This window comes from Emydura macquarii, unplaced genomic scaffold (genome assembly GCF_026122565.2).
Source record: "Emydura macquarii macquarii isolate MOO-44397 ecotype Brisbane River unplaced genomic scaffold, CSIRO-AGI_Emac_v2 contig_1790, whole genome shotgun sequence".
Taxonomy (NCBI): Eukaryota; Metazoa; Chordata; order Testudines; family Chelidae; genus Emydura; species Emydura macquarii.
The window spans coordinates 6,064,336-6,133,680 of NW_027131927.1; the positions used below are offsets into that span (position 1 = coordinate 6,064,336).

The following is a 69,345-nucleotide window of genomic DNA, read 5'->3' on the forward strand; positions in this document are numbered from 1 at the left end:
GTCATTTTGACATAGTGACCTTAGATAATATAAAAAATGGTCCCCCTAATCCAGACAGTGTCACAGTGGGGCCTAGTGGGTTGGAATAAAGTGGGGCCGGAAGCCAGGACTCCTGAGTTCTTTCCTGAGGGCTGGGGGTGGATGGGCTCCAGTGGTTAAGCAAAAGGAGGTATCCCTCAGCTCCTCTCTTGATGCATTGTGTGATCCAAAACAAATCTCGTCCTTGCTCTGTGCCTCAGTTTCCCCATCCATAGAAGATGGGGGAGAGAGAGAGAGAGAGAGAGACCCCCCCCATCACCTGGCAGCGACAGAGTTTGTTAGGCAAATCTTTTTTGAAGCAGGCCAAACCCAACCCTGAACCTGGGGCCGCAGGGGCACGTGGTGAAAACCTGACGCTAACCGTCACTCGGCTTCGAGCTGTGGGTTTCTGAGGAACTCCGGCTCGCGGCGGTGCGGGTGGCTGAATGACTCTGCGTCACCCCAGGAGCCACGCTGGAATTGCCAGGCCCACCCGCCCCTGGCTCCACCGCTGTCTACCTCCCTCACAGGGCAGTGCACACGGGGGCTGTGGGCTGTCCCCATTTCTCAGTTCTCTGCTGTTGGGAATCCCCGGCGGCTGTCAGACGTAAACAGGAAATCACCGAGAGCAAGGCCTGGGCGGGGGGGGGGGGGGGGGGACACTTCGTAGCCAGGTCCTGGGGTCACCCTGGAGCCCCAGCACAAGGCCAGCGTAGCCCCAGGGGCCTGCGGGAGTCGGGGCAGGGGAGCGCGGTGGGCCGAGCCCTGCAGTCACAGCCGGTGGGTGGCAGAGCCCGTCACCGGGGGGTTGCACAGCTGGGCTGGTTTCTCTAGCTGTACACCCCCCCCGCCCCCTCCCAGCGTGACTCACGTCCGGCTGCCTTGCGAAGCGCTACTTTCGGGGGGTTTCTAGTACTGGTGCTCATGGCTTTCTGAGCTGTCTCCACCCACCCAGGACACGAGTGGCCTGTTCTCAGCGCTGCGGGGAGGGGGCCTGGCCTCGCTGGGTCAGTGATGACCCTGTACCCTGGTGTGCGCTAGAGGGCACCGTGCTGCAGGGTGTGGGGGCTTGGCAGGAGGCGCTGTGGTGCAGGGGGCTCAGTGGGGGGCCATGGGGAAGGGGGGGCAGGAAGGGCTGTCCCTGGCTAGAAGAGGTCCCTGGGCACTTTCCGGGGGGGTGGACGGGGGATCAGTCCGAGCCTGGCCCAGCTCCCGCAGTATCAGCCTGCCCCCTTATGCCCCTGCCCCAATGACTCCAGGGTCACCAGGCCCCTGTCCCAGTGCTGACCCTGCGCTTAAGCATCTGCTCCTGGGCCAGGGATCCAGGCCGGGTCCCTCGTGTACCCGGAGCCACTCACGGACCTGAGTGCTCTGCTCTGTTTGCCTTCGCATTTTTGGCAGCTTGGCCTGTGCTCTCCACAGCCTGGCCCTGCCTCTCCCCACCTTCCCAGCACACCACGGCCCAGCTTCCCCGCCCCCCAGACACACACACCTGCCTTACATACAAGCATTGGAGTTGGAGAGCACCCAGCCCCAGCCAAAGCCCCAGCTTGTCCCTGGGCGACGGGAGGGTGTTTTGTGCATTTGATTTATTCCCCCCGGCCCACCCACACTCTATCCCCCACCATCCATCCACCCACCCTCCATCCTGCAACTAGGCCACCATCTTTCTGCACTGGAAAGCGCCCTCATTTCTACTCAGGGGCTGGAAGGGCAGGAGAATTGGCTGTCACGCAGGGTGCGCGGTGTGGGGAAGCCATGTATTTGCCGTGTGCGGCATTTGGTGAGTGTGTGCAGCGGCCGTGCACTGTGCGAGGGGAACTGTGCAGCAGCCGTGCACGGTGTTGGGCAAGTGTGCGTGGTGTGAGGTGGCTGTGCGTGAGCGGGTGTGGCGTTGCGTGAGGGTGGCTGTGCATTGGCCGTGTGTGATGTTTGGTGAGTGTGCAGGGCGGCCGTGCAGTGGCCATGCTGGGCGAGTGTGCAGGTTGGCCGTGCGCTGGTGGTGCTGGGCGCTGGGCGAGTGTGCACAGCAGCCATGATTTGGCTGTGTGTGATGTTTGGCAAGCGTGCAAGGTGGCTGTGCATTGGCCGTGCTGGGCGAGTGTGCAGGGCAGCTGTGTGGTGGCCATACTGGGCGCTGGGCGAGTGTGCACAGCGGCCGTGCGTTGGCCGTGTGTGATGTCTGGTGCGTGTGCACGGCGGCCGTATGTTGGCCGTGTGTGATGTCTGGCGAGTGTGCACGGCGGCCGTGCGTTGGCCGTGTGTGATGTTTGGCGAGTGTGCAGGGCGGCCGTGCGTTGGCCGTGTGTGATGTTTGGCGAGTGTGCAGGGCGGCTGTGCGACGGCCGTGTGTGATGTCTGGTGCGTGTGCATGGCGACCGTGCGTTGGCCGTGTGTGATGTCTGGCGAGTGTGCACGGCGGCCGTGCGTTGGCCGTGTGTGATGTCTGGCGAGTGTGCACGGCGGCCGTGCGGCGGCCGTGTGTGATGTTTGGCGAATGTGCAGGGCGGCCGTGCGTTGGCCATTTGTTATTGTTATTACAGAGCCGTGTTTTCCTCTTGCCAAGACCAGAGGTGATGGGCATGGGCACTTATCATCCAGCACCTCCCACGCCGCCAGCCCTTCCTGCCCCCCAGACGCACACGTCAGGGGGTAGGCGGACCCAGGACTGGGCCACCCCCGCAGCCCTTGGAAACCCCCTTGCTGGTGTACGTGAAACTCTGGACCATGCTTCCTTGGCATGGCTAGCATGGGAATGCGGGCAGGAGGCGGGCAAGGTGCCTGCTGGCGAATGACAGCGGGGCGGGCGGGGCTGTCAGCCACTCAAATGTCAGCTGCGGGGAGCCTTTGTCTCGGCTGCTTCGCATCCTCAGAGGATGCACCTGTGCCCCCGAGTGGTTCCAGTGCCGGTGTCCCCCCCGGCTGTCGGCTCCCATTCAGCTCTCCAGAGACTCTCCCCCGGCTCGGTATGTTCCTGCCCCCTCCCCAGGCACTAGAGACCAGTCCCGGGAAAGGGGAACGAAAGGGTTGGGGCATGTGGCTGTACGAACCCCCCGCCCCCAAGCAGGGCATGCTTCCTGAGGGGTGAACATCTGGGGGAGACATGGGAATCTGCCTGGTGCAGCAGGGGAGGGAGTGTGGGGGGCAGTGAGCAGCGAGCCCCTCTGTGCGAGATGCCCCCTCCCTCATGGGCCCCACATGTAAATAAACTGCAGGGGGCACGGTTTTGGGGGAGGGGGTTCTGAATGGGAGGAGAGGGCACATGTGGTATCCCTGGCGTGTGGGGGGATAAATAGGGGCCGGTATAGGGAGGAGGGGAGGGGGTGCTAAGGTCCCCCCCATTTGTCTTGGGCCCACAGAGGTGGCGCCCCATCTCACAGGGCTGTATGGGGACACAGGATGGGACGAGCCCGCTGTTTGCCCCCCAACTTCTCCGAGAGCCAGCACCCCTCCCTAGGGCCCTGAAAGTCTCCAACTTCCATCTCCACACACCATGCACGCGCCCAGCACACGTGTCACCCACTGTCCCCAGGCTCACAAGCACACGTCACTGTTCCCCGCCGTCCCGAGCGACAGGGATGCCACGTTTCACTTCCCTCCCCCCCAGCCCCTGTGCAGCACCAACACACACAGCCACGCGACCCTGCCACAGGCACACAACACCTGGCTGGTAGAGAGCTGCTCCCCTGTCGCGACAGCCCCTGGCCAAGGGTGGGTTGGTCCCATTCGCCCCTGTGCCCCGGATGGTGAAACTGAGGCACAGAGAGGGGAGGTGACGGGGCTCAGGGCAGTGACAAAGCTAGGAACGGAACCCAGGAGTCTGGATTCCCCAGCCTCTCCCCCACGCTAACCACTACACCCCCGTGCCCCTCCGCTGCCAGAACTGAGGCTAGAACCCAAGAATCCTGACTCCCAGTCCAGTGCACGGTCTACTGCACCCCCCTGCTTCCCTACATACACCCCCGCCCCCGTCCCCCAAAAAACCTGCCAGCTGCATCTGCCACCTTGGCCCCCCGGGTGAGGTCAGTGCCCCCCCGGTGCACACAGCGCCCCCCCCAGAGGCCATGAGCCGCAGCTCTGCAGCCACCAGTGAGCCCCCACTCGCAGCCACACGCTGGCTGCCGCCCACACGTTCTCTGCGGCTCCTGGCGCACGTGTCTCGTGCTTGGGTGGCCCCGGCAGGAAACCAGCCCCTGGTGAAGCATGGTGCTGGGAAAGGAAATGGGCCTGCCGCAGCGTGCCTCTCCGCCCTCAGCTCCGGGGCTCGCTCCGAGAGCCGCTGGAGGCACATGCGGGGTGGGGGGGGATTGGGCCGTGACCTGCTGGCGACATGCATGGACATGCTGAAGTGGGAGACCTGGGGAACGGCTGCCGATGTCACTGGGCAGGATTGGCTGTTTTCAGAGTCAGCCGACGGGCTCGGGGGTGAAACCCCGGGAGATGCCGCCTTGCCAGTCGGCCAGCCCCAGGCGGCAACGTGCACGGCAGCCCAGCAAAAGCCTGTGAGTGTGTTTAAAAAGGTGTTTGTACCACGGTAGCACCTAGGAGCCCCAGGCGTGGCCCAAGCCCTCATGGTGGTAGGAGATATGCATGTGTATTGCTCTTAGGTATATTACGGTAGTGCTTAGAAGCCCCAGTTGTGGACTAGGCCCCCATGGTGCTAGGTGCTGTACACTTGTAGTACTCTTAGGTATATTATGGTTGTGCCCAGGGGCTGCAGTCATGGCCCAGGTCCCCTTCGTGCCAGGTGCTCTACAAGCAGAGAACGGAGACCTCACCTGGCTGCTTATTGGCTCCTCACTGTGTGTGACACTAAGGCATGTGTGCTCACATGTGCACGCACAGTCCCCAGCAAGACAGAGACCAATGTGCAGTGATTGGGAGCAAACAACCCCCACAAATCCAGCCTTGCCCATTAGTTAATGCTCTGCTGCCCAGCCCCACATCTACCCCATGCTCCTGAGCCCAGCAATTAGCAGCACATCTTCCCAGCCTCACAGCGCTCTGCGCCCTCCTGCCCCGTGTCCGTTCATTTTCTGCTCCCAGCCCTTGCTTTACTTCTGCCCCAGCCCATTTCAATTCTGCCCTCAGCCCCATTCTGCTCCTTGCCCCCATCCCATGTCAATTCTGCCTCTCAGACCCACGTCTAGTCTGCCCCCAGCCCCACATCTGCCCCTTGCCCCTTGCCCCCCAGCCCTACGTCAATTCTGACCCCAGCCCCACATCTGTACCCAGCCACACCTCTGCTCGCTCAGCAATTGTGGAGGCTCTTCACCCGCCTCCCCCCTAGGCCTGGAGGAAAGGGGCAGGGATGGCTTGTTGCAGGGATGGTGGGGGGGAGGAAGCAGCAGGGCCACCCACAATCCCTGTGCCTCCCTCCCCCACCCAAAAACTTCTGTACGGTGGGGAGGGGGAACCGTCTGCCGGGGCTGATGATGTGCTGATTGGCTGCTCTCCCCCAGGAGGCAGTGCCAGTGGGAAAGGACAGCCAGTCAGTGCGCGCGTGTGTGTGTGTTTGTGTGTGCTGACCCCTGCTGGAGATGAGCCCTGGTGTGTTTGTCTGCTACCTCCTGGTGGATGGAATAAATCCTGGCCCTCCCCCCAGCCTGGTGTGTGTGTGTGTGTTTGTGTGTGTGTGTTTGCTACCCCCTTGCTGAAGCGGACGAGCCCTGCTCCATGTAGCTGTGTGTGAGAGAGAGCAGGCAGGAATCAGGGCACTCTGTGTGTGTGTGTGTGTGTGTGTGTGTGCACTAGCCCCAGCTGGCGGGTGTGTGTGAGTGTGACCCTGCTGGAAGGGATGAGCCCTGCTGTGTGTGTGTGTGAGAGAGGGAGACCAGGCAGGAATCAGGGCTCTCTGTGTCTGTGTGTGTGTGTGTGTGTGTGTGTCCCAGCTGCCCCCTGCTGGAGGGGACGAGTGCTGCGCTGCGTGCAGGGCACGTGTGCGCTAAAGACCCTGTTGATCGGGGGCCAGGGGATCTCCCGCTGCTAACCTTGCTCTCCCTTCGCAGCACCCCGGCGCCATGCAGAACGCCAGCACCCCCTGCCCGTTCAACGCGTCACGCTGCGGGGTGGATTTCCGGACCGGCCAGGAGCTCGTGGTCTCTCTCTACGGGGGCGTCTTCCTGCTGGGCCTGGCCACCAACGCGCTGACCCTGTGGCCCATCGTGCAGCAGGTCCGGCTGGGCAACGTGCTGGCCGTCTATCTGCTGGGCCTGGCTGCCTCTGACCTGCTCTACCTGCTCACCCTCCCGCTGTGGGTGCTATACGTGTGGCATGAGCACCACTGGCCCCTGAGCCGCCTGGCCTGCCACGCCGCCGGCTTCGTCTTCTACTCCAACATGTACGTCAGCGTCCTGCTCCTCTGCCTCATCTCCCTGGAGCGCTACCTGGCCGTGGCTCACCCGCTGCGCTCCCTGGGGCTGCGGAGCCGCCGCGCGGCCGCCACCGCCAGCGCCCTGGTGGCCCTCCTGGTTTTCATTTTCCACCTGGGCGTCTCGCTGCACTCCCAGGACCTGTCCAGCGCCTCCTGCTATGACAGCTACCCGCTGCAGCCCGGCGTGGCCCGCTTCAACTACTTCCGGGTGGCCGCCGGCTTTGCCCTGCCCTTGGTCATCCTGGGGGTCTCCTACCTCAAGATCTTCCAGGGGGTGCGGGCCAGCAGCTCGCTGGTGGGCTGGCAGAAGGCCAAGGTGAAGCGACTCTCCCTGGGCGTGATCGCCATCTTCCTGCTCTGCTTCGCCCCCTACCACCTGCTGCTGCTGGTGCGGACGGTGGCCTCCACCGTGCTGGACCGCTGCGCCCTCTGCGCCTTTGAGCGGCGGCTCCACCTGCCCTTCTCCCTGGCCCTGGCCCTGTCCAGCCTCAACAGCGCCCTGGACCCTGTCCTCTACGCCCTCGTGAGCGACAGCATCAAGGGCGACCTGAGGAAGGCGTTTGGCTGTGTGGCATGCACCCGCTCCCCGGCATCCGGCACCGCCACCTCTCTGGCCTTGTGACCGTGGCTAGAGAGGCTGGATGGGGGATCCCTGATGGCACCAGAACAGGGAGCTACCGGCTTAGGAACATCGGGGAGACAGACCTGGAGTGGGGATGCCCGAGGGGTAGCTGGATCCGTGGGGGGATCCCAAAGGCCCAAGGGGAGGGGCAGGAGGCCCAGCAGCAGCTGAGGGGTAGATTAGGTGGCTTGCCAATGAAGCTGCAGAGACGGGGGCGTCGTGGGGAGATGACGCTCAGCGGCAGAGGCAACCCACCCTGGAGCAGTCGCCCTCGCTTGCTGGGGTCCCAGGTGCTGTGCGGGATTTGGGGGGAGCCCTGCAGAGAACGGGGTACTGGACGGGCGGTGTTCCGAAGGGGGTGAAGGATTATTTAGGGGGAGCGATGGGGGTAAATGAAGACAGGGGAAACATCTGGCAAAGCTGGGGGATCCTCTCTTCCAGGGACGGGGCAGGAGCCCCTGTCATCAGGTGCTTCAATCGAGGGGCCCATTGTGGTGAGAGGGGGGCACCTCCCCCCAGCAAGGGATAAGGTGTTAACACAACCCTTGTGCACTATCACAGCACTACAGTGTGGCCAGGGCTGGACGTCACGTTCCTGCCCGTGACGTTTGCTGAAACAACCTCCGATGAAAAGCTTTTCAACTTTTTCCTATAGAGACACTGAAAAAGAAGGAAAAAAACAGCAGCAGTCCTAAAGGAGACGTTTCTTTTAACAGGGGATCTTATGGCCTTTGGTCATGGAAAGTTGCTCTAGATAAAGTCCCTGTTTGACAGTTTCTTAAATGGCTTGTGAAATGGTATGACCTGTTCTTTTTGGGGGCGGGGCGGGAGGGGATAACAAGGGAGTTCGGATGGTCTGAAGCTGCCGCTGGAATCCAATTCTGATTCCTTTAAGACAAACTCGCACTAACGGCTGGGCAAAGAACAGCCAAGATAGAAAATGCAGCGTCCGTCGCCAGCGCTGTCTCTCACTCACGGCCTCGCTGCTGGAGAAACACAGGCCCAGCTCAAGGGCTGATCAGCCATTCCAAGACCTGGCAAACTCATAGCACCGTTGGGGCTCTTTAGGGCCTGCTTTCAGCTGCCTTTTTGGTCACCGGCTCACGGTGCCATTGCAAACGCTGGAGTTGCACCGGGTGGCAGAGCCAGGAGGTGCTTATTACACAGCTTCAAAAGGAGGCAGGAGGAATAATGAGGGCAGGGAAAGTGACACATGCAGGGGGGAGCGGTGGGGTGGACAGCAGGGAGGAAATCTCCCAGCCCCAGTGTTCAGGATTTAGCCGGAGCGGCTGGAGAAAGATACATTCACGCTGGAGCAGGTGCAGAGACCGATCAGGGCAACGGAGCGCTGACCTGAAGAGAGGAGGGGGAAAGAGCTGGGCTTGTTTCGTCTCAAACCCAGGCTGCGGGGGGATCCCATTGCGTGGGGGGGATCCCGTTTAAGAGGGGGATGAGCTAGTGAGGTGAAGGGGGATGTTGGCACCAGAACGAATGGGGAGAAGCCGAGCAGAGATCAGCTGAGGCTGGAGATGAGCAGGTTTCTCCCATCAGAGGAAGGAGGGTCTGCAACAGCCTCCCAATGGGAACCGTGACTGGGGAGACAACCAAGCTAGTTTGCAAGGTGATGCCACGGACTGGACTGCACGACGCAGGAGGTCCTGTGTGCTGGCAGCGTCCTCCAGAGACCTCCCTCCGGCCGGGCGGCCTTTTAGGCCCAGGATGAGAAAAGCCCAGTGGTGTCACGGGGGATCCTGGGCTCCCAGGAGGCAGTGTGGGGGAGTCGCTGTGCTGGCAGAGCTGAGCCCCAAATAAACACGCTCCATGCCAGGCTGGCAGCGCCACCGATCCAGTGAAATGCCTCCTGGTGACTTCAAGCTTTTCCTCCCGTTTCTAGACTCTTTCAGCCTGTTGCCATGCTGACCCCTGACGTTCCCAGGGGCCCTGCAGCCCTTTTACCTTAAACGATCCCCCCTGGACCCCTCCATCTGTTGCCAACTTTTCCTGGCTTTTCTAACCTGTTTTCTGCAACAGATGGATGACTTTTGCCCCATTAGACAACTGACAATCCGGGCGTCTTTCCAACGGGTCGTGGAGCGCAGGCCGAGAGGATGTCCTGCTCTGGGGGTGATGGCACCGAGATGCTGCTGGCTGCGCTCTGTGTGGTACAGGCTGATGGTGAGTGCCCAGCTAGTGAAGAAGGACCAATGTAACATCCGGGATCCTGACCCTCGTCCTTTCTACTCGCCCATTGTTACCCAAATAACAAATATCACAGGATCTTATTAGGGGATAAGGCGACAAGCCACGTTTATTGTGAACACAGACACTTGGTAAATAGTATTAAAGAAAAGAAAAGTATCAACACTGTAATAACATTAATATTGTGCTCTACTTAGTGAAATAGCATTCATCATAATGTAAACACTAGGACAACAGTATTAACATGATATCAATACTACAATTACAGAGACACGTTTCAATTGATGCTTTCATTCACACTCACACACACTGACAGGCATACACAGACAGGGAGACAGACAAACATACATAGGGATCTTCCAGATGTCATAGTTACCAACCTCTTGGTGCTCATGATAGTCACTGGCCAGGTGACTAGAGCATGAGGATGAGGAGCAAGGTTCTGCCGATGCGCATCGGTACTCCTTGCTGATGTGATGTTGTAGACCCGAACCTCCAGCCTTCATCTTCTTGTCCCATTTTATAGGGAAAGGACCCCATGTAAGTCTATGGGTTTTGCATTGTCATGCTGCAACTGCATTCTTGGTGTGATCTTTAATTACCCGCATTGTTGCAAGCCTGATCAGATTTTGTCCTTTGAAATGTGCTGGCTCCAAAGTCATCAGGGTGGGCTCCTCTTCGGCCATTTGATCATCTTTGCTTCTTTCTTCTTTCCTCAAGCGTTTTAGGCGAGGCTGGTGTTTTCTTCATGTCTGTTTCGATATCCCTTACTCAGACCAATTGTTCAATCACTCTTTTTGTCTACACCCAACTCAATTGCTCAGCCATTCACACTTCAATCACTCAGGGCCAACTCCTAGCTGAAGAACTTACATATTATTTTTTAGAGCAAACCTTATTTCATTTTTGACAGTGTCTTTCACAATTAGATACATTACATTGCACAGTGTGGCTTTTGTACTTAGAATAGGATTTTTACAAATATATTGGAAGCAGGTAAAATTAACAGATAAACTGGCCAGTGGACATAGCACAGACATTTACAAACAATCTTAAAATTATACAAAGTGCAGACAGACTTGAATTAACATTTAAAAGGGTAGAACAGTAAGAGTCAGTTTGAGGTTTTAGCTTTTGGTTCAGACTGAAGTGCCTTTTGGTAGGAAGGGGGGGGGGGGGGAAGGGTTTATGGCTCTGTTCTTACATATATTTCAAAAACAAGATTTTGGCCAACAATAGTCCTTCGGGGCTATGCCCTACAATTTGCATCACCCTCCCCCAACAACCCTCCCCCTCCGTCCCTCTTCAGGGACCCCTCTCACGAGCAACTCCTCATGCAGGAGGTGGTCACCCTCCTCAACCTGGGAGCGGTGGAAATGGTTCCCCAAGACAAAAAGGGGTTCTATTCAAAGTACTTCCTCATCCCCAAGGCGAAGGGGGGTCTGAGACCCATATTAGACCTGCGTCGTCTAAATAAACGACTCAGACTTCGCATGATCTCCCTAGCCTCCATTATCCCTTCTCTGGATCCAGGAGACTGGTATGCCGCCCTCGACTTGAAGGACGCATACTTCCATGTGTCTATCCTCCCCAGCCACAGGCGTTTCATGGTGACTGGTTCCCATTACCAATTTACAGCCCTGCCCTTTGGCCTCTCGTCAGCCCCCAGGGTGTTCACCAAAAGCATGGCGGTAGTGGCTGCCCACCTGAGACGCCGAGGTGTGCAGATCTTCCCTTACCTGGACGACTGGTTAATCAAGGGTAGGTCCAGGTCCCACATGCAGAACAGCGTGATCCTCACTTGCTGTAAGTGCAGCAGGCTGGGACTGCTCCTAAACGAGCAGAAGTCCACGCTAATCCTGGTGCAGAGCATAGAATTCATTGGGGCCACCCTGGACGCTTCCCAGGCCAGAGCCTTCCTGCCTCAACCACGGTTCGAGGCGATGGCCTCTATCATTGCCCAGCTGCACCGGTGCCCCATGGCAACAGCCAGGCACTGCCTATGACTGTTAGGCCACATGGTGGCCTGCACGTACGTAGTGAGGCTAGCTCGCCTGAGGCTCAGGCCACTTCAGGCGTGGTTGGCCTCGGCATACGTGCCGAGCAGACACCCCTTGGACAGGGTAGTCACAGTTCCCCCATCAGTCCTAGCCTCTCTAAACTGGTGGCGAACTCCCAGGGCAGTGATGAGGGGAGTTCCGTTCAGAGACCTGGTTCCGTCGGTCACCCTAATTTCTGATGCCTCGGATGTGGGATGGGGAGCCCACATCAGCGCCAACCTAAGCACTCAGGGGCTCTGGTCGGGGGAGGAGAGGCACCTGCACATCAACATGAAGGAGTTGAGGGCAGCTCAGGTGCAGGGTGTTCCTCCGATTCCTGACGGGCAGAGTGGTGCAGGTGCTGACAGACAACTCCGCAGCCATGTTTTATATAAACAGGCAGGGGGGAGTGCACTCTTCGGCCCTCTGCCAGGACTTTGCTGTGAGGCATGACTTCCATTTGTCTGCCTCTCACCTCCCGGGGGTGAGGAACAATGAAGCGGATCATCTCAGCAGGTCCTTTCTACCCCACCACGACTGGTCGTTGCACCCGGAGGTCGTGACTTCGATCTTCCACAAGTGGGGTGTTCCCCAACTGGATTTGTTCGCGTCGCCCTGGAACAAGAAGTGCCTGAGGTTCTGCTCGCTCCGGGATCGCGAGCCGGGATCAACATCCAACGTGTTCCTCATTGTATGGACGGGGACCCTTGTGTACGCGTTTCCACCCATTCCGCTCCTGCTCAAAGGTCTCTTGAAAATCAAGAGGGACAGGGTGGATGTGATACTCATCGCCCCGGCCTGGCCGAGACAGCACTGGTACAGTTTGCTGATGGACTTGTTGATCGCCCCGTTTGTGGAGCTCCCGAGATAGCATGACCTTTCCCAGGACCACGGTCGCCTGCTACACCCAGACCTGGAGTCCCTGCACCTCATGGCCTGGAGACTGTGGCTGACAGAGGTAGAGAGAGCCTGCTCAGCGCAGGTCCAACAAGTCCTGCTGGGCAGCAGAAAACCTTCCACACAGGTCGTGTATTGGGCTAAGTGGAAGCAGTTTACCTGCTGGGCAGAGTCCCAGGATATTCTACCCAGCCTCTCGCCTATTCAGGCGATCCTGGAGTACCTGCTCCAGCTAAAGCTCCAGGGTCTGGCGCTGGCCTCCCTGAGGGTTCACCTGGCAGCCATTTCGGCCTTCCATCAGCCGCTAGAGGGGAGATCCCTGTTCTCCCACCCCATGTCAGTCAGGTTCCTCAAGGGGGTGGAGAGGCTTTATCCACAGGTCCGTGACCCGGTGCCTCCCTGGGATCTCAACCTGGTCCTGTCGAGACTCACGGGGTCCCCCTTTGAGCCCATGGCTTCATGCCCCCTGCTCATGCTTTCATGGAAGGTAGCCTTCCTGGTGGCCATTACTTCAGCTAGGAAGGTCTCCAAGATTAGGGCCTTGACCTCGGAGCCCCCTTATACAGTGTTCTATAAGGATAAGGTGCAGCTGAGGCTGCATCCAGCCTTCCTGCCCAAGGTGGTTTCCCAATTTCATTGTAACCAAGATATTTTTCTCCCCGTGTTTTTCCCAAACCACACGGTTCGGAGGAGGAACAAAGATGGCATTCGCTGGACGTGAGATGAGCCCTGGCCTACTACATCGAGCGTACAAAGCCGTTCCGGAAATCGACGCAGCTCTTCGTCGCAGTGGTGGGCCAGATGAAAGGCTCACTTGTCTCCACCCAGCGCATCTCCGCGTGGATCACATCCTGCATCAAGTGCTGCTACGAGCAGGCGAATGTGCTGCTTCCAGGTGTCATCACAGCGCACTCAAGCAGAGCTCAGGCCTCCTCTGCGGCCTTCCTGGAGAGAGTGCCCCTGCAGGACATCTGCAAAGCCGCCACCTGGTCCTCGGTTCACACCTTCACATCCCACTACGCCATCGTTCAGCAGACGAGAGAGGATGTGGGATTCGGCAGAGCCGTGCTGAGGGCAGCCCACCGGTAACTCCTACCCACCTCCGAGGTATTGCTTGTTAGTCACCTGTATTGGAATGGACATGAGCAAGCAGTCGAATAAGAAAACAGGGTTACTTACCAGTAACTGATGTTCTTTGAGATGTGTTGCTCATGTCCATTCCATAACCTACCCCCCGTCCCCCGCTGCCGGAGTTGGCAGAAAGAAGGGACTGAGGGGCCGTAGGGTCGGCAGCGCCTCATATACTGCGGCATGCGTGTGGGACTCCAGGGAGCACCAGAGCCGGCCCTACAGTATCTGCTAAGGGGAAAAAAGTTCCGGGAACCGTGCACGGTGGCGTGCACACACCTATAGTGGAATGGACGTGAGCAACACATCTCGAAGAACAGCAGTTGCTGGTAAGTAACCCTGTTTTTCCCCCTGTGCCTGTACGGCCATGACACATTCTGACCACCAGAGGGGGGTATTAGCTTCTACAACTGCATGAGCCCAAACCTGTTCTCCTTTGCTAGTGCTGGGGTGGTGGGCCTGTACTGGGGAAGCAGGCCAGGGTCACTGGGGGAGCAGGCCATGGGCTGGGGGCTTTGGGCTGCAATGCCAGCACCCTTCACCAGCACTAAATCCCCTTAGAAATTAACCAGAGGCAGCTGCAGCGTTTCGATCCCAGCTCGACCTCTGGACACGGATCCTTTTCATTCCCTGCCCCATCCCTAACCCCGCTGGAGCTGGTTAAATCCTCCTGACCCCTTCCCGCCTGTGCTGGCTCCTCACACGCTGCCGGAGCCCTGGGAAAGGGGCAGCCTTCCTGCCCCCGAGCCTGCAGCAACTCTGCCCTCACTGGACCAAGGCTTCTTCCCCCATCACTGCTCCTCTTCCTGGTATTGTCCTGGCCCTTCTCACCACCATTCTCCTCCGCCAAAGAGAAGGCGAAGGGGTAACTTGATCCCCACCTATCAGCACCTTGTGGGGCACAGCTGTTGAATAACGGGCTCTTCAGGCCAGCAGAGGAAGGTCTAACGTGGTCTAGTGGCTGGAACTTAAAGTTGGACAAATTCGGACAGGAAATGAGGCTGTGACCCGTCTGTGCCTAGGGCAGCCACCTGAAAATGCCAAGGTCAGGGCAGGCTGTAAAAGGAGAGCAGATTCTCCCAGCACTGGTGGGTGACACTGAAGTCAGACTTCCCAACCAGCCACAAACAGTGCTTCTGATTCCTCACACCAGTTATCAAGAAGTCAAAAGATAAATACACACAGCCCCCTTTACTGCATTTCAGTCTCTGGCTCCCAATCAGCCACTAGGTCCAGTACAGAGACCAGTTATTTAAACTCTATCTATGCTCTTTACTAAAAAGGTTTCTCCTGACCCCAAAGGGTCAGCCACAGTGCCAGATCAATATAAGTTTGGATCTTACCCAAAATACCATGCTGCCAGCCAATCCTTTAGTAACTAAAACTAAAGGGTTATTATAAAAAGAAAGAAAGAAACTATAAGAGAAATGTTAAAGGATTAAAGCAATCAGACAAATACAATTGATTTGAAAGTCCATATATATCAGGTTTCTAATAGAATTGTGGAGTTTGCAGGCTTGTATAGTCCCTCTGGTGTACATCCAGTACCTGGATGGGTCTCAGTCCTTTGTTTCACAGCTTCAGATGAGTTGATCCAGAGGTAGGCTGGAGACAGAAGACTGAAGACAGAAGACAAAATGGATCTCGTGCAGCTGCCTTTTATGTCCTTTGGTCTTTGCCATGTTGCTTGTGGAAATTTACAGGAATAAGATGGAGTCCAGAGTCACATGAGTAAGTCCTGGTGACTCATCACGTATATCCCTGGCTTCTCCCCCTGGGCCCCCTGTACCTGTGAATTTCTTAATGGGCCATTAAGCAGGCTAGTGCTGCAGCCATCCTGTCTGGGGTGTCACCCAGACACAGCACAATTTGAAATACAGATATATCAAACATATCCATAACTTCCATTACACATATAACACATGAACATAAACATTATCATCTTACTTAGCACAGTGTAGCCTTTCTAATGGTACCTGACATGGCATATCTCACATGAATTATTATGATTCTGATGTATTGATGTTAAAAAATATAATAAATGCCCCCCCCCTCCAGTCCAGCCAGTGTCACAGAGGCATTAAACGTTAACAGTGAGAGCAATTAGCCATTGGCACAATGTTCCCGGGGTCGGGTGGATTCCTCATCCCGGGCAGCTTTTAACTCAAGATGGGACGTATTACGAACAGACCTGCTCCTGTTCAAACGGGAGTTAATTCAGGGCCGTTCTCCGGCCTGTGCGGTACAGGGGGTCAGCTGATCTCCGGATCTGACCAGTGTGGGCCCGGCTGGCGTGTTGCACTCTAGAAATTACTGTCCTCGCAGCAATAACTTACCACATCCATGTTGAGCCCAGCCCGGCCCACTGGGCAAAGCAGCCCCCTCCGCTGCGCAGGCACGTTTCGGGCCATTTTTTATGTCATGATCAAAGCTGTCTGTGACCCACGTGCTGATTTCCTGCTCCAGGATACAGCCTGTGCCTCAGTGGGGCTGTGCAGGGGGGGAGCTGTTGGGGGACGGGAGCCAGTGCTGTCTACTGGGGGGGAAGCAGCACATTGGGGAGCCTGGGGGTGGAACAGGAAGAGTGGGCGCTGGGGGGATCTGGAGAGGCACTGCAGGTGTTTGGGGTGTGGGGGACAGCAGGGGCTAGGCAGTACTGGGAGGGGCTAAATGGTGGGGGGTCGGCACTGGGAGCTTAGAGATTGGGAGGTGGGGGGCAGGGCAGAAGAGGGTGAGCTTTATGGTGTGTATGGAGCAGAGGGACTGAGGGGGGACCTTAGATGGGGGGCAGGGTGGGGTTAAATAGGGGGCACAGTATGAATGGGGGAGGGGTTGAATGGGGTGCACAGGGAGGAGGTGGAGAAGGGTGCAGGGGCCTGGATGAGGGGGTCACAGGAAGCCTTGGCTTGGGTGTACTGGGGGAGGTGTGAATGGGGGTGACAGAGAGCACCTGGGCGGGGACTGATTAGTGGGAGGGCGATGCATTGAGGAGGGGAAAGAGGGAAGGTGGGGCAGAGAGCAGGGTAGGGAGGGGGCATTGGAGAAGAGGTTTGTGGGAGGGTGTATTAGGGAGGGGGTGCATGGGCGAGGGGGTTCATGGGGGTGCACTGGTGGCAGGGATGGGGGGCTGTACTAGGTGTCCACTGGGTGAGTGAATAGCAGGGAGGAGGGGCATGAGGGAGGGAGTAGTGGGAGTGCATTGGGAGTTATTGGGGTGCATTAAGTTCAGCTGGGTGAATAGAAGGGCCACTTTATCAGAACCAACAGCTCCCCACTAAATCACCCCTCCCTGCTCCTGGGGCTACTTATAGTAGATAACCCAGGCACTCCCCAGGTACCAGCCCATCAGCTGCTTGAACAGACCCCTGGTGGGCGGGGTGAATGATAACCACACCCCTTTTGGGTGTGACCATCTCCAGTGAGTCCTGGGGACACAGTGGATGAACCAATGGCTACTTGAGGGAGGTGTGTTCATGCAGATTTCACTCAGTGTATGAGCAAATGGCAGCATCCACAGGTGTGGCTATGCGGATAAGCATGTGCAAATAAACCAATAGCTGGGAAGGGGAGGTGACAATTAAAATAAGATGGCTGGAGCCAATGATTAAATTTAGGGGAGAGGATATACAAATAAAACAGGACAAGCAAGCCAATTGCTTCAGATGAAGGTGTGGCTATACAGATGAGGAATGGCAGGAGAGCCAATGAGGTGGCGTGAGGGCGTGACTATGCGGAGAAGGCAGGATGACAGAACCAATGGGTTGAGATGGGGCGTTGTCTATGCAGATTTAGCAAGTAGGGAGAACCAATAGCTTGATCCGAGGGTGTGGCTATGCAGATAAAGCAGTTCAGGAAAAATAATTGGTTGGTTCAAGGGTGTGGCTAGAGCAAGTCAATGGAAGTGAGGGGGGTGGCTATGCAGATAAGGCCGGGCAGGCGAGCCAATGGATGTCGAGGGGGTGGTAATGCAGATATGGCCGGGCAGGCGAGCCAATGGGTGTGTGGGGGGTGGTTATGCAGATGAGGCCGGGCAGGAGAGCCAATGGGTGTCTGAGGAGGTTGTTATGCACATGAGGTCGGGCGGGAGAGCCAATGGGTGTCTGGGGGGGAGGGGGTTATGCAGATGAATCTGTGACAGCGCGGAGCTGCCGCAGCCGGAGCGGTTCGGCTGCGCTGTCCGGAGCCGCAAGGCAGCAGCGGGAGCCAAGCCGAGCTGAGCCGAGCCGAGCCGGAGTGATGATCCGGGCGTTCTCGTTCCCCGTGAGCCCGGAGCGGGGCCGGCTCCGGAGCTGGCTGGAGGGCAGCCTGGCCGGGCTCTGCGAGCTCCACCTGCTGCGGGAGCGGCAGGAGCGCCGGGTGCGGCAGGCGCTGCGCCTCGGGACCGACCCCGCCGAGCAGGCGGGGGAGACCGAACCAGGCAGCGCTGGCGAGCCGGCCCCCGAGGAGCAGCTGGTGAGTCCCGGCCGGGGCCCCGAGCGGCTGGGGTCGGGGTCTGGAGAGCTGGGCCGGCGGCGGCGGGGCATCCGGGGTGGGGAGATGGGGGATTTGGGGGTGCGGGGCCGGGACTCGCTGGGCGCAGTCGGACTAATTCCGGGCCGGGGGGCTGCGTCCGGCCTCCCCAGAGCTACGCGGTTGTCTCGGTCAACAGGGGCACGGTCCTGGCGGTGCAGTGTGGGGAGCGGGGCTGGCAAAGGGCTGGGGAGCGGGGAAGATGCACGAGAGCGCGGGCGGAGCCCCCAGCTCTGCGGTGTGTGGGGGTGTTAGGGGGGTGCGGGGGGAGCCCCCAGCCGTGCGGTGTGTGGGGGTGTTAGGGGGGTACAGGGGGAGCCCCCAGCTGTGTGGTGTGTGGGGGTGTTATGGGTGTGTGTGGGAGCCCCCAGCTATGCAGTGTGTGGGGGTGTTATGGGGGCACAGGGGGAGCTTCCACTGCGTGGTGTGTGGGTTTCCTGGGGTAGGTGAGCAGGAGGCCTCCCCTCCCCTTCCTTTGTATGTGTAACTTTCATAGAAACATCTCTGACACCCTGGCCTCTGGGAGCCCCTGGGCCGGGCCTGTTGCCTGACCCCAGCAGATGGCACCGCCATGTCCTAGGTTGCCTTGTCTCCTGCCCTGTGGTTGGAATCTGCTGATCTTTGCATGTTTTCTCTATTGCAGCGTGGTCAGAGCAGGGGCCTGGGAGCCAGGACTCCTGGGTTCTATCCCCAGCTTTGGGAGGGGAATGGGGTCTAGGGTGGAGGTCCCGAAACTGTGGGACGTGCCCCTCTAGGGGGGTGTGGAGGAATGTTGGGGGGGATGTGGCAGGGCTTGGGCCTGCCCCCATTGGGGTGTGGGAGGGAGCGCCACCTAGCCCTGCTCTGCCCGGAGCTCTGCTCCACTCCTGGTCCCCCTGCCACCACCCCGGTGCCTGGCTGCGGCCTAAGCTCCCAGCCCAGTCCCCTTGTCACAACCCCTGATCTGGACCCAGGTTCTGGCCGTGTCCTTGGCCCCTAGTGTCTGGCCTAGCTGCAGGTCCCTGGTGCCTGGCCGCCCAGCTGCAACCCCTCGTCCGGCAGCATCCCCCCAGCCCTCCGGCTGCTGAAGTCCACTGACTGCTGTGGCTGGCCCCAGCCCGCACCCCTCTCCCGGCCTCAGCCCTTGAGGGGGGCATGGACAGGAGTAAGGGGGTGTGCAATGTAAAAAGTTTGGGGACCACTGGTCTAGTGGTTAGAGCAGGGGGCTGGGAGCCAGGACTTCTGAGTTCTGTTCCCAACTCTGGCAACCCAGGCCATCTTTTCTTCCTGATTTGTATGGACTTGCATAAATACGGTAAGCAACAAAGTACTGAATTATTGTGTGATCGTGAGCCATTATTTGGGAGATTTTCCATTAAGTATAATAGCATCTGGGCTTTTAGCATTGGGTTTTTCTGGGAGCTAGAGAAAGGAGGGTATGCCTGACACCTCTGGAATGGAGGCAGACTTGATGGGAAAAAGGGGGCATGTGAAACTGCGAAGCGATGAACTGAAAGCAGAAGAAAATTAATTCTCTCTTGTGCAGCACAAAATTAACTTGCAGAATTCCTTGCCACAGGATGGTACCAGTGCACAGTACCTGGGTAGGTGTTGGGGAAAAAGTTGAGATTGTTTTTTAATACAAAATCCCCAGTGGGGGAAAAAGTTGAGATTGTTTTTTAATACAAAACCCCCAGTGTTGGCTAGAAGATAAGATGTTTGAGGCCATTCACTCTTATGCTTCAGGGCTGATCACTGGCTAGTGGTCAGGAAGGAATCCTTTTTCCACTGGCACCAAATCCAAGGTCACAGTTAGGTCCATTTCTTTTGTGCTCTCCAGGGGAGACTGTGGATCTAGACTGGCCTGTTAGTCTGATCTGTCACAGCAAGGACAGAGGTGGTGGGGACACTGGATTCAATGGACCATTGATCATTTCTGCCTTGGCGTCTTTAGTAACAGAATTCAGTCTGTGCCCAGCTCCAATGCTAATGTGGCAGTGCCACGGGTGGGGGAAGGGCTGTCTTGCAATTAACAAATTAGACTAAGCACCCATTGTCTTCTCCTTCCTGTGCGGGGGGAATGGAAAGATCCTGTAGCCTGTGGGGGGGGGGGGGGGGACGCTGGCAGAAGGCAGCTCAGGGGAGGCCTGAGGTGGCAGGTGAGGTGTTTCTCTGCATCATGCTGCTGAGGTCGGACTGGTATTTTGTGCTGAGGTAACAGCTGGGGGATGCTGATTGGGGTCCGGGGCCCTGTCGAGCTGAGCGCTGCGTGGATAAGCCATAGAGAGTCCCTGCCCAAAGACCGTACAGTCTGGGGCCAGATCCCTAGCTGGAGTAAATTGGCTGTAACTCCATTAGAGTCAATGGGGCCAGCTTCCCAGCTGGGGTAAATCAGCTTCGCTCCACTAGCTCCATCGCAGCGGGTGTGAAATCGTAGCCATCTCCCCAGTTGCCTCGTGTTAAGCTGGCATCCAGCTGGTACTTCTGCTGAGGTCGAGCCTTCTTCCTGCAAGGAAAGGGACTGAAGTTAGCAAGGAAAGCGGGCGGGGTGGCCATGGCAGTATGGGGGGGGGGGGGGAGGTGCTTCTTTGGTTAAAAGGTGCCTTCCTGGAAGATTGTTGGGGGGTGTGTCCCCATCCATCCGTCTCTGCCTTGTGTGGCGCAAGAAAGTGTTTGAAAAGCCATGTGCAGCGTCTTTCCTGTCCATCCAATTCTCTGCCAGCTTCAGGGAGTGCTATGGAGAGCCCTCTGGGGGGCAGGGTGTCTGTCTGTCTGGCAGAGTTTGTCAGCTCAGCTGGTGCATGGGCTGCGTCCTCCCCCACCTCGTTCTCAGCCTGCTCAGTGGGGGGATGGGGTGGGTGTCGAAGGGGGGTGGGTCACTCACAGACATGCGATTGTCCGGTCATCGTTTAGAAGCAGCAGGTTCCTCCGTGACCCCAACGTCACTGTGCCAGAGTCGGCTAGGACTTCGGTTGTGTGGCGAGCTTCCTTGAGGCAGTGTCCTAGCCAGGGAGGGGCTGGGGTTGTGGTGAGCTTCCTTGCAGCAGTGCCGTAGCTGGGAAGGGGTTAGCGGTGTGGTGAGCTTCCTCACAAAGGTGCCCTGCCTCTTGGAGCTCAGCCTGTAGCAGTAAGTGCTGGGTGGGGCAGATTTCTCTCTGGCCTAAGGAGACCATATCGGGGAGGGAATGGGACAGGCTGCCTTTCCCTGGCGTATGGGGTAGCTGCTGGTAGGGTCTGTCCCGCTTCTGAGGTGACTCTAACCTATGACCCTGCAGTACCAAAGCAACTGTCCCCAGTGGCTCCTGGAGTGGGGTTGGGGGATGTTGTGTGGGGTCTGGTATGTGGGTCTTGTGTCACTTTGTGTAGTAAGCTGCTCACCTTTGCCCAGGGCTTGTGCCTGTCAGGCCTGCAGGACCAGCTTATCCCTTGGAAAGTGGCTTCTAAAGCTCATTTCAATGGAGTCCTTCCCTGGGTGAATCTGGGCCCCTCCCTGTCTCAGTAGGACAGACAGATGGACAGCACTGCTGTGCTGTTCTCCAGACCACTGCCCCTCTGGGGAGAGTTAGACTAAGCAAGGTCATGCTCCAGGGCAGGAGCTGGTCCCTGGAGCAGGGTCAGGAAGGGGATTACTCACCTGCCCTGCAGCGCATCAGCCAGGAGCATGGTTGATTCTGAAGCATTGGACATTGATTAGTGCTGGTGGCAGGGTGCTGGGCTGGAGGGGCCAGGGGGAGTCTGACGTGATGTAGCAAATAACTTCACCCCCACCCCCATGCTCTAATCTAATGACTCTTAGCATTGCTGCAGCAGGGGCAGCTAGGACTTGAGTGGCTTGGTGAGCGTCCTCCCAGCAGCAGTGACCTTGGTGAATTTAAGATATAGGGAGAAATGGAGGCACAGATGGGGGAGTAACATGCCCAGCAAATCGGTGTCAGAGCCAGGACTAGAACCCAAAATCTCAAGGCACCAAATCTCTCTGCTGTAAGTGCTAGTTCTCCTCTCAGAGCTGGGGGTAGAACCCAGGAGTCCTGGCTCCCAGGCCCACTGCTCTAACCACTAGACACCACTCCCATCCCAGAGCTGGGGGTAGAACTCAGAAGTCCTGATTCCCCCTCCCTTGTGCTCTCTCCATCAGCTGATCCTTCCCACCTCCACCCTCTTGCAAGGTGCTGGGCGTTTTCATTGTCCTGGCTGTACTGTCTTGCTGATTTCAGCCATGGGGGCTATTTGCGTCTCTGACCAGGTATCACTTGGCGTTACTGGTCCCTAATGCTGCTGCGAGGTCTGTAGGGTTCCTGCTAGGCTGGATACATCTCAGCCCACCCGTCCCGCCCCCCTTTCAGCTGCAGCTTTGCCAGCTATTTACTGATTTAATAAAAAGATTTTGCTGCGTCTTTGCCCCCACCCCGAATTAATTAAACCGACTTCACGTTTGCGGAACCGCTGTCAAAAAGCCCGGCAGCATCTTCCAGCAGGGGATTAATGGGGCGAGCAGCCGGCAGCCAATGAGAGGTGTCTGCTTTGCATAGTGATGAGATCCTCTGATGGGGCTGGGGTAGGCTGGTCTGGAGGCTATTCCTTGGACTTTGTTTTGGGGGAAGGGGGCAATGGAGCCGTGCGGCCCCGGGGACGAAGCTGCAGTCAGATCCAGATGCTGAGTGCTGGGTGAACCCTTCCCACAGCAGACACAGGCCTTGGTGCTGATAACGCTGCTCCAGCAGTGGGATAATGGGCCGACAAGTCCTGCTGTTGCCCTGAGACTGTCTGGGCTACGGCGGGGGTGAGTCAGCCAGAGAACAGGCTGTCTGGACTTCAGGCCTCTGAGTCCTACTCACACCCCCCCTGCCCCTCCCATCTTGGCTGTGTGTCAGTGGCGTGGTGAGCTGCCTCTAAACAGTGTCCTGGATGGTGGCAGGGCAAAGCAATCCCGGATGCTGGGCCCAGCCTTGCATAGGGTACTTCCTTGGCCCCGCCCCAGTGCTGTGACTCCGCCCCCTTTGTGTTGCACAGGGGTCACGCTCGAAGCCATCCTATTCCCCCAACTCTTCGGTCTTAATCTTCTGGCTGGGCTGGGGTTCCTTCCCAAGATGGGGAGGCCTCTTTCCCCGCACCCCCCAAGACAAAATGTTTGACAAAATGTTTTTTTCACTGGGAGACGCCGATTCATCAAAACCCAAAACTTTTTGTGGGAAAGTTTTGATTTTGACAAATTGCCTGATCAGGGAGGCGATGAAGGGGGAGGAGTTAGGAATTGTCCCCACATCCCTGTCGTGACGTTTCCCAAAACGAGAAGGTTCCAGGTATTTTTGGGGCTGAAACGGAAATTTTGAAGTTTAATTTATAGGAAGACGAAAGAAACTGAAACCTTTTTTATTCTTATTCGTCTGGTTTACATCAACACGAAACCTTGCGATTGGACCCAGTTGTCGTCTTCTGCTTTGATTGCTGGGTGGTGAAAATTTTCAGGATTTTTGCTTTTCATCTCGATTCAGGACAGGAAAAATAGAAAATTCTCAGAGGATGGGCAAACTGTTTCCTGCACAGTTGTGATTTCCCGCCGCCACCCCACCTGTGTATGTGGGGGGGCGGGGGAGAGAGAGAGAGAAAAGGGCTTCTGACACCATCTCAGCATGGTGTGGTGAGCTTCCTTAGGGAGGTGTCCTGGCTGATGGAAGTTAGGACCACCCCTCCCCCACCCAGTGTGGTGAGCTTCCTGAGGGGAGTGCCGGTGGCTAGGTACGATTTCAGCGTTGTCAATGTCTTTAGCTCTGGCCTGGCTGTTCCTGGCTGGCCGGGTCTCCATGACACGCTGTCCGGCCTGTGCTCTCTCAGGTCTTCTCCTCAGCCTTCCAGATGGGGCTGGGGCGTGTGGGAGTGTTGGAGCATCGGCAGGGGAAACACGTGAGCCGTCTGGAATGGGCGATGGTGGAGCCGGCGGCCGCCGAGCTGAGGTCGGCTCATGCCTGAGACATGACGGTGCACGAGGCTGTGGCTTGGCGTCTGGAGTGGCCCCGGTTTAGGGTTTCCTCGGGAGAGCTGCTCAGACAAAGCAAAGCCCAGCCACGCGGCCCTGGCTGCAGCGTCCGCACCTAGCTGGCTCCCGTTGGAGCTGCCTTTCCTCCAGGAGTCTGGTTTCTCCTCTCTGCTCCTCATTTCTTCGGAGGAAAAAACCCTGGTTGCCGTCTCGCAGCTGTGCGCTACGGCCGGGGTTGGGATCCAGGGGCGAAGCGCTGCCTGTCCCTGGGCCTCGCGCTCCCCATCCGTAAAACAAGGGCAATAATCCTACCTAGCGGGCGAGCTGCTCCCGGCGTGTCTATGCCGTGGCTGCGCCGGGGGGGGAGGGCAACAGCCCCTCCATCCCCACTGGGTTTTAAATCCTGGGGCAGGGCGAGGGCTGAGAGCTGTCTGCATGGGGCAAGGGCCTGGCAGTGGTTGCTGGGGGCGGACTGGACGTCTTGGCTGGGCTGGCTGGAGCAGTTTGGATCTGCCTGGCCCTCCCTTCCCCCACCCCGATTCCCACTGGCGGAGGGATGCTGATGGGGTGCAGGGGGGCAGTCTCCTGCCTGGTGCTCAGCCTCGCCCCCTCCCCCACTCCTCCCTCCTGTGCCTTATCTCTGCTTTATTACTTATGGGCCATAACTGCTGGGGGGAAGGGGAGCTGTGCGGAAAGGATTGAAACTCCGGCCTGGATTGTTGGGGGAGGGAGGGAGCTGTACCTGATGAATCGGTGCATGGGGATGGATGGGGCAGGGGAAGCTGCTGGCGCCAGGATGGGCCCCATTACTTCAGGGAGTCCCTTCCCCATCTGACCCCAACACAGACTCCATTATCTTCCCCCTTCCTTGGTCACTGTGTGTCTGGGCAGTGCCTGGTGCGACAGGCCCTGATCTCGGTCACTGTGTGTCTGGGCAGCGCCCGGCGCGACGGGGCCCTGATCTCGGTCACTGTGTGTCTGGGCAGTGCCCGGCGCAATGGGCCCTGATCTCGGTCACTGTGTGTCTGGGCAGCGCCCAGCACGACGGGGCCTGATCTCAGTAAAAAAAAAAACAAGAAAGAAGAAAAATAAAGCCCACGTGGCAACAAAAGTTGGCTCATACGTCCAGCAGAGCTTCGTATTTGCTTCTGGATCCACTCACAATGACCTCAGCCACCCTTCCCAGCTGGGGAAACATACGCAAGGGCTGCACCCCATCTCATCTTCTCTGGCTCAGTCCATCCTCTTCTTGTATCCCGTGCGTCAGCATCAGACATGGCACTTCTGTTTGGCTGGGTCCTTGTATGGTCCCCATCACCATGGCAACTGTGCAAACCCATCACCATGGCAACTGAGCATTTGATCTTTACAGCACCCCATTTTTCAGAGGTGCCAGTGCTGTGCCTCAGTTTCCCCAGGGTCACACAGGGAAAGTCTGTGGCAGAGCTGGGACCTGAAATCTGGTTTCCTGGTACTTAGCTCACTGCCTTACCCACAAAGCCAGCCTTGCTAAAGAAAAGTTGTTGACTCAAGGCTAGAGTGTGAATAGCAGGCCCAGATGCATGGCTGGAAGCTTGTGTATTCTGGGTGAATACTAAAAAAACACAAAAAAATCTTGGAATAAGAGTAGGGATCTGCTCTGGTGCCATTGGCCAAAAATCTACCCCATCCCTGTGCTGTGCAGGCCTCCACCCCAGAGGTGGCTGCATTTGAATGCTGCTGCTGAGTGTGTTTGCCCAGCTTGTGAAAAGGTTTGATGTCCATTAGGGGAATAGTGTAACAATTTCACAGCATTGCCCTCTTCTGGATAGACGTGGAACGGCTCTGCTGTGTGTCTCAAGCCCTATACTGCTAACACCTACCTCACGGGAGATTCTCCTTCTGCCCCAGATGGACTTTTGTGGCAGAGGGCTCTGAATTCTATCTCCACTGTTGCTGGGAAGCTCTCATCTACCACAGACCTTTCTCCAGATTATCTTTCTTGAGCATGTCAGTGGCTTGCTGAAAAGATTACCACGCCATGCCGTGCAGCTGATTGTGGCTTCAGTTCAGGTGGAGGCATTAGCAGCTGTTAAATGCCGCAGGAACAAAAGAAACTGCTTTTATGCAAATATCCCTTGTAATTAAGAAGGCGGGGGGGAAAAAAAACCCTACCGAGGGGGCGGAAAGCCGCAGAGAAGATACTGAATGCACTGCCTGGGATGTTCTAAGTATAGCCGCGGCTAAATCATCCACGGTGTAATGCCTGTGAGAAGCAATGATGTAACAGCCCCAGTAAGTTTTTAAGAAATAGTTTGGATCCAGGCACCATGTGCAAATCCCTCTAAGGTCTCCAATAACCTAATAGGGAAAAGATCATTTCTAGGTATATGAACCACACACAACACATCTAGAGAGAGAAATATACATGGATTCACATTTTATTTATCACTTGCCCTGGCCCAAGACCAGTGCTTAATTTCTAATGGAAGAGGTGCCAAGGCTCAAGCAATAACTGACGCAGGACTATGAACTGCCAACGTACCGGTGCGGGACTCAGCCCTGTCAAGCCCTGGCACAAATTAAGCACTGCCCAAGACTACTTAGAGAATAGGGCACACAACGGCATTTGGTGTAGAAGGAAAAAAGCCACCCCAATACCCACCCAATAAGATAAATTTCCCCCCCTCCATATGTATTTGCCCATATCTAGCCAATTACAGAAACTCTTCTGGTAAGAAACCTAGCCTGTTTCCACCAAGATCTTTTCCTCATCTCCAAGGCTGAGGTTTCGTTTGAGTAGGGGATGTTTTTCTAAAAGATCTGCTATAGTTCAAACAGGAATTCATTGGGGGTTATATAGGAAGTCATACTAGATGGTCGCAATGGTACCTTCTGGATTTAGATTGCTATAAATGCTCATCCAAGACTCCATCAAATTAAACCAACCTGGATTTTTGTTCTGTGAAAGGATGTTGTATTCCCCCCCATGAGATAGGAATCAATAACAGCCTTGAATTAATGGTCATTTAAAAGTTGGTTTGAGAGGCTTTAGAAGACAAGACATTTCGTGCTTCGTCGAAATCTGTGTGTTAATTTTAACCACCCGAACACAACTGTTGTTCTTATCCATGTTAGTGAAGTGAAAGCTCTGCAGGAATTAAATGTTGCTATGGGAGCTCCTGGTTGGTTTTTTTTTTAGCAAGCTCTTGTTCTAACGATTTAAATCTCATTTCAGAAATTAAGGCTGGGAATCTAGGGGGATTGGCTGTTTATGGAATTCACGTGCCTAACTCCTTTAGGAAATTCCAATCCCGTATATTGAGTGAGGTGCTGCATTGTTCAGTCCGCTACCCAGGGCAGAGCTGGTGTCAGACGCTACCTTTCGCTCTCGTGGCGTTTTCTATTCTAGTCTGCCTGGGTGCATGTAGGGCACTCATCAACAGCAGCACCTCAGTGTCTGACAGGCCCTGACAAATGTTTATCCCCCCAGCTCCTCGCTGCTGCGTTCCTGTCGTATAGCTGGAGAAGTGAGCCTTGCTTGAGTTCACAGAAGGAGGAATCTAAATCCATCGCCTGCCAATGGGAGTTAGGCATTTCACCGGGTCAGACCCTTTTGTAAAATCCCACCAGGTGCCTTTTTGCATTTTGAGGCATTTAACTCCCTTGTAAACCTGGGATTGGAGGGGGGTGGGGGAGAAGCACTTATAAGCACGGGAAGTTTATTTAAGTTCTTTTCTTTTAAAAAACCATTTAATGCTTCCTATTTGTATGGCGTTCTTTGGCCACAGGACGCAAAGTGGGTTAGTATTAGGGCCCCACCCCCTGTTTTACAGAAGGGAAACTGAGGCACAGAGCAGGGAAGGTAATTCACCCAAGGTCCTTCAATGAGTCAGTGGCAGAGCTGGGATAGACAGGAGTCCTTACTCCCAGACTCCTGCTCTAACCACTAGACCCAACTCCCCTCTGAGCTGGAATAGAACCCAGGGGTCCTGGTTTTCAATTCCCCTGGCTCTAACCTCTCTCTCTCACAGCTGGGAGTAAAAACCCAGGAGTCCTGAATGCTTGAGCCGTGTGGTTTCCTCTGTGCGAGTGTTTTTTACACACAACGTATGTCTCCAACCGTTCCTTTTTGTTTGTACAGCCGCCCCCTTTCTCCCCTCGGGAAAGCAGCCCGAGAGGAATTTTCTTGTGGAGAAAGGGGAGCCCTGCTTCCACCCAATAGACTTTTATGGTCCCTCATCTCCTCTCCTCTTGGCAGCGTGGGGAGGGGTTGGATGGAGCGAATGCTGAATGGCAGCTTCTTCAAGGGAATGCGAGAGAGAGAGACCTGAGAGAACCGATACAAAGCGCAAGCTTATTAAACCCTGCAATTCCCTGGGCGCTGCTGGCTATCTGAATCCAACGTGTTAAAGGAGCTCTCTGCAACTGCCAGTCGTGCAGTCTGCTCTGAACTACACTGTGGGGACCAGCCATAATGAGCAACTTAGTACAATGGTTCCCAGCCTCAGCAGCTCAGCCGTGCTGGCGTGCCGGGCCGCTGCTATTCCTGCTTTGGATGGCCCCGCTTCCCCCCCTGAACCGGGGATAGTGCGGCTTAGTGGCTAAAACACTGGCTTGGGACTCAGGAGACCTGGGTTCTGGTGCTGGCTCAGCCACTGGGTGACTATAGGTGAGTTACCCTGCCTCTGTTTCCCAGCTGTAAAATGGGGGTAGTGATCCTGCCCTTCTTTGTAAAGTCCTTTGAGATTTCATGGTGAAGAGCGAGGCTCCCCCTGCTCTGAAGCCTGTCTGCCCCGCTGGCCCCCACCTCCCGTTCAGCTGTGGGGTGCTGCCAGCCCCAAGCGTTCAAAACGCATGAGTTGGTTTCCCTCAAAAGCGTGAGACGGCCTTACGCTATTCCCAAATAATGAAACGGGGTGGTGGGTTCCTTGCGGAGCCTTCAGGGGTCCCGTTTGGTAGCTCTGCCTGCCCTCCCATGAGCCTGAGAGACACATCTGGGGTAGATCAATGGTAACGGTTCATCTAGACAAGCCCTTGCTGTATTGAGGAGAAATAAATGGAAGCTGATGTTCTCCCATGATTCCGGGAGCAGGGGGTTGAGGAAAAGCACCACATAATTGGCCACACAGGACATGTCACTTTCTATCACAGCACCCCTCCCCCCGCCAGGCACTGCACAGACACACGGTCCCTGCACCGAAGAGCTCACAGTCTAAACAGACAAGACAGAAGGAGAGACAGAGCGAAGAGCCGTATCCATTGGCCAATGCTAGCTCCAGCTGCTCCAGCCTTTCTCCGTCAGAGGCTAGTGCAGTGTTGGATATGCTAGCCACCATGGCCAGGCTGGGAGATTTACTAGCCTCAGGGCTAAACCTGCAAGTCAGATGCTGATTTGGAGCATGCGGGAGGGCTGTATGGTCCTAATGAGACCAACATCTGCCTAGATCGTCCCACTGCAGGAGAAAAGAATGAAGGCTCGAACGCTTCCCCATCTTTGCTCTTCTGGATCAGCCTCTGTTAAGAGGCGTTGTGAATCTGAAGCCACCTCTGGGTGCTGACTTGGTGAAGGGTGGAACAGTGAAAGAGAGAGAGATGCACTGCTACCATAGTATCCTGTGGAACTCCCTACCACAGGATTTTATTAAGGCCAGAGCATAGCAGGGTTTTAAAGAAAGGGTTAGACGTTTAAATGGAAAACAAGAATAAGAGATTTGTTAATAGAAGGGATATAAGCCTGCATGCTTCAGGGTGTACGTCAACCCCCTAACCTAGAGGTCTGGCAGGAACTTCTCCCCTCAGCAGGGTATTCCATCATTGCCTGGGGGCGAGGAGATTCTTGCACCTTCCTCTGAAGCAGCTGCTGCTGTTGCAGACATGGTTCCAATTCTCATCTATGCTCAGGCCCTTTATCCTTCCCTGGCATTAAAATGGGTGGGAACGGCTCTTGAGTGTCCCTGCCATGAAGTGTGGAGCTGGGGTAAGGACCTTGATCCTAGCGCCCAATGTAGGGTCTGGATCCTGGGAGACGTTGTAACACACTGTGCTTCGGCTATTCTCTGCCCCCCCAGGTCCCAGAGAGGGTGGATATGGGGCATGGCTGGAACACACAGCGCTATAGCTGTTCTCTGCCCCCCAGGGCCATGGGTCAGATTGGGGCATGGCCAGGGCACACCGCACTGTGGCTGTTCTCTGCCCCCCAGGGACAGAGGGGATAGAGTGTGAATTAGAGCAGATCTGAGACTGCACTAGCTAACACTGGGGGTGGGCGGGGAGGCCAAGAATACGACAAGGGGGGATGGACTGTGCAAAGGGGCTTAAAACCATCTCCCACCATCCCTGCCACAAACACTGGGGTAGGATAGCCGGGATCGGGCCCATGATACTGCACTCGATGAGGTGCTGGTCCGATCCGGCCCAGCAGGTCCTAGGTCAGATTCCTAGTGCCCGTGTGGCATGCAGCGTAGCTGTCATCCATTTGATGTGCTAGCCACAGCGGCTCTGCGGGATGCTTGCTTGCTGCACTGAGATCACTTGAACTGAATCCTGCATTTTAACCCTTTTTTAACCTTGTCCTGAGCCGTGAAAGGCACAGAGCTTTATCCGGCTGGACTGAACCAAGCCCTGGCTCTGGGGAAGTCATGGGATCTGACAGCACTTTTCCACTTCTGGTTGCTGTGATCTCTGCTTAAACTCCACTCTGCCCAGCTCCCTGCTTATGGCTGTTAGCTGGACGATAACGGCTCGGCCGAGGTCTGGCTTGTGTCTTTGTCTCCTTCTTGTTGCTCCAACATCCAAACGTGTTTGAATACAGCCAAATGCAAGATCATGTGTCTCGGAGCAAAGAATGCGAGCTAGAGGGGGGACCGTATCCTGGAAAGCAATGGCTCCGAGACAGACTGAGGGGTCACGGAGGCTGTTGCCTGATCGTGAGCTCCCAGTGCAGTACGGACTTCTGAGCTTCTGGGCTATGTAAGCAGAGGAATCTCAAGTAGCAGCGAGGAGGGGGAGGGATGGAGAGCTGGTTGGAAAATGCAGATTCATCAGACTCTGAATTTCCATGACAAATTTCAGTTTTAAGGAAACATTTGTGGGGATGTTTTTCAGGTCCAAGATGGGACCAAGAGACCCCACACGCAGCCAGGAGCCGGGACACTTGCCCAATTCCACTCCAAGTCCCTACTCCAAGGATATGTTTACACTGCACACTATATCTGGGCTCTGACTCAGGTTTCAATCTGCCCCCCTTCTGTCCACACACAAATTGCTCTGACTTGAGTCAGCAAGCACTCACCCGGTTCCTAGGACCCTGCTAGAGGGGTGGCTCAGAGCCCTGGTCCTGCTGTGATTCAGGTCCAAGCACCTTCATTTTGCAGTGTGGACGCAGTCCGAGCCACAGACCCGAGTCAGGCAGCAGACCCCGAAGTGCAGTGTGGACATGTTGGCACAGCTGTGAGACCCGGGGCCCAGCAGTTGTAAGCCCAGGTTTAAAAGCAGTGTGGACGCTCACATGCAGGCTTGGAAATACCAGGCTCACATTGCAGTGTGGACACATTGTCTGTCAGTCCCATCATAGGCCTGACAAACTGTCTGTGCAATCACTTCAAGTTCAAGTCTCTGGTCTGCTGGCATTGGAGTAGAGACTTGAACCTGGCCTGCAGTATCCCCAGCAAGCGCCCTGACCACTGAACTCTCCCTTCTGTCTCTTTCTGGCCCAGTGACTAATTAATGACCTCTACAAAGTGGATCAGCTGTTATGCAAAGGGGCACAATTGAGGCAGCTTCCTGAGCCCTGTGGTTAGAGTGCTCAGTGGGGAAATGGGAGACTCTGGTTCGATTCCTGTCCTGGACAACATCTGGTTCTCATTCTAATGCTCTGCTGGAGAATTGAACAAAACATGTTTAGTTGTACAGGGATGGAGTGGAAATTAATGGTTAGAGTAAGGTGGTGGGGGGGAAGTCAGGTTCCTAGCTCTGGTGGTCTAGGGCCACCACCTGGAGTGCCGGGCTCAGGGCCCTGTTTTTGTGGTTAGTGACATCGGAAGAAGAGACAAGGTGGTTACGAGGGCAGAGATGAGGTGATGAGATGCTCGGAAGAAAAATTCAAGAGGGAGTTTTTTGCTCGCTCATTGATGTTGCCCATCGAAGAAAGGTTCGGACAAACGAAGCACTGCAAGAAGATGTGGGGTTTTTGTCTGACCTTAGTAAACTGCTGGCGGACAGGAAAACACTCTGGAACAATTGTATGGAGCTGCACGGATGCTGACACACTGGGAATGTTCGGACGTCGGCGATAAAGACCTCTGTGTCAAATTGGACAACATTCGTCTCGTTTCACCACTCAGGAAGCACTTTCCACTCCAAATCATTCGTGCTGCAGAGCTGAAGGGCACTTTTCCTAATGTGTGGACGGCTTTGAGGAGTCTGCTCACGCTGCCAGTCACGGTCACGAGTGGTGAGCGCAGCTTTTAAAAGCTCAGGCTCATTAAAACATCTTCAATTGACGATGGCCGACAAGAGACTGGCATCGCTTGCTATTTTATCGCTGAAAATGCCACTGGCCGGTCTGTAGATCTCTCTGACGCTGGCTTCAGTTCGCGAGTGAGGGCACAGGTGAGAAAAGCGACCGTTTGAACGAAAGGACGAGGGTTGACGTTCTACGGCTGTCATGTGCCATAACGCTGTTTAAGACCGGCCCACCCAGTGTTGGGGTACAGCTCCATTTCTTGGTGGTAGCCCATTTCCATTATTCTTAAAATTAAAAAGTTTTTAGAAGCTTAGAGGAAACGAATTTGTTATGTAATGGATGAATACAGATTTACAGGTCCTAGTGTGCAAATTCATCTTCTGAGCTGACAGGGAGAAACTGTGCCTGCAAACCGTGCATCCAAGTCATGAAACAGGCTACAAATGTAACACAAAATAAGGGATTCAGAAGTTTAACAAATGGAGGGGGAGCACCAAACGGTCTAGGGTCAGCCCTGGGGAGAAGGGTCTAGTGGGCCAGAGAAGGGGGCTGGGTGTCAGGACTCCTGGGTTCTATTCCTGCTCTAGAATGGGAGTGGGGTCTGGGGAGTTAGAGCAACTGGGGCTGGGAGTTAGGACTCCTGGACTCCATTCTTTGCTCTGCCACTGGCTCGCTGATCTTAGGCAAGTCAGTATGCCTCGGTTTCCCCATTTGTAAAACAAGGATTGTGCTGAGCAGATGGGGCTGGAAATCAGGACTCCTGAGTTCTATTTATAAGAACGGCCAGACTGGGTCAGACCAATGGTCCGTCTAGCCCAGTAGCCTGTCTTTCGACAGTGGCCAATGCCAGGTACTTCAGGGGGAATGAACAGAACAGGGTAATTATCGAGGGGTATCCTGTTGTCCAGTGCCAGATTCTGGCAGTCAGAGCTTTAGGGACATACAGAGCATGGGGCTGTGTCCCCAACCATTTTAGCTAAGAACCATTGATGGACCTGTCCTCCAGGAACTTAACTCGTTCTTTTTTGAACCAAGTTATACTTTTGGCCTTCACAATGTCCCCTGGTGAGGAGTTCCACGGGTTGACAGTCTGTGAGTGGAGAAGTATTTCCATGTGTTTGTTTTCAGCCTGCTGCCTATTAACGTCACAGGGTGACCCTGGTTCCTGTGTTCTGTGAAGGGGAAATAACCCTTCCCTAGTCACTTTCTTTGCACCATTCCTATTCCTGGAGGACTTGAACCTGGTTGTCCCACAACCTAGCAAAGCATCCTAACCTCTGAGCTGTTGGCTGTTCCAGGCTAGAGTTCTCGTTTTCCTGGTTTTTTGTTGTTGTTTTTTGGTTTTGTGAGAAATTTCCAGTGGTCTCGTTTCTTCCCTCGCAAAATGAAAACAAAATTTGAAACCTCAAAATTTTCTGCGGAGGGGGATTCGTGTGTTCCAGCCAGCCGCAGGGCTACCTCTGTACACAGCTACTAGGATAGCATCCACATTCCAGAAAGGAGGTGGGAAGCTCAAAGAGGATTCGGAGGCAAGCAAGGCCAGGTCTGGAAAAGCTTCTTCCCAGCAAGAGAGGGAAGGTCTCTTTAGGGTCTCAGTCTGTTTATCTCATTGAAAGAACAGCTAAGAGGTGGCTTAGTCACAGTGGATAAGCATTTACAGGGGAAGATCTCTGGGTGCAAAAAGAGCTTGTTAATCTACCACGCAAAGACATAACAAGATGCAGTGACTGGAAGCTGAAGCTAGAGAAATTCAGACTAAATAAGATTCAAGTTTTTGGATAGGAAAAGCAATTAATTAATCATTGGAACAGCTGACGGAGGGACAGTGGTGGATTCTCCATCTCTTGGAGTTTTTGCACTGAGATCAGACAGCTCTTTCTTAACTATCCTCTCTAGCTCGACCACAAGATATGGGCTGGAAGCAGAATTCTCTGGCCTGGTTCTATAGGTCAGACTGGCTGACCAGAATGACGGTTCCTTCTGGGCTTAAAATCTCTGAATCACGATGGTAGAGGCCCCCATTGTCCCTCCTGCAGAACTTCCACCAGTCCTGCCTCTCTGATCCCAGATCTCCTCAGTCCACTTTCTTCATGGAGCCCAAGTGCTGCGGTGATTGTCAGAATTCCTCTGCCTTCCTGTCTGTGGCTCCAGGCCGTCCTGTGTGAATGTATCCCCCCTACAATGTCTGTACGGGGCTCTGTTCTGTAATTTATCCCAGACGCTCCCCCCTGCCCTATCTTTAATTTGGCGGGGGATTGCTCAGAGCAAAGGCACTGTGCAGAATGAATGTGGATGAGCCCCACACCTGGTTCTCATTTGAGCTCTCTTTTGGAGAACTGTATAATCTATGTTTAGTTTGAAAGGGGACGGGACGGGGTTTAATTGTTAAAGGGGCGGGAAGGTGGGAATCTGGACTCCTCGGTTCTATTCCTAACTCTGGGTGGGGAGTGGGGCCTAGTGAGTTAGAGGGGGGGGGGGCTGGGAGCCAGCGCTCCTGGGTTCTATTCCTAGATCTGCCATTGATGGTAGGGCAGTCGGTATGCCTCAGTTTCCCCATTTGTAAAGCAGGGATAGCACCGACCTGGGGAACAGAGAGTTAATATTTGTACAGTTCTGAACGTGCAGCTTGCCACGTACGTGATTATATTTGCTGCCTTGTGCTGGTGAGAGACAAGAAGTGGAATCGATTAGAATCGGAGTGAAAACAACCCAGCGCTTTTCAGGGTTCCTGAGCTAGGTGAAATGCAGGCAGGAAACCCACAGCATCAATAGGGTCTTTGCAATCTCTAACCTCTCAAGAGATCAGATCCATTTCCCTGAGGCAGGCTGCCTGATACTGCGCTGCAGCTAATCCTAGCCACAAAGCCAGGAGGAATGTAGGCTAGATTTAAATATACACCAGGTCTCTTAACGCGGGTTTGTAAAAATGTAATCGCCTATGATTTTAAAAATTGGGAGGGGAGAGGATTTCATCCTGTGGAGCCGTATTGACCTCCCCATACATGCGGGGCATCATCGGGCTGGGATAGCTGGATGCACAGCATAGTCCTCTGCCACTTGAGCTATCGGTAACTGTTAGCATCAGTAGGCTGTTATCTTCTATGTTGATTGGCCACTAGAGGGGGACGAGACACGCGCTTTGCCTGTAGGCTTCACAGCTATTTGCTTACAGCAGAGGGATGTTGAGGCTCATGACTAACGGGTCCCATTGGCACAGCGCCTGCTCCTACCCCACTCCGCTTCTCTCTTCCTCTCCCTACTCACATCTCTTCTTTTCCCCCCTCCAGCCCCCACATTCCTCACCCCACTGCACTCCAGCCTGGCAGCTATTTCCTCCTCCTGGCTGCCTGGGGGCCAGCAGGGGGAGCACTCGGAGCACAGGAGAGAGAATCTCCTTGCTCTTGGCTCTGCATTGCCCCCTTCCTGTTCCCCCCCAGCATCTGTAAGGAGCAATTTCCAGGAGTCTTGCTTGAACCCCTGCAGCCCTAGGTTGGAACATATTCAGTTGCTCTGCGGGGATGGCATATGGGCGGTCTGGTTGGCACACAGGGCAGATTCTCACGTGACCAGCAGAAGGCACATCTCTGGCCCCAGGGTGGCCCCGCTGCCAGATTTCAAGTCCCTGCCCCAAAGCAGGGGGGCGCTAGAGCTTCTCCACCAAATGGCTGCAAAACACATTTTTTGTGGAACATGGCAAAACCCGCAGCTTTTCCTCTAACTTCGTTCTCACCAACGGCTGAACCGTTTTAGCTGAAACTTTCCAGAAAAGCTCAGCCTGAACAGCTAAAGTTATAAGTAACCAAAACAGGCTCTTACAATGGAAACTGTCAGGCAACCTTAATGCTTGGCGTCGCTCCCTGGGCTGCCCATAATACACCCATGCAAAAACCACAGGTTCAGCACTCATTGCCGTTGTATCCCAGGCTGTATCTTTAAGCTCCATCCTTTACCAGAGGCTGATCATGGCTCCTGACTGTTGGATTGTGGCTGTTTTTTCAAACCCGTGTGTGTGGGGGGGGGGGGGGGATTTAGTTGTTTGGAACACGCCAGCACCAGATATTACAGAGTTTAGCAGGATTCCAAAAAGGATTAGCCATTAATATGAATAATAAGAACGCCTGTGGCTACATGCACTGGGATGAAAATTGACGTGGGATATAAATCCGCCTGCTTCCGGGTATAAGCCCACTGTGAAGCCATGGAGATGGGGAGAAATTCCCTCATAGGCAGGTTGATTGGTTACAGCTCAATCCACAGTGCCTTGCACATGGCTCTGAAATGCCTGGCCCTAGCCAGGGGGAGCCGGGGTGCTGGGTGAGCTGGGGCACTGCTGGGATCTGGCAGTTTCAAGGGGTGGGTTTCAGTCTTTTTCCAGTTTTAAAAATCTTTGGACCAGAACCTCAGCTGGTGCAAACCAGTGTAGTGCTGTTTGCTTCAATGGGGTGATACCAATTTAGACCAGTGGGGGATCTTGCCCCACTGACGCCAGTGGAGTAACACCCATTTATATCAGTTGGGGGCTTAGACCCTTAGCTGACATTGGTAACTCAAGGAGAATTGTTTGGTTTTTTTTTTAATTTTGAAAAAAATTCTTTCCATGCTGTCAGACTAAACAGACTGCATCTGCATCTTTACGGTTGGCATTTTAACTCGCAGGACTCCTGGGTTCCCAGCTCTGGGATGGGAGTGGGGGCTAGTGTGTTAAAGTGTGGGCCAGGACTCCTGGCTTCTATTCCTAGTCTTGGGAGAGAAGCATGATTTAGTGGGGAGGCTCTCAAATTTCCAACCAGCCCCGTACGCCTTAGCTTTGAGCAGGTCTTGATGACAGAGTGTTTAAAACTCCAATGGCTGGATTGTCTGGCCCTCCAGCAAGGGAAAGATGCAGTGAGCACATGGGTGATGCATGCAGGTCATTTCAGTCCTGGTCCAGCACTGCCTCTACGCACGTACTTAATGGGACGCCTCAGTGCACTGCTGGAGACCGTGAACACGGTATGGTAACGTGCCCAGATACTGGGGTGATAGGCATAGGATAAGGACCTGACTAGAGAGGGCTGGCACCATTGGAGGATTTGATGGGGCAGAAAGTTCAGTGGCCAAGGCCATCTAGGGCCAGGTTTTCCAAGGCCGTATCCACAATGGGGACCTCAGCCCCCAACTTATTTAGGTGTCTAAATGGTAACTCTGGCCTGGCTTGTGAGTGCTGCCCCCTTCTGGATACTCCATGTAACAGCCACCTCATTTCTGGTCTCCATTAACATAGCATTAGAGCACCCCACACACTTCAGGGTAATCATCTTCAGAGCATCCCAGAGAGGCAGGACAGGGCTCCTATCCCCATTGTAGAAATGGGGAAACTGAGGCACAGAGAGCCTTGTGTCCAAGGTCACCCAGGGGGGCTGTATAGTGAGCAGTGAATTGAACCCCCTTCTTTTCAGTCTGAGGCTCATGCCCCTAACCACTAGGCTATCCTTCCCCCTCCCTTGCCAGCTGTGCTCTTTCTCTGCTGCCCAAACCCTGCTACGCTGATGCTGAAAGACCCAAGGAAAACAAACCCTCAGGTCCCCCTAAAGTTTTACAGTTTTTTGGGGGGGCATAGTTGGGACATTTGCCATTTTTACATCCAGCCCCTTCTCGAAGCGGCCGGACTCCCCGCATCAGCCTGACACTGGGGCCCCTGGGAGACAGACGATGGAAATGGGGGGTGGGGTGCTGGGTGGGCAATGAGGAGTCGGGGTCAGGAATGAGGAGGGGGGGAAATTGTCAAATGTCCCTAGAGCAGCAGGATAACCCTTGATTTAGAAAGTCACTCATGAACGGGGGGACACAGGTTGTATTTATTGAGGAGGGGGGTAGATATGGGGGGATAGGAATATCCCCCCCCCACTCCGCGGCCCCTTTGTTTGCAGCCCCCTGTGCTGTAATGTATTCATCAATGTCTCAGTTGTGTTAGGAATAATTAATTTCCTCCGTAGCTGCCTGGGTGTCGCCTCCCCCTTTCCCAGGAGCCGTGATAAATGAACCCCCCGCCCCGCAATCTCTGAGCTGAGATTCACCCCAGGCGAGGGGAAGGCAGCCAAGCGTGAAGCAGAGATAGCGGGGATTGGGAGGGGGAGGCCTGTGTGTGTGTGTGTGTGGGGGGGGGGGAAGGAAATGGGGTGGTCTGTGCTGGGGGGCAAAGAAGATCTTCCTGTCTCTCTTTTTTCCCCCTCCCTTGTTCTGTCACTCATTTGTTTCTCTCCGTTTTTTGGGGGCTGGGGGGTTGTCCTCACTTGTTTTCTGTCTGTCTGTCCCCATGTAACCCCATCTGTCTGTCTGGATACACCTCTCCTTTTCCCCTCCTCTCTCACTCCCTTTTGTTCTCTTGTTCAGTTTCTTCTGTCCCATTCTTTTTCTCCTTCTCTGCCTTCCCCTTCCCTCTCTCTCACACTTCTCGCCTGGGCCGGGAGAGCTGGTTTGAAATCTCCCCGGGGTGGCGCGGTGTGAGGCGTGTGACGGCGGCCCGGCTGCAGACCCATTCCACCTTTTATTCAGTGACTTGGAAGCTGGACGCCCTTTGGTGGCCGGGGAGTGTAAATAATAGTTGGACTGAACTTGGTGGCGATGATGTTTTCGGATCCAAGTTGAACGTCCACTGGGTGTGTTGGGCTTGCTTTTAGCCCTGTCTTTGTGTACAACGTTCTCAGGGAGATTTAGTGAAATGTTAGGTGAATAAAGGTGGTTTTCGTGACACATTCTCTCCTTTTTCTCCTTCTCTTGCTTTTCCTCTCTCGTCTCCTTTTCCCTCCCTCTCTTCTCTCCTTTCCCTCACTTTTCTCTTCTTCTTTTTCTTGTTCTCCCCCCCCCCTCAGCCCACACCCCATCAAACACCCTCCCCCCCTCAGGAAGTCTCCCTCCCCCTGCTTCAGGCCCGGCGCGCTCGGATCTGGCTGTCTCCTGCTTTCCTGACCTTATAGGGGCAGGAAAGAGGCCAGCGCAGGCTCTGAAGGGCCTGGGGCCCATCTCCTGGCTGCAGCGCCCTGGGGCTTGTTTCCCGGGCCAGCTGCACACCCCATAGCTGGGGGTGGGGGCTGGGGTATCCCAGAGCTGTGGGCTGGGCAGTAGCCGCTGCCTCTCCCCCCCCCCGCCCTGGAGCTCTCAGGCCCCCTGCCCTGGGGTGAGGACGTCCCCCCCCTTTTGTCTCCAGCAGAGTTTGAGCGACAGCCCCAAATGGGTCCCATTGTCTCCCCGCCACCCATCTGTCTGGAGGTCAAAGGTCACCCAGAGACCCTACCCCCCTTCCCGACATGGGTTGCCAGCCGCACATCCCCCCTCCCGCTGTGATGCCCCACAGGGTTCAAGATTCAACTAAATATAAACATGGGGGGGGGGTGCTCAGGGTCCAGCTGGCCCCCCATGACTACCTACTGCTGCTGGGGGTGGCAGTTTGACCCCAGGTTTTGGGAGGGGGCTGAGGGGGGTGACTTGCTGCAGTGGGTTCTGGGTGGGGGGCCACTACTGTGGGGGTAGCTCAGCCCCCCCATGGGGGCCGGGAAGCCCCCTGTTTCTGGAGGATCGAACTCGCTAACACCCCGCCCCTCTGCTTTCGCTTCCAGGATGCGCTGCCTGGGCTGATGTGGGAGCTGGAGCAGCAAGTGGGGGGGCTGCGGCTGTACCCCGAAAAGGCCTGCGAGGAGGTGGCCGAGACGGACAGCTGGCCCAGCTCGGGTAGGAGCCCCAGCGGTGTGATCCGGGCGTGTCTCAGATGGGGGGAGAGACGCAGCTTGTCCCCACCTCCTGTTATCCCTGCAGGGAAATGGGGCCCCAAAACTGCTTCTCACACCCTGGCTTCCAGGCCGTGGTCCGCCCTGGGAAGGGGCCAGCTGGCTGCCCTAGGGCTGCCCCCATCCCCGCCACTGGTCCACAGATGGCCAATCCATCCTGCCCCCATCGGCGGTTCCCACAGGCCGTGGGTGGGTCCAGCAGCGATTCCACCCCCGCACCCATTCCCCAGTGCATGGCACCTCGTCTTCCATCTTCCCACACCACCTGGTCCATCACTGCCCCCCATCACAGTCCCCCCCTCTCCCCAAGGGCTGTGTCCCCTGCCCAAGTTCTCCCAGCTGCCTCTTCTCCCCCTTCCCTGCCCCCCAACTGATGGCTGCCACCTCCCCGCCCCCCAGCTCACAGCTGCCACCTCCCCTACCCCTTCCCCGCCCCCCTCCCCTCCCCCAGCTCATGGCTGCCATCTGTTGCAGGTTTCTATGAGGATGGCTCCTCTGCCTTGGCCTCGGACTCAACGGCCTCTGGGTTCGGGGACTCTTCCGGCTTCCCTTCCGGCTCCGGCTCCCGCATCGGCCAGGCCGAATCGCGTGGCAGCTACGCCAGTGAGCGTCCCAAGTCTGTGGGTGAGTGGCTGCCCGGCTCCTGAGAGACCAGTGTGGGGCTGGGGTCAGCTGGCTAGTCCAGGGGGCGGAGGGTATACCTGGCCAGATGGGCCGTGGGTCCGATCCAGGGGGGATACCGGGCAGGATGGGTGTGGGTCTGATCCAAGCGGGCTAGGGGCTACCCGGCTAGATAGGCCCAGGGTTCCCGCAGTCATGGTTGCTCCCATGTGATCTCTGGCTGGACAGACTGTCAGGGATCGTCAGACCCTGGCAGAGGAGGGGTGGGGGGGCAGCGAGGGAGGCTGTCTTCGTCCCATGGGAGTGAAGGAGGCTGAGTGCAGCCCCGGTGCAGCCGGAGCCTCTGTCTGTGGGCCCAACCCTCCATCCCTGGGGGCCTGTCCTTCAGTCTGTTTCTCTGTCCTGCAGGCGAGGTGGGAAGCAGCAGCAAGGACGGTGTCGGGCGGGGCATGGTTCCCCGCTCCTACTCGGCCCCCTACGCCAGCTCTCAGGACCACCCCACCGAGCTGCCACCACGCCACCCCCCACGGGACAGCCTGGACCCCTTCCTGTACCCCAGCCCCCTTCACGCTGTGGCCATGCAGAACCCGCTGCTCCGAGGCTGCCTCTATGACGCCACCTCTTTCTCGCCGGGCAGGGGCTATGGGGCAGAGCAGGCCAGGGGGCTGGAGGAGTTTGGGGGGCAGGAGCTGCCCTGTTACCCCGAGGCCACGCACTGCCACAGGGTGGAGAGCTATATCTCACGGCTGATCCGCCGACGCAGCCAGCTAGCACGGGGCGGCAAGCCCCGGACTAGCCTCAACGCCGAGCCCCCGGCCAAGGGGGTGGCCCGCCAGAACAGCCTCTGCCAGCGGCCCTCGGAGCTGCTGGCCCCCCAGGCGGAGCGCAAGCACCCCCCGGCCATGGAGCGGGGCAGCAGCACCCCCTCGCCCTGCGGCTACGAGGGCGGGGCCGGCGCAGCCGCCCGGATCTGGTCGTCCTGGGATGCCGCGGCCGAGAGGACGCTGGCCGGCAAGGGGGCCCTCGAGGGCTACGCCCCCCCCCACTCCAGCCTCAAGAAGCCCCCCACGCTGCAGGCCCTGGCCCACCTCCGGCCAGCTCTCGCGGTGAATCACTATGAGGAGGCGCCAGGCGAGGACGTTGGCCCCACCAGGAACGGTCAGGAGCCCCCTCCCTACGAGGAGAGGGGCGGCCGCCCCCCGCCTGCCTGCACTGAGGACGGGGCCTGCCAAATGGTGAAGGCCCAGTACATCCCGGCCCAGCAGCCCCCCCGGGCCCAGCAGGCCCACCGGGGCGCCAAAAAGAAGCCCCCGCCCCTGACCAAGGGGCGCTCGGTGGAGCTGTCGCCAGAGCGGGCTCCGGTGACGCCCCGGGAGAGGCCCCGGGCAATGGCGCTGCCCAAGAAGTGCCGCTTCACCGAGGAGGGGGGGGAGGCGCCGGGGGGCCGCCGGGGCAGTGCCAGGAAGGGCTCCCCCCGGGGCAAGAAGGCGGCGCGCTCCCAGTCGGAGAACAGCCTCCTGAACAAGCCGGGCCCCTCGGGCACCAAGTACCACACGGTGGAACGGGACGAGGTGGCGCTCAAGCCGCCCCGGCAGCGCCGCCCCCACCCCAGCGCCGCCGGCTGCCGGAAGTGGCGCTCGACGGCGGAGATCTGCCAGGAGGAGGCGGGTGCCAGGGAGGCGCGGCGGAGCCGGCGGGCGGGGCCCCCCCGCCACCTGCTGTACGGCTATGCCGGGAGCGACTCGGAGTGCTCCGCCGGACGGGGTGGCGGGGCGCGGCCGGCGCCCGGCTGCCGGCTGGAGGAGGGGCTGGCCTACGGCGACAGCCAGTCCAGCCTGAGCGAGGGCGGCTCGCCCGCCTTCAGCACCGGCTCCAGCGACACGGACGAGAGCAGCGGGCTGGTCTGGCCCCAGCAGCTCTCGCCGCAGCTGGTCGCCAGCGGGGGGCCCGGCCAGGCCGGCGGGCGGCCCAAGGTCTTCGTCAAGATCAAGGCCTCCCACGCCCTGAAGAAGAAGATCATGCGCTTCCGATCGGGCTCCCTGAAGGTGATGACGACGGTGTGAGACCCTGGCGGGGAGGGGGAGGGAGGATGAAGCAACCCCCCCCGCGTAGCCTGGGGGTGCCCCCCAACTCACACCCCCTCCAGCCTCCTCCACCCTGCCCCAGACCCCCCTGGCCCACCCTCAGTGACTATCTGCTCAGTCTGGGGTGCCCCCAGCCTACCCTGCCCCATACACCCCTTGCCTGGGCGGGGCACTGACCACCCCCTGTCTACTCCCTCCAGCTTGGGAGTGTGCCCTGCCCCATACCCCATCCAGTCTGATCCAGCTCACCCCCTACCCCCTGGCCTGGGGAAGCCCGGCCTCCCCCTCTGCGGGTGACCCACCCCTCCACTATGATCCAGCCCGCCGCAGCCTGGGAATGTCGCTTGAGCCAACCCCCAGCCTGATCTACCCCCTGCCCCGACCCTCACTAGCCTGGGGGTTCCCCTCAACCCGCTATTCCACCCCCCGCAGCCTGGGGGCGCCCCTCTGACCCACCAGCTGGCCTGGGGGCCCTTGACCTCACGCCTCCCAGCCCTGCGTGCCTCTTGCCTGGGGAGGGGCACTTCATCCCCCCAGCCGTCCGGCGTTGGGTCCCCTCTGATCTCCTTTCCTGCTGGTTCAGCTCCCCGCCCCCTTCGCCCCACCCCCAGATCCTTCTCCCCAACCTGCCCAGCCCCATACCTCCCCCTCCACCCCACCCCCATCTCTGCTGTGGACGGGGCCTCGTGATGGAAACCTTGGGCTGGAAGCTGGTGGGTTCAAGCCCCCAGGTTTCATTTTTAGCGGAGGTGCAAGATGCCCCCGTCACCACCAGTCTGCATGGGCGGGGGCAGGGATGTCATGAGGAGGGGCAGGGGGTGCCAGCTGCTGGGGGTCTGGTGCTAACATTAATTGGGGAGGGAGATGGGTCTGCATCAGCTGCAGCCTGCCCTGACTCTGCCCTGACTTCCCTTCACCCTTGTTTGGGGCTGAGCCATTGGGAGACCCTCACTGCCCACCCCACTCCTGCCCCAGGTGAAAGCGGGGCACTGGGGAAACGCTGGCCCCTGGTGCTGGGATGCTGGTGGTAAAATCCTGAGGCCGAGCTGCGTTGGAGATGCTCATGGGTGCTGGTGAAATTGTGGGCCCTGGGGTAAGAGTCTCACGTGGGGTGTTGAGCTGCATGTGGGGTGCTTGTGGGGAGGGCGTGTGGCGGAAGCAATCGTGCCTGCACGTGTGTGGGGCTGAGCTCCTTAGGTCCGTTAATGGTGATGCCGTGGGCACGAATGAACTTATGCCCCTAGAGAAACACCCTGGCGGCTGGCACCCAGTTGTGGCCAGGGCACAGGGTGTAAGCGTGACCCACGAGTGTGAATCACGAGCAGATTTTGTGGCCTGCTGTGATCTGTGCCCTGCCAGGCGCACGGCGGCGTCTGGGTCAGGACGGGCCCGTCTCTTCCACTGCGCCCAAGGATCGAGCCCCGGGGCTTCAGCCTGATGGATTAAGGGTGCTGAGATCCCAGCCTCTCCCTAAGGGACCCTGGACTCTAGTCGCCCCCCACCCCCACATGCTGCCACTGCTGTAGCACATCAGATACTCAACCAGCCCAGCTGTGTGTGCGGGAGGGTGAGTGATGGCATCACCGTCCCACGGGTGATAGAGGAGCCTTTCCCCTCTGGCTTCCCAGTTCCAGCCCAGCTGGGTAACGCTGCCCCCTCTCCCTGTGTACAATGAGTTCGTTAAGTCTCAGCTCGCACAGGGAGACACCATGGCCGCCCCCCTTCTTGCCAGGGGTCCCTCTGCCTGGGGCTGAGACTGGCTCAGGCCAGCGTTCGGGTTGCAGCTGTGAGCTGCCCGGGGCGGTGCCCACTCTGTGGCTAGGCAGGGATCGTGGTTGAACTCCATCGCATCTGTGATAAAATTCCCAGCCCTGGTTGTGCAGGTTTAATCTCGCTGCCAGAGAGTGCAGGGAGCCCAGAGCCGGTTACTAAAGAGATCTGGCCCGTTCCGCTCCGTTGCTATCCGCAGATAGACGCCCGGGCCCCCCACTCAGATCAGAATTAATGTGCCAACAGGGACCCAGCTTCTGTGTTACTTCCCTGTCCCGCTAGTGGGAAATCGCTGGGCCAGCATTTCCATGGAGCGACGCTCACCTGGGCGCCTGCTGATTTTTTAAAAAAAATGAACGTATTTATTATTCTGATTTTGTAACGTAACTCCCCTGGAGTCTGCACTGGACAGAGGTACGTCCCTGCAGTCCGTGGCAAACCCGCTGCCAGTCTGCTATTTCTATTGAGAATTCCCCCTCCTCTTCGCTCCTTTTGTAAATAAAAATCAGTGTTATTTGTGGAAGTGCCGCTTTACTGGGCGTCAGGGAATAAAGCACCCACCGCAGTGTTATTTGTTATTATGGTAACACACACAGAGCCCCAACGGAGATCAGGGCTCCGTCTCGCCGGGCGCTGCCCAGACACACAGTGACCGAGATCAGGGCCCCGTTGCAGGCAGTGCACATCCATGACTGTGCAAACGTGGCTTGTGAAGTGGCACTGAGGTGTGCCACGCTAGACACCCTGGTGTGGGCTGGGGGGCGCAGGCCCCGACTCTCAAGCTAGGCCGACCGTAGCAAAGCCCCGTATACGCCCCGGGACTGAGTGTGGCTGGAGCTCTAGTAGATCAGACTCTGGCGTTTTATCCACCTCCCCGTGCCTGGTGTTGTTCAATCCCCCCCGGGGCAGCGCGATCCAACCGCTCACACCCATGGTGCGTGTGGAGGGCGATTGCAGGCTGCAGTTATGCTGACAGCTGCGTTGAGCGCCAGGCAGTCAGTTCAAACGCCCAGCCCAGAGCCCCTTATGAAAACCAGATGCACGGAGCAGCCAGGAAAACGTTCCTGCCTTCCAAATTCTTTCCCTCGGCCCCAGGAACGTCAGCGCTTGGCCCCCCTCCCCCCGGCCCTTGCTCGGCTGAATTATTACGAGCTGTGGACAACATGCACATTCTCCTCCTCGAGCCGCGCTTGGAAGCCAAAGTGTGGCGCCTAGGTCTGCTCCTTGCCCCCTCCGCCCTGGCCCTGCACAGGGGCTCTGCTCCTTGCCCCCTCCGCCCTGGCCCTGCACAGGGGCTCTGCTCCCCCCAGCCTAGGCTGCCGCGTCTCCCCCGAGGTCTCTGCACCCCACACCTGCGCTCTTGTGCTTTCTGCACCCCCCAAAGCTGGCCTCTTACGTCCCTTGTACCCCCAAACCTGCTGTGCTCTGCATCCCCAAACCCTAGCTGCGGAGCCCCTCTCCCCATGTACCCAATGCTGAGCTGCTCTGGTTGCTGCACCCCCAAACCTGAGCTGTGGAGTCCCTCGCCCCCAAACGTCTTCCCCACCCTGCCCTGTGTATGATACAACTGGGGGTCACCCCCCCATGCCGCTTGCTCCGGGGGGGAATGGGACACCCCCCACTTGATGAGGCAGAAGGTTCTCCCCCCATTCACACTGGTGCTGCAGGCCTGGCTGACTGCACCACCACCCCCGGGTGCCCCGTCACCTCACAATGGCCGGGGCTTGGGGGGGGAGGAGGGGGGAGAAGCAGGGAGCGTCCGGCTGCCTCCCGCTGGGGGAGCCTGGGGTTGGACAGAGCTGGGGGGGGGGTTGGTCCAGGGGAGGGGACCACACCCTTTAACTTGTACCATCTAAGACTCATGCTGAAACCTGAGCAGAGGGGGAGCGGTGGGGAAGAGGGTATCATGGGGATGTGGGGGGGGGTAATGGGCTAGGTGTGGGTGGGTAATGGGGTAACGAATATGTTGAACTCCTCCTCCTGGTGGTGGGGGGTATTTGCAGTGGCTGGGCTCTGGTGGGGGGAGGGGAGCTGGGCTGGGGGGGCTGGTGAGTAGGAAGGCTGGGGGGGGGGGGGCTGTTGGGGGGAGGGGGCTGAGCTGTGGGGGAGGGGTGGTGGGCTCTGGCAGTGGGGCGTTGGGCTGTTGGGGTGGGGGAGGTGGCTGGTGTGTAGGAGGGCTGGGGATGTGGGGTGGCAGTGGGGGCTGGGCTCTGCTGCGGGTGGGGCTGTTGGGGGGCTGAGTTGTGGGGGAGGGGTGCTGGGCTGTTGGGAGGGGTGGGCTCTGGTGGGGGGCCAGGCTGTGGCGCGGGGGGGCAGGGGAGGGGTGGTCTGCTCTTGCTGACCGAAGCGGCTGGGCCTGCGCCACACCGGGTCTAATGCCTGCCAGATGTGAGACAGCGGCCCCCTTTCATGGCCTGCCCCAGCCAAACCCACCGGCCGCTGGTGTGTGTGTGTGTGTGTGTGTGTGTTGCTTAGCTCGGGGGGGAAGGGGGGAGCGTGCTGGGGCTTTGTGATCCCCTCCCCCAACTCCCAGAGGGGATGGGGCTGCTCCCAGACTGGGGGGGGGCAGTCAGTAGCGGGGGAGCTGTGCAGGGTGGGTGGCACCAGACCTGTGTGTGGGGGCAGGGGGTGCCCGATTCCCCGGCCCTTGATCCCTGGCCCCCAAAGCTGGAAGGAAGGGTCCATTGCGAGCAGCTCGTCTGACCCCCTGCGTGGCACAAAAGGGCCCGAAATAATCCCAAACGCAGATGCTTTAGCGACACATCCAGTCCCGCGGTGTGGGGGAGTGGCAGGCGTGGGGGGGGGCATACATCTCTGGCAGCGACACTAGATCTTTGTCCCAGCAGAGGCCCAGGCCTGGGAGGGTATGGGTCTCTGAGGACTGTCGTAAGGTCTCCCAGCAGCAGGGGTGGGAGTCCTGGGGAGGTGGTGGCGGGGGGGGGCTCATCAAGGCAGTGGGGCTGGACTGTACAGCTGGGAGCTGATAAACGCCACTTGCCTCTAGAGGGGCATTGGCACCATGCGAGCCTGCGGTGCTGCGAGCTTCCTTACAGTAGTGCCCCAGCACCCGACACAGGCAGACGTCGAGATTTTGGTGTGGTTGCCAGTGTGGGGCAGTGGGCGCTGGGGGCAAAGCCCGTCTGGCATCAGGAGGGTGTTAGCAAGGAGGAGGCTGGCCCCTTGTAGCCCTTCTCCAGCGATTCCTCAGCCTGGGGCATGCTGAGCTGTGCTGCTCTGCCCGCTGCTTCCTCCCCACGCACCCCCCAGGCTGCCAGCAGGGGCCAGGTCCAGCCGGGGAGCTGCTAAACTGCAGGGAACATGAAGCTGAGTCAGGCAGCACCTTCCCACGGCGCTGCTAAAAATACCTCGTGAGCGGGTGGTGGCAGGGCCTGAGCGCTGCCAGACTCTCCCCCTCCCCCGGCCCCTGGTCCCCAGATTGCTGCAGCATTGGTGCTGGGCTCTGCTCCCCAGACCCCCCAGGAAAGGGACCACTCTGCACCAGGGAGGGGCCCTGGCTGCCCCCCACAGCTGCTTCACTCATGCCCCTCTGGGCACATGGCACTGATCACAGGCAGCCGGCCAGATTCCCAGCTCCCCACTCCCTGTGCTTGGGGTGGGGGAGGATTCACAACCTGTGTGAGCCTCACATTTAGGGCTCTGCCCAGTTCCCAGCATCAGAGCAGCCTCAGGGCTGCATCCCCTATGGCCCTGGGGGGCAGGGACTCGCCACAGCGGGGTGCGTCCCAACCATGCCCCCCAATCCGCCCCTATGGCAGGTGTTGGACGTCAGCTCCACAATGAGCAGAGAGGCCTCTGTGTGTGGGTCAGGGTAGTGGGGGGAGAGTCTCAGGGGGCTGTTTCCAGCACAAGGGGCCTGAGTGGGACTGAGAATCAAGCTGGAGCCCCACTCCTCACATGGTGTCTGCCTGTCCATCCACCTGCCTCCCTTAACACCGAGCACTGCAGTGCTGTGAGCTTCTCCAGGGCAGTGCCGGCTGAAGAGTATGGTGCAGTGTTTCAGGCACCACAGGGTTAACAGACAACCTTACCCAGGGCTGGGTGCTGCCCCCTCGGACGGGCATCCCCTCGGGCAATGAGCTCGCTGGGCCCCCTGACACGCTGCCTGTCGCTCTACCACGGCCCTCGCCCTTGGGCTGGGCCCAGGCACCTCTGGCCCTGCGAACAGGGGGTAGCAAGCCAGGATGGTGGCGAGAGGCAACTGGCTTGCTGGGCAGCAGGGCCAGAGGGTAGTTATGCGCCCTGCGGGGGCTGATTGGCCTCATTCCCCTGGCACCATGGGGCGGGGGTAATTGATGGGTTTGGTGTCATAGGGCTAACTTTCCCGGAACTGCTGGGATAACGCGTCAGCCTGGGAACAACTGCGCACCCCGTCCGTGGCCCCACAAAGTCGCGGGACCTCTTCGTCAACCTCCTCCTAGCCCTGGCCAAAATGGCCATCTACAAGACCAGGGAGAGGAGGTTGGCTGGGGGGGGGCGCTCTGCGACTGTGGGGCCTGCTTCCGTTCCCTTGTGCACTCATACATCGGGGCAGAGTTCCTCTGGGCAGTGTCCGCTGGCTCCCTTGACCCCTTCCGGGAGCAGTGGGTGCTGTCCGGGGTTCTCTGCTTGGTGTCCCCTTCCAGTTCCCTCCGTCTGACCCTGTGACCCCCACATCCCCTCCTGTTTTTTCATTAGTTGTCCCCCATAATTAGTTGTATCCTGGGCTCAATGGCTCCTCCCCTTAGGCTGAGGGAGGGGCCTTTAGCAGTGGGCGGGCTGGCTTACAAATAGTAGCATATGGCCAATGTGGTAGCAGGGGAGATGGGGAGAGGTAATTAATTAAGGTGGCATCATGGGGCCAATTAATTAGTCAGGGACCACAGGGGACAATTAGATGGGAGTTGTGCACTGTACCTATGTCCCCCATTGGAGAATGACCTGGCCTGGGGCCGTGAGGGGGGGCAGTTACCAACCCCACGGGTATCTTCCCAGGGAGAACAACCAACTCTAAGGGGACAAGGAGACCGGGCTGGGTGCGGGCTGAGGGGCCTATGGATTCTGGGGCAGCAGGGCAGCTCTGCCACACAAGCAGGCCCCGCAGCTGGGAAGTCCTGCGTTGTGAACTTCCCCAGAGCAGTGCCCTGTCAGCACCCAGCCAGGGACCCCAGTGCTGTGAGGTTCCCCTCTGCAGTGCCTGGCCATCCTGGGGACTGCTGGGATATCTGAAGGATGCTCTAGCACCGCCCCCTGCTCCCTTCCCTCCCCACTTGCCTGCAGCAGCCAGGATTGGGCTGGCTCTGGCTGGAATCTAAAGGGGGCTCTCCCTGGAGGCTGCTGGGCCCCTGGTGGTTCTGTGGGGCACTCCAACCTGGCATTGCCCCTCCTTTTCCCCAGGCCTCAAGGAGCTGTGCACCATGGGAAAGCCTGGGCAGAGGAGGCGCAAGCAGCCAGGATTTTCCCACAATGCACAGGTCGGTCTGGCGTGAGCAGGCCAAGATGGGAAATGAGGGGCTGCATTGGCAAGTGCCGGGAGCTAGCTGGCTCCTCATCTCAGCATCCTGGGGACATCTTGTGGGTCCAGACTCACCCATGGGTAGAGCCAGGGGGCTGAGGTGCGAGGAGCTAGGGCAGACACTGGGATGTGCTGCCTGCTCTGAACTGGATGCGAATCTGGGAGCAACACAGGAGGGTCTCTCCAGGTCCCCCTGCAGTGACCAGGACCAGGAATCAGCAATGCTGAGAAAGGCTGGGGGAATTGGGCCAAGGTGGGTGTCTGTGTTTAAATCCTTGTCTATACAGCTGCTGTGCCTGTGCCCCACTCCAGAGGTGGCTGCATCTCAGTGCTGGGTGTAGAATCACAATATAACGAGCCCCTGCATCCCACCCCAGAGGCAGTTGCATTTCAGCACTGGGCAGAGGATCCTTGTATACACAGCTGATGTGCCCTACTCCAGAGGCAGCTGCATCTCAGATCCCTGTATAAACAGCTGCCACACCACATCCCAGAAGCGGTTGTAGCTCTGTGCTGAGTGAACAATCCCTGTATAGCAAGACCCTGCATCCAGCCTTTAAGAACTGAGTGAAGGATCCTTTTATAAACAGCTACTGTGCCTCACCCCAGAAGTGGCTGCATCTCAGAACTGGGTGACTTGTTCCCTAACATCACAAGAGGGACAGGCACTAGAAATGTGTGAGATAATTTGTAGGAGCCTTTCTCCATCTCATTTTCCTCTGGAATGTGGCTGATTCCTCCTCCCCCGCCCCCCCCCCATCGCTCTTAACGAACCGACACATCGGCGACTCCACACCCCGCTTTCTTGTTTCACTTCCACCCCTCGCTTCTTCTGGGCTCGGAACTAGCTGGTGCCATCACCATGGCGACCATGTTGCAAGCGCCTGCCTTTGGATAAGTGGGCGAAGGGACAAGAGGATTATGTTAACCCTTCCACGCTGCCCTCCGTGCAAAGGTATCCGAGGGCTGGCCACGTAATTGAGGGGAAAAGCAAAGCCACCTTCCTTCAGGTCCAGTCTACACTAAGCTAGGATATGTTGCAACAGTGTGTCTGCAGGGTGGCACTATTTGGTCCATGCAACGGGGATGAAGCCTTTAGCTCAGCTTTGACCATGCCATGGATCCGCTGCAGCACGGATAGGAAGCCGTGTGTGTTGCAGCTGGTCCCGACCCACAATGCACTGCTCTGCACTGGGCAATTACCCACAGCGCCCAGCAGCGGGGTTGGCACCACCCATGGGAGGAAAGGTGTGGATTTGTGCCCCCCTCTAGCGACTGCTCCATGACTTCACGAGGCAGGTCTGCCAGCCGGTTCTTTCGCTCCAACAACAGAGATGCAGTTCTGGCAGCCCTGGGTTCGAATCATGAGGGAGATGGGCCGTCCCAAAATGCAGCGGGGCACAGGGCATCATCAGCGCAGAGGGGCTGAAAAGGCTCTGCCAAGGAGCAGCCATTTCCATTTCCATGCGTCTGACATCCCCTTCCAAAGGGCTGATCTACACCGGAAACTTATCTTGGCATAGCTACATCTCGTGGTGTATGAAAAATCCAAGCGCCTGAGAGACGTAGCCAGAGCAAACTAACCCCCAGTGTAGACAGCACCAGGTCGATGTGCCACTGTGCATTTCAAGTGTAGACAGGTCTGTAGGGCAGGTGCAGCCCGAGACTCTGAGCATCTGAAAGGTGGGTGGGATTGTTACAACGAGGGGGGTGCCCGGGACAAGGGAGATGTTTGCAGCAAACGACGTCTCGTGAAAATGCTGCCTGGTTGTAGGTTTGTTACTGGAACCAGCCTGAGTAGTGTGGTTGCAGCATTGCCTTCTGTTGTGAGGAATCAACACTGCTCGTGTCATAGACTCTTCACTGCTGGTGGAGGCGGAGGATTTGGGTTTTATCCCTGCTGCTGCTAGGAAGTGTTAGGAAAGGCTGACTATTTAAAAACTATATATATAGGAGTCGCTACAACAAATCTTGCATCTCGGCCGAGGGTTAGACTAGATGACCCTTGCAGTCCCTTCTAACCCTATGATTCTATTATTCACACAGCTGGAGATGCAGCCGCTTCTGGGGTGGGACATGGCAGCTGTTTTATACAAGGACCCCTAACTCACTGCTGAATTGCAGCCACCTCTGGGATGGGGCACTGTTATATGCAGGTATATCCCTTGCTGGGTGCTGAGCTGCAGCCACCTCTGGGGTATGACCCAGCAGCTATTTATGCAGAGATCCCTCCCCCAGCATGGAGATGCAGCAGCCTCTGGGGTGGGACATGGCATCCATTTAATGACAAAACAAACCTTTGTTTGGGACAGAGAGCCAAAGAGCATCGCTTTCATTCTATCCATCTCTCTCTGTTGCCCCCACCCGCTGGCGGCCCCCCCCACACACTTCCCTCTGCCATGTGGCTCCTTTAATGGTCTCCTCTGCCCATCGCCTGTCCTGCGGTGCCCCCCTGTGGGCAATGCCAGTGCTGCGCAGGGGGGGCGAAGGCACAGAGGGCAGAGGGTCGGACTCAGGCTCCCAGCGCCAAGGACTGGAAGACACAAAGCACAGTCACTGCATATACCAGGGGATGGGGCGTGGGGCTGGGCAGGGCCCCCGGGGATTCTGGGTAGCAGGGAATGCAATTGGCAAGGTCTGGTTGCTCCCTCATTGTCCTGTCCAAGTGCAGTTACAGGGTAGCCCCCTACATTTCGGGGTGCCCTTCTGCCCCATGGGCTGGAGCCTTCCTGGGTGCGTGTCTCGAGGGGAGTCTGGGTAAAGCCTGCTGAAGGCAAAGGGGACACAGCCCTTTAGCCACCCACTTACACACAGCCCGCTTGGGCTGCAGCCCGTGAGCCTTTCCCTCCAGGGGACATGCACCCCCTTGCTCTGGGGCTGGGAACGCCCCTGGGGGCAGCCGGGCACAGGCCAATGACCAGTGCTAGCGAGAAGGGCGCCCACAGAATTCTGGGGCCTGCTGCTCTGTGTGTCTGCGGGGAAGGCAGGGGAGAAGGGCACGTCCACAGCCGAATGGTGGCACGTTGCGCCCCTTGGCATTGGGATACACGACGGAAGGGGCAGAGAACAGGTCCTGCGAGCTGAACGCGTGTGTCTGTGCATTCGGCCAGCTCTGTGTGTGCGTGTGTGTGCGCACGAAGGCTTCCGTGCATGGGTGTCCAACTGACCAGTGTGTGTCTGTCCGTACATTGTGATGGGGGGGTGCCTGAGTGTGAGTGTATGTCTAGCTGGCTTTGGGTGTGTCCATCCACCCCTTTGTGTGAGCATGTGTGTCCCCGTCCGTCTAGCTGTGTGTGCGCCCCCTGGCTGTCCGTCTGTCTGTCCAGACGCCCGTGGGTATGTGTGTGCCCACGTGTCCATGTCTATCAAGGGGTGGGGGGTGGGGGTGTTTGCCCTTGGGTCTGTGTGTCCGTCTGTCCACGCGTGCGTGCCCATGTGGCGGTCCCCCTATGTTGTGCATGCCCATGTGCCTGTGCATGCTTGCGGCATGGCACGTGTCCGTGTGTCCGTCCTGCCACGTCTGTCCAAGCACGTGCATGCTCACGTCTGTCTGTCCTGCCGTGTGTGATCACGGGGCTCTGATGCTGGCCCTGCCTCCCCCACTCTGCCTGCCGCTCTGCGGAACCCCTCCCCCGCCCCCCGGTGGGCACGGGGAGGTGACACTCACAGACGCTCCACACCAGAGGCTCCTCACTCCAACCAGAGAGAGCGAGAGACCCGGACACTTGGCAACAGGTAGGAGCTGGCTCGGGCCCCCCCGCCTCTCGCGTCCCCTCCAGAGTGACCTAAGTCCCCCTGGGCTGGGGCTTTGCCATGGGGAGCCGTTGGGCAGCTGGCACAGCGCCATGTTGGGGAAGGATTGCTGCCCGCTGTAATGACCCCGCTCTCCCCTAGGAATCCCTGGGACCCAACCAGCATGGGGCCCCAGCTGCTCCCGGAGCATCCCACTGCCACAATCGCCATCGGCCAGGGGACAGCTAAAGCCCCCCCCCCCCCGCCATGCCTCGTCCCCCTCACCCCAGACTGCTCCATGCAGTGCCTGCAGGGGCCGTCTCCCTGCCCTCGGCGGGTGGATGGTAGGCTGGGTGCAGTAACAGCCAAGGGGGCATCTGGTCCTTCTTTGGCCTCTGATCCGAGCGTCCCAGAGCCTTTGTCACGCACAGCTACCACCTTCCTCTCCCCAGCACACGCTCAGCAAGCGAGTCAGGCTCCTTGGCCCCATTTCACAGAGGGGGACTCAGGCACAGAGAGAGGAAGGGATTTGCCCAGGGTCCCCCAGCAAGACTGTGGAAGAACCTAGGCTAGAACCAGGCACCCTGGCTCCCTGTCCCCCCGCTCTGACTCCTAGACCCCACTCCCCTCCCAGAGCTGGGGATAGAACCCAGGAGTCTTGGCTCCCAGGTCCCTTGTCTAATCTCTAGATCACCCTTCTCTCCCTCTGCTGACACCTGCTCATTCTCTTGCATTTGCACTCCCCCAGCGACAGGGGCCAGCTCGGAAAAAAAGTACGAACCTCCGTGCCCAAATCTCTGCCCATTCTTAGAACTGAACAATCTTGTCCAGAAACAACAGAGCTTGGCACTGATCTAAGAACATAGCTAGATAGGTAGAAGAGTGTGTACAGGGACAGACAGACAGACAGACAGACAGATAGATAGGTAGAAGAGTGTGTACAGGGACAGGCAGACAGACAGACAGATAGGTAGAAAGAGTGTGTACAGGGACAGGCAGACAGACAGACATAGATAGGTAGAAGGGTGTGTACAGGGAAAAATAGATAGGTAGATCAATCCCCATACGTTCTGAAAACTCCTTATCCCCACCTCACCTTTGTTTCCAAGAGCTGCCCCCATACAGAACAACTCACCAGGGAAGGTGAGTTCTAGGCAGGTCCGGATCCATGCTACAGACCCTAAAACGGAGCAAGATTCCTGGATGGGTTTTGCTAGCTCAGCAGCTTCTGATCCATTCAGGTCAGCACCAGAATCAGCCCCAACCCCGGGCTCTCCTGAGGCAGGGGGAGGAGGGAACGTGCATTCCACCTGGCTCTGGGACCTCAGCTCGCCGTGCTGGGACGGAGTGGTCAGAGGTTAGCGCGTCTATCTGCCCATCATCACTCCTGTGCCCATCCCTGCGGTAGCAGAACATGCCCCATAGTGTGGCTGGTGGGATTCCCGGTCTGTGGTGTGAGGGGTGTCCTGGACCTCCAGGGCATGAGGGAGATTTGCTTTGTAATAACCCCCCTCCACATCCCTCTTTCCTGCCCCGTCTCTGCCCCGCCACATGCATGCCAGAGTCCCTGCAGGTGGCAGTGCGGAGCCAGCTGTGCCATGGATTGGCTGTGGCCGGTGAGGCATGAGTCCTGCTGGATCGGCAGATCTGGAAGGAAGGAGAGTGCCTGTGCCTCCAGCCACTGACAGGGTCAAATCCCTGATGCCTGAGCAGAGGGACAGAGCTGGAGCTGAAAAACAAAGCAGCTGAGGCCCAGCCCCTCTGTTATTTACCTGCCGAGAGCAGAGCTCAGGGACCCGCGTCTCCCCCAGCAGCAGCTGCAGCGCTAGGGATGGCCTGGGGTGGGGACAGGAATGCAGCTGGCACTGCAGGGTGCTTGGGATGTCTCCTCAGAGCAGGGCCATGTCTGCACGTGCCCACCTGCACGCACACACCTTGCACACGCACACTCGTGCACATCCATGCACACACGTGTGCACATCTTTGCACTCTCCTGTGCACACATGTGCACGCTTTAGCACACACATGCCCTCCCCACTCAGACACAGGCCCATAAACCCTTGTATTCACAGGCCCTTGTGCACAAACACACATGCAAGTCCTTGCACTCCCATGTGCACACTCATGCACTCCCGTGCCTGCATCCCTGCGGGCACAGATGGGGGCACATACCCCCCCATTCAGACATAAGCCTGTGGTTGGGCACGCAGCCATCCATGCACTAACACATGCCCTGGCACAAGTGTGCCCGTGGCTGCATGTCAGCGTGCCCGTGCACACCAGCACGTGTACCGTTAGCTCTGCTGTGCCACGTGCACACCCTGACAGGCTCAGATCCTAGCCATGCGAACCCAGCCGCCGATGCCCAGACTCTGCTCCCCACCCCAGGCGTTTTCTGTGCGGCAGAACTGGCTCGGGGTGGGGGTGGGCAGGGCCTTTACAACAGCGCAAAGCAAGCGGATTTGCCTTGAACCATCCGCCCCAAACTCTAACCAGCCCCCTCTCACGTCTCTGAATTTCACTAACCTCCCAGTCACCCCTCCCCAATATTTTAACAACTGCCTCTGCCCCGTGGGGCTCTGGTGGGACCCAGGTCCTGACGGAGACGGTCAGCCACCCGCATGGCATTTCGAAGACCGGATCAGCACCTAGAACCTTCCAAGATTTGCAGGGGTTCAGCGCCCCGCACCCTGGTCCCAGCACTGCTAAGGGTGGCGTTGGGTAGAGACTTCAGGCACCGTCCCTTTAAGGCCCCTGCCCTGGGCTCCTGGCCATGCAGTGCCCCCTGCTACGCCACTTCAGCGCTCGCCTGCCCCGTGCCAGTGCTGGAACCGGTGACATTTCCCTGCACCCGGCTGAGCAATTAGCCGGCTGCTTTGAGCATAGCTGATCAAAGGCCTCCTGCAGGCAGGGCTAGAGGGGACATGGTAGGGGGAGCTGCTGAGATGCCCTAATTAGCCAGGTCCCCCCAGACACGGCCCCCCTTCTTCCCAGAGCGCGGCTGATTTCCCTTTCTTGGATCAAGTGTGAGGCAGGGGCTCCCCGCAGTCCCCAGCACAGCGAGCCTCCAGCCCCCTTCATCTGCAGCCCCCCCTCCTGGTCCAGCAGCCTTTAAAGTTTAGCCCTGTGTCGGGGGGGAGGCGTGGATGGAGCAGAGAGCACAGGGTGGGCAGGCGTGTGTACTCTGCTTCCCGCCCCGGGCTGGAAGACGCGCTCTGTGCAGCTCAAAAGTTTGTACCCTCCACCAACAGATAATGCCTCATCTGCCTTGTCTCCCCATAGCTACACACACGTCTAGGTATGCACACACACACATGCACATGCACACACCTATACAAGAACGCGCACCTACACATACGTGCATGCACACACCTATACATGAATCCACACACGTACATGCATGTGCGCACACATACCCACCCACCCATCTATGCATGCATGCACATATATGCTCGCCCCCATGCCAGTGTGGCTCTGCCCTGCCCTAGAGGGACTGTCTCTAGGACCAGGGAGGGCAGCTCGCTCTGTGCCACCGATTCCGCCCACAGCCCCCAGTGGGGGTGGTCTGTCCAATGCCTCTGGAACGAGGATTGAGACCCCATTGGATCCTTGCAGCTGAACCACTGAGTGGGGATGACTCTGTCAATACTGACCTGGAGCCGTACTGGAGCCAGCACCCGGAGGGGAAGGGCCCCATGCCCCATTGCCTGCCCCCTTGAACCAGCCAGTCCCCATTGCCCCAGGGCTGGATTGGAGCTGGCGCCCCCTATAGACAAAGGTGCGAGGAACCTGCGAGGGGCAGGCTCAGTCCTGGGGCTTGGGGAGTCGTGCCCCAATGGTGACAGCAGTCTGCGTTCCATGGGCTCTCTCTGCCCCCCCATGGCCCATATCCTCCCTGCTCCGCTCACCCCCCCACCGGTTCCCTGCAGGGCAAGTGTCTGGCTGGGGAACCATGGCCAACAACATGGCCAAGATCGCCGAGGCTCGCAAGATGGTGGAGCAGCTAAAGCTGGAGGTGAACATCGACCGCATGAAGGTGTGACTCTCCCCCACCTCCCCCTCACATGGCTGTGCAAAGCCCCCCCCCTGTGCCACTCTCTCCTCTGCTGTGGAAACCCCGCCCCCAGTGCCACCCTCTCCACCTCTGGGCAGGGGTGCTGGCTGTGGGGGGAGCTCCCGGCTACTCCCAGCAGGGGGCACTGTGGGGTTCAGGGCAGGGCGTTGGCTGGGTGGGGGAGCTTGCAGCTATCCCAGCCTCTCCCAGCAGGAGGTGCTGTAGGGCGCAGGGCAAGGCATTGGCTAGGTGGGAGAGCTCCCGGCTACTCTAGCCCAGCCTTTCCCAGCAGGGAGCGCTGTGGGGTGTGGGGGGGCGGGGTGTGGCTGTGGATGGAGCTCCTGGCTGCTCCAGTCCCGGCCTCTCCCAGCAGGGGGCTCTGTGGGGCACGGGGCAGGGGTGCTGGCTGGGTGGGGGCATGCCCAGCTACCCCAGCCTCTCCCAGCAGGGGGTGCTGTGGGGCGCAGGCAGGAGCGCAGGCTGAGAGATCGTCCAGTGGCTCTGTTGCCAGCAGAGGGCGCTGTCCCTGGGCTCTGGCTGGCGTGTTTAACCCTGTCCTCCCCATGGCAGGTGTCAAAGGCGGCGGCGGATTTGCTGGCCTACTGCGAAGCGCACGCCAAGGAGGACCCGCTCGTGACCCCGGTGCCCTCCTCAGAGAACCCCTTTCGCGAAAAGAGGCTCTTCTGCATCGTGCTGTGAGCCCCGGGCTCAGCGCCTCAGTGCACCCCTTGGGCTGCAGCTCACAGCAGCACCATTAGTGTTAGCGTAGATTAGCAGCGTGGCTCAGAGCCCAGCAGGGGAAAACTGCGGGGCAGGGCATGGGGTGTGGGCTGCACCCCCTGCCTGACCTGGGAGTCTGGCTACCCACACTGTCCATCCATCTACCCATCCACCCACCCGGCCAGCCATCCATCCGGCCACGGAATCCATCTGTCTATCCATGGAACCCGTCAGTCTAACCTGTCTGTCCATCCATCCACGGTAGCTCTGTATCCATCTACCCACCTTTCCATCCATGGTACTCATCTATCCATCCATCCTCCTATGGAATCTATCTATCCATCCTTCATGGTATCTATCTGTCGGCTCAGCCATCCATGCATGGAATTTATCTATCTAGCTATCACAGCAGAACCATGGTGTCTTCCTCACCTGTCCTCCCTTCTCCCCCCCCCCAGCCCCCGCCGCTCTCCCCTACACTGGATTCGCCCCTTGGCTGCTGTTTCCAAGATCAATAAACACTGAACACTGCTGAGTGACTCCCCCACTGCCCCGTCTGTTCATTGCGTCCCCAACCCCTGTCCTCCCAAATGCCAGTTCTCATCCCCCTGGCTGCCATCACCTGCTCACTCAGCTCACAGGCCCCGTCTCTCCCCGGAATAGGACCCCCAGGTTCCATCTGCCCCCACCTGGTCACTGAGCCCCCAGGTCCTGCCTCTCGCCTACCCCTGTCCAGTCACTGAAAGCCCAGGCCCTGTACCCCCAAAATCCCCATCAATCACTGCACCCCCAAACCCCATCAATCACTGCACCCCAGGCTCTGTACCCCCAAAACCCCATCAATCACTGCACCCCCAAGCCCCCATCAATCACTGCACCACCAACCCTTCATCAATCATTGCACCCCCAGGATCTGTACCACTAAAATCCCCATCAATCACTGCACCCCCAGGCCCTGTTCCCCCAAGCCCCCATCAATCACTGCACCCCCAGGCCCTGCACCCCCAAACCCATCAATCATTGCACCCCCAGACTCTGTACCCCCAAGCCCCATCAATCACTGCACCTCCAGGCCATGTACCCCCAACAACATCCCCCCCATTGCTCCGCTCTGGTCACTGGCTCCCCAGACCCCATCTTTCGGGGGCGGAGGGGGCTGCCCAGCAGTTGCTGAAAGACATTCAGGGACTGGGTCCCCTCCTGTGTAGCAGGCTGCGGGGGCCCATGGCTCCAGTGGGAGGCGATGAGTCCATGTGCCCCAGGCCTCGCGTAGGCGCTGTCTCCCCGCTGGGCAAGGGCTGTGTGGCTGTGAGGTCTGTGGACGCTGTGTCTCTATGAACAGGGATGCCATGGCGAGGAGCAGGGGGTAGCCCGCTGAGTGGGGGAGAGGGGGATTCCCTAAATGCCCCCCATCCCAGTGAGGCCGGGGGAGAGGGGCCCAGAGTCCGCCATGCTGCCCCGCCCCCATTATAACAGGGGGACAGTTGGCTCTGCGGGAAGAGACTGGACTTTCCTGGCTCGCCCCAGCAGGCTGGACACAGGTCAGAGTGACTCTGGGTTAAGGAGCTGTCACACAGCGGAGCGGGAGCCTCCTGCTGCATTGGGCGCTGTTACACAAGGCCATGCGCACGCACAATGTAGACATGTGTGCATGGATGGCCATGGTTGTGCACACATGTGCATGTATGAACACGGTTGCGCGCACACACACACACACACACACACGTGCATGGATGGCCATGGAGGCGCGCGCACGCACATATGTGCATGTATGAACATGGTTACACCCCCACACACACAGACTCACACTTGTGCATTGATGGCCATGGAGGCAAGCGCGCGCGCGCATGCACACGCACACACGCGCGCACACACACACATGCATAGACACACACATGTGCATGTATGAACACGGTTGTGCACACACCCACACACACGTGCATAGATGGCCATGGAGGCGCACACACACACGCACACGCACACACGCGTGCATGTATGAACACGGTTGTGCACACACACACCCACACACACGTGCATGGATGGCCATGGAGGTGCGCGCACACACATATGTGCATGTATGAACATGGTTACACCCACACACACACAGACTCACACTTGTGCATTGATGGCCATGGAGGCATGCACACACACACACACATGTGCATGTATGAACACGGTTGCACACACACACGTGCATGGATGGCCACGGAGGCACTCACACCCACACACGTGCATATATGAACATGGTTGCATACACACATGCATGGATGAACACACACACGTGCACACACATACACACGGATGCACGCACATACAGGCATGTGCACACATGTACCTGCTCAGACACCTTCCCCCCCTTCCCCAGCAGGAGGCCAGTTGGGGGTCAGGCCCCCTTCCCAGTCAGACACTTGGAGGCAGCACATGTCACACTGGTACTCTGGTGCCAGCCCACCACTGTGGCCATCGGGTGAGTGCATGTCAGTGCACGCGGTGGTGGGGCCGGGCGATGGCTGGCCCGGCTGGGAGCGGGATGCGCACTCAGGACCGTACAGCACCCTTGCCCCTCATGCTGGCGGTCCCCAGCTAAGTCGTGTTGTACCTGGCAAGAGCTTGGATGGGAGACTCCCAGGAAAAGCCGGGGCTGCCCCAGGAATGGACGTGAATCAATGCCCCACGGCCCCCCCAGCTAGGGGGGCAGCGTCACCCTGTGGCTAAGGCACAGCAGACCCAGGTTCTGCTCCCAGCTCTGTTAGACTCGATGATCCATCCTGGGCGAGTCACTGCCCCCTCCCTGCCTCAGTTTCCCCTCCCACGTGTGGTGTATCTAGACTGAGACACTCGGTGTCTGGGAGCATCGGGCGCAGAGGGGCCCTTAGGTGCTACCGTAATGCCCATAATAGCATGGCTGTTGTCCTGGGCTGGGGGCTGTGCTCAGTGGGGTGGCTGGGGGTCAGTTCAGGCAGGAGCTGGGGCCTGGTTGTTTATTGTGTCACTTGGGGCGGGGCAGGGACTGGATGCTGCTGCCCCCAGATCAGCGTGCTCTCCCACTGGGTGCGCTACGGCATGAGGAAACCCCAGCACTGAGAGCCTGGGGAATGGCCCCTCCGGAAACCGATCCCCTGGGGCCCCCTTGGAGACCAGCCCTGTCCACCTGCTACCTCCCCAGGGAAAGGCTGGGGCAGCTGCCCCATCACTCAGTGGGAGGGAAAGGGGCCAAATGACTCTGGGCTAGACTCCCACTGACTCCTGAGGCTGGGCTCCCCCCCATGATTCTGAGCCCCCACCCCCGTGATTCTGAGCCCCCCATGACTCCTGCTGGCCTCCCACCCGTGATTCTGAGCCCCTCCCCACCATGACTCCTGCTGGGTTCCCTCCTCCCCCCAGGTTCCTGGCTCCGTTCCCCTGTCCCTGTTTCTTGTTCTTTGCGGCGTCCCTGCGCTGAGCCAGCCCATACAGCACTGTGCCTGCTTTCCTAGCCAGCCGCAGCGTGAATACCTTTCCCCTAAGAGGAAGAACAAACAGGTCCCTCCGTGGCTGCCCTCCCCCAGTCATGTACATTCATGGGCATAGAACGAAACGAGACCCGGGAGACCCAGTTGGCCCAACATAGCCCAGATCCAGAGCAAGACATGGCCCTCCCTGATGCAGCCCGAGATCCCCGCTCCCACCTGTTCTTCCAGGCTTCCCTCTGAGCCCTCAAATCTCTGCATCCTGCTAATGTGGCCCATTGCAGCCCCTTGACCTGCCCAGTGCACCCCCTTCCCCAGTGTGTGCCCCCCACCTCATCTGCCTCCTTGGTGAACTCAGCCACTTAGCAATTGCCAGTTGCTATCCTGGTTCGCGGGCTGTCAAGGGACTTTACTCCTAGATGTTAAAGCCCAAAGGGACCATTAGATGATCTAGGCAGAGTGCCCTAGGCGAGTCACAAGCTACGACCTTTGCCTACAGCAGAAAACATTTGGTCCGGGGTTCCCTAGCAGACATCAAATTCCCCTCGTGTCCACACAGGCAAGTGCTCCCACCCACTAGGCTTTGAACTCTGCTCCACCCCAGATGTAGCCGCATTTCAGACCCCCCAGCCTGGCTGGGAGCATGCCCCTCTGTCTGGAAGCCCCAAGAATTATTATGCGGCTCAGAGCAAATTATTGCTGCTCATGCCCGCCAGTGCCTCCGTGACTTCCCTTGCGTGTTTGGAACGTCTCAATTGCTCACCGCTCCCTCGACTGGATTCTGATCTCAGCCATGCTCAATTATTTACAGCCTTATTAGCCACTATTGATTTACAATCCTTCCTGCTAATCAGCGCGCTAATTGCATCTGACTTCCCTCCGTCTTCCCCTCTGCGTCTAGGCCTCCAGCTCTGAAACTTGCCTCATGGCTGGAGCCCTGGCTGGGCTGCACCCAGCTTGAGGTTAAAGTGATACAGCCCTTCCCTCCCCCCTGCAATCCTGGAGTGCCGCCGCAGAAATGAACAACGCTAACAACATGCTGGGAGGTTGCAGAGCCAGTGCTGCCTGGAGATGCTTGGAGGGCTGTCTTTGGGCTTCGGGCTGTGTGCAGATTCAGGCGGAGAGCTCCGGGCTGGGTCCTGTTTGGGAGGCTTTGCTCATGAGACCTTCAGGGCAAGGGAAAATTGCGAAGGGTCCAGAGAAGAGCCACGGAAATGAGCGAAGGCTTGGCGTAAACGCCTGGCACCAAACTCAGCCTGCTCAGTCAGTGGAGGAGAAGATGGAGCGGTGACTGCTTACAGCGTGTAAGTGCCTTCCCAGGAAGAAATGCCCGGCTGCGAAATCTAGTGCAGATCGGGAACCAGTTGCTAGAAGTCAAAGCCAGACACATTTCAGTGAGAAACGAGGCCTGATTTTTAGCAGTGAGGATGCCTGAGCCCTGGAGCAAACTGCCCAGGAAAGCAGGGGATTCTCCAACTCCAGTGCAGACTGGTGGCCTTTCTGAAGGAGATGTGTTAGCCAAACACAAGCCAGTGACACAGCACAGGGGAACCGGGTGAAGTTCTGTGGCCTGTGCTATACACGAGATCAGCCTAGATAGTTCAATGGTCCCTTCTGGCCTTAAACTCGCTGAATCTTCCTCGGGGCTTTTGCAGTGTTCAATGCTCTCTAGATTGTGGGTGCTGCTGTCAGGTAAATAAGTGCTGAGAATAACTCTCGGGCTACTTAAAGCCAATTTAAATTCTATGGGATACGGTAGGTCAACAAGGAAATGCTGGTACAGTCAAACCAGCAGGAACCCAGTACTGGGTACTGGATTTCAAGTTGGGCTGGGTGAGCTGTGTCTGGTGTGTCATTAAGGTGACAGACAGGAACATGGGTGGCTGGAATCCATTTATAAAAACCGGTCACGGGGCTCTGCAAAGTGTGGGTTTGGGTGTGTCGCACACGCAGGGGTGGTGGTGGTGTCAGACTTGTGATTAAGGCAGCTGCCAAACCTCAGGCTGGCTGGGTTTAGTTCCTAGCCTTGTGACTGGGGTGAGTGACTTCATTGTACCTCAGTTCTCCTGTCTGTATAATGGGGGTAGCAATACAAATACAGCTCTAGCGATGCAAATGGCTACATAAGACCAATTATTAGCATCTGAGTCACCAGTTTCTAACACTGGAGACCAGACTAGCTCAGCCACGGGAGTTTTCTGATTTGGCATAAAACAAACCACTAATGAAGAAGATTGTTCTTATTTATTTGCATTATGATAGTGCCACCTGAGATCACGGCCCTGTCGTGCCGGGTGCTGCCCAGACACACAGTGATTGAGATCAGGGCCTGTCACGCCGGGCACCACCCTGATGCACAGTGACCAAGGTCAGGGCCCCGTCAGGCCGGGCACTGTCCAGACACACAGTTGCACCTGGTGCTGCCCAGACAAAGTGAGACAGTCTCTGCCCCAAAGAGCTCCCAGTGTGAGGACAAAACAGACAGTGGAAGCATTGTTATTCCACAGGGTCACACAAGGAGCCTGCGGCAGAGCTGAGATCTGAGCCAGATCTCTGGGGTCCCTGGCCAATGCCTGGCCATGAGATCAACCTTCATCTCCAGAGGAGCCTCACCTGTGCTACGCTGGCCAGGCAGGGCTGGCGGGGGCAGGAGCGAAGGTGGACAATTGTACCAGGGCCCTGAGCTCAGGAGGGCCCCAAAATTGTACCAGGACCCTGAGTTTCTTTCGTTCAGCCGAGGAACCTGCACCAGCCGAAATCTCGCTTCTTCCAGCTCGGACCAAAGTTGGCGGCCAAGGGAGGTGGCGATGGAGAGCTCAGCTGGGCACAGCACCCTGGGCCAGCAGTAGCACTTGCTGCTGACAGGCAATGGCCTGACATAACTCTATCATGGCCCTGGGGAAGGCAAAGCCAGGAACACATGCTCCTAAATCCCCTGCTCTAATCGCTACATCGCACCCGACCCAGGGCCAGAAAGAGAACCCAGGAGTCCTGACCTCCAATCCCTTCCAGAGCCACGAACACAGCCCAGGAGTCCTGACCCGCGTCTCACCCACCGCGGGCTCTAACCACTAGACAATGCCCCCTGCTAGTGCTAGGAACGGCACGAGGAGTGCCTGCTCTGACTGGCCCATCCTGCCTCCCCACGCAGGAGCCGCTGCTTCCCACAAAGAGGCTCCAGGTCAGCGACACTCCCAAGATCCCCACGCAGAGAGGAGGTCGCAGCGTGCAGGGGGAGCAGCACGGACAGTCCCATTGTCAGGATCATGTCACCCCACCCAAATCCAGCCCCATAGCTCTGTCCCTCAGGAAAGCCACCCAGCCTCCCCTCCAAGAGCGCTCGCCCAGGGCCCAGGGCAGCACCCACGCCCCAGCCCGTGACAAGCCGGGGGGATCGCTAGGAAGAAAGGGCCCATGTGGAGGTCGGGAAAGGGGCCAAACGGAGCAGGGTGAGTCATGGAGACACATGGAAGTTATTACCGGGGGATGGGGGAGGAGACTCCTTCTCCCCATGCCCCGACCATGGGATGCCTCAGGGCTTTGCTAACAGCCAGCTTGGAAGGTCCAGCCCAGTCACACCCACATGGCCGGATGCTGTGAATTTGGGAGACGAAGGCTTCATAGCTGTCTGATGGGGAGGAGTATCTATCTATCTATTTACCTATCTATCCCCATATACCCCCTATCTATCTATCTATCTATCTATCCCCATACACCCCCTATCTATCTATCTATCTATATCTATCTATCTATCCCCATACACCCCCTATCTATCTATCTATCTATCTGTCTATCTATCTGTCTATCCCTACATGGTTACCAGCTCAGCAGCATGGCATACCACATTATAACAAAGCCAGAGCCAGTTAGGGTTTAGCTGTTCTCCCAGCTACGCACACAGGCCACTTGGCCCTTCCCGGCCCCAGAGAAGGTACAGCTGAGACCTTCCTGCTTCTGAAGCCCAGGCCTCCCGCTATTTGAGCTAAATCTCCATTTGATCTTCGCACCGTAGGGCCTAGGACACATTGCTGTCATGCCACCTCAGTGGGCGTTTTACTCTAAAAAGGCCGGGCTCACCCTTCCCAAGCCGCATCCTTAGTCCCAGCAAGTCAGAGGTCTCATGCCCTTGAGATTAGACCCGACTTCTCCCTAAATCAACTCTTGCTAATTGAAGGCTAATCGCCTTCACGCCGCTGCCCTAGTGCCAGATTAGCCAACATGGGGGGTGATTTCCCTTCAAACTGTGTTGGCCTGGCTCCAGATGATCCGAGAGTCAGAGCTAATCCCCCTCGTGCTGCTCTCCCGTGCCAGGGCTAATCCCTCACACCGCTGTCCCGTGCCAGGTTATCAGGGCTAATCCCCCCCACCGCTGCCCAGTTCCAGTCTATTCAAGACCAAGGGGTATATCCTCCTCGAGTCAGGTTGTCCCAGCAGCAGATTCTCTGCGATTGAGGGCTAATCCCCCTCACACCTTTAACCCAGTACAGCCTCATACAGCACAGAGAACTTCCCTCCCTCAGATCTGTGTCCTGTGCCCCTGCCAGTCCCTGGCAATGTGTGACGCTGCAGAGTAACCAGCTAGGTGGGTGAGAAAACCAGAGACCCCCAGACTCCGTCCCATCTGCTGGGTGCGGCTGGGCCCTCTAAAGCCGCCAATTCCCTGTGCAGCCCAAAGGGATCAGGCCCCATTTCGCCTGCCATGGGCCCTTCTGTGCCAGCCCAGTATTCCAGCACCGCTGGCGCCGCTCACCCTGGCCAGATGCAGCCACTGGCTCTGGTTCCTTCCCCTCATTTCCTCCCTAATTAATTGGGCACTTTGGCTAAATGAATTGCAACTGAATGGTGCTTTCAGAGCACACTGCAGGCCTCCACGCTAACCCCTTCCCTGCCGCTGATGGAGGGGCTGGACCTGGGAAGACGCTGCCCGTTCTAGCACAGCCCCGGCTGGCCCATGGGGCATTTCCCTTCAACCAGGAAGGAGGGGGGGGGGGTGGCTGGCTCAGGAATCGGTCTCTCGGCTAGAGAAGGGGGCTGGGGTCTCCACAGAGCTAGCCTAGGTTCTGCAGGCTTCCTAGAGATCTTGCAAGAGGAATGGGGACAGAGCCCTTGTGACATCTCTTCTGGCATGGGGTCGATTCCCAGAGAGCAATGAGGGCAGCTGTCTTGTGAGATCAGGGCGGGGTTGAAAGGGGACCTTTGGGGAGCTGACTTGGAGAGAAAGCCAGGACGCTTGAGTTCTAGTCCCAGCTCTGGGAGGACGGCTTGCAGCGGAGAATTCCTGGATTCTCTTCCTGGCCCTCCTGCAGACATGCTGTGCGAGCCCCTTACCCACCATGTGCCTCAGTTTCCCCAGCTGTACAATGGGCATAATGAATGAGACCCAGGGAAGCTGTGAGGGTTAACTGATGGATGGAAGAGACTAGAGACCAGCAAAGCAGCCTTTGGTCTAGACCCACTCAGCTGGTCTGGGGACAGGGAGCAGCTGGGGTGGGAGGCAGATGGGAAATACCCAGGGGAGTAAGTGGGGAGGAGAAGGGGCAGATGGGGGCCACCTGTGGCCCCTGCAGTGACACTGCATGGGTGACTCCAGCTCCCTGCAGTGCTGGGGCACTTCTGGTCCAGCCTCCTGGAGTATTTTTGTGAGGGGGGGTGCTCCATCATCGGGTGGCAGACCGGAAGGACGATCCACCCAGACTTGGGACAACACCACCTTGGGTCCCATTAACCCCTTCTTTTCCTTTGCCCATGTTCCCTCTGGGTGCCCGGCATGGAGGCAGTTCTCCCTGGAGGGGCTCCCACATTTCCAATCCCCTCCCGCCCCATCGCAGCTCCACTGCCTGCACTTCCCATGGCTCTGCTGGGGACTTGTGTGGGGGCGGAAGGTGCTGAATCACCTGTCCCGGGGCGACATTGTGACAGGTGACCTGCAGGGGCGACTCACACCCCAAGAGGCCCTCGCTGCTGGGTTGGGCCAGGAGTGTGTGTGGGGCACAATCCTGCCTTTGGCCAGAAGGGGTCGCTAGAAGGTAAAATGCTCCAGACCCTAGAAGCATTGAACCCACACACGGTACAGCTGCTGACCCCTGGGAGGTGTTGGGGGTTCACCCCCAGGCCGTGAGGAGTTTTGTTACCCCCCTGCCCTGTAACCCCAGCTGCTTCTCTGCTGGGCAGCTCTGGCTCTGAGCCCGGACACTAGCAGCCTGCCCATGGCGCAGTGGCCTCACCCTGGCTTCCCCCAGCCCCAGCCCATCTCCCCCAAGCCAGCTCCAGTCCCTTTTGCCAGGTACCCCAGGTTGGCTGCCTCCCCAGAGCCAGTGCACGCAGCAGCTTGCTAGCTCCATTGGGCTTCTGTGCCCCACCTTGCCGCACAGCCCTGAGATGGTCTGTGGGAAAGCTGGAATAAGTAGAGTAACAGAATGGAGATTTACGTGATGCGGAGCAAGAATAAAAGAGGCAGGGCTGGTTACGAGCAAAACCAAACCAACCCAAACCCGCCTTCTACTGACGGAAACTTCATTTGAGCAAGTTACAATCTTTGCCGAAGCAGGTTTTTGCTTCCATCCCGTTGCAGCCTTTCCAGCCCTCCAGGCGAGGATCTGACTTGCCTAGGCTCCGAGGGGGCTGAAGTAGCCTTTTGCTTCTGCTCCTATTGCCCCGAATTCATTGTTTTGTCAGAACAATCCCCGGCTGTTCTGCCCTTCCTGTGGATTTCCCAGCCCCCTGCTGATTCCTGTGTAAATGGGGCTTCCCTGGGTTTGATTCCATCATGCTAATTTCATGGGCGAGAGGTCGGTAGCTGCTGTCCCTCCTGTCTGGGAGAAAACCTGGTTCTCCCTTTGTCTGGTCACAGACTTCAAAGGGTGAGTGCCCAGAATTCCTCATGCAGTGTTAATATAGTCATTTCACCACTGTGCCACCGGCCCTACACGCTCTGAGAGTGTAATAACGTTGTGTACAATCAGTTCTCTCAATTGCTTATTCTTTGGGGTTCAGCCCCCCTGTCCTGCTCCTGGGGTGTTGGAACCCTGATCATCACCCCCTGCCTCCTCCAAGGTGCCAATGCAGACACCTGCCTGGCTATCACAGTAGGGGATCATATTCCTGTCCCTGGTGCAGGGCCCTGCTTGTTCTATACTGCAGATGCACAACCTATTCAGAGTTATTTGCACACACCGATGTGCGTGCAATACTAGCATGCATGCAGTACAAGAATGCACACCTGGTACACACATGCATGCATGCAGGTACACGGAGCCACACATGCACACAGACACACATGCCTGCAGCACAGCTGTGCATGGAATACAGGCCTTCACATAACCATGTACACATTTACACAGCCATGCATGCATGCAACATGGACACGCATTAGTGCAACACAAGCATGCAAACACACATACCAGTGTGAGTGTAGCCACAAAACAAGCATGCACATGTGCAAGCCTGTGTACATGAC

The 69,345-nt window shown here is 57.7% G+C and overlaps 3 protein-coding genes across 3 annotated transcripts; all 3 read left to right on the top strand.

The window, feature by feature from the left end:
• Nucleotides 1-6,038: 6,038 nt before the first annotated feature.
• LOC137159128 (probable G-protein coupled receptor 132) lies at nt 6,039-7,013 on the top strand. Its single transcript, XM_067557333.1, has one exon. It carries the CDS (start codon nt 6,039-6,041, stop codon nt 7,011-7,013), a length of 975 nt encoding a protein of 324 aa, XP_067413434.1.
• Nucleotides 7,014-17,488: 10,475 nt separating this feature from the next.
• On the top strand, nt 17,489-45,299 carry DACT3 (dishevelled binding antagonist of beta catenin 3). The gene is made up of 4 exons (XM_067556792.1): nt 17,489-17,728; nt 39,780-39,891; nt 40,422-40,571; nt 40,977-45,299. Exons 1-4 carry the CDS (start codon nt 17,513-17,515, stop codon nt 42,629-42,631), a joined length of 2,133 nt encoding a protein of 710 aa, XP_067412893.1. The 5' UTR covers nt 17,489-17,512; the 3' UTR covers nt 42,632-45,299.
• A 9,641-nt stretch (nt 45,300-54,940) lies between these two features.
• On the top strand, nt 54,941-58,954 carry GNG8 (G protein subunit gamma 8). Its single transcript, XM_067557334.1, has 3 exons — nt 54,941-55,023; nt 57,596-57,702; nt 58,291-58,954. The coding sequence occupies exons 2-3, from the start codon at nt 57,619-57,621 to the stop codon at nt 58,417-58,419; spliced, it is 213 nt and encodes a 70-aa protein (XP_067413435.1). The 5' UTR covers nt 54,941-55,023; nt 57,596-57,618; the 3' UTR covers nt 58,420-58,954.
• Nucleotides 58,955-69,345: the final 10,391 nt, after the last annotated feature.

Coding starts and splice junctions, on each gene's coding strand:
- LOC137159128 (XM_067557333.1), top strand. CDS start 6,039: ATGCAGAACGCCAGCACCCCCTGCCCGTTCAACGCGTCACGCTGCGGG.
- DACT3 (XM_067556792.1), top strand. CDS start 17,513: ATGATCCGGGCGTTCTCGTTCCCCGTGAGCCCGGAGCGGGGCCGGCTC. Junction 39,892..40,421: donor GGACAGCTGGCCCAGCTCGG/GTAGGAGCCCCA, acceptor CATCTGTTGCAG/GTTTCTATGAGGATGGCTCC. Junction 40,572..40,976: donor TGAGCGTCCCAAGTCTGTGG/GTGAGTGGCTGC, acceptor TCTGTCCTGCAG/GCGAGGTGGGAAGCAGCAGC.
- GNG8 (XM_067557334.1), top strand. CDS start 57,619: ATGGCCAACAACATGGCCAAGATCGCCGAGGCTCGCAAGATGGTGGAG. Junction 57,703..58,290: donor TGAACATCGACCGCATGAAG/GTGTGACTCTCC, acceptor TCCCCATGGCAG/GTGTCAAAGGCGGCGGCGGA.